The sequence below is a fragment of the Colossoma macropomum genome, unplaced genomic scaffold (genome assembly GCF_904425465.1).
Source record: "Colossoma macropomum unplaced genomic scaffold, Colossoma_macropomum, whole genome shotgun sequence".
Classification (NCBI taxonomy): Eukaryota; Metazoa; Chordata; class Actinopteri; order Characiformes; family Serrasalmidae; genus Colossoma; species Colossoma macropomum.
The window spans coordinates 30151301-30222944 of NW_023494784.1; the positions used below are offsets into that span (position 1 = coordinate 30151301).

General features: G+C 37.7%; 4 protein-coding genes and 1 pseudogene across 7 annotated transcripts; 3 read left to right on the forward strand and 2 right to left on the reverse strand.

Annotated features, from left to right (window-relative positions):
- Window positions 1-11967: 11967 nt before the first annotated feature.
- insig2 (insulin induced gene 2) lies at window positions 11968-17636 on the reverse strand. The gene is made up of 6 exons (XM_036568012.1): window positions 17505-17636; window positions 16253-16579; window positions 15493-15617; window positions 14877-15043; window positions 14141-14240; window positions 11968-13959 (listed from the first exon to the last, which is right to left on the reverse strand). Exons 2-6 carry the CDS (start codon window positions 16497-16499, stop codon window positions 13918-13920), a joined length of 681 nt encoding a protein of 226 aa, XP_036423905.1. The 5' UTR covers window positions 16500-16579; window positions 17505-17636; the 3' UTR covers window positions 11968-13917.
- A 3964-nt stretch (window positions 17637-21600) lies between these two features.
- ccdc93 (coiled-coil domain containing 93) lies at window positions 21601-34479 on the forward strand. Of its 2 annotated transcripts, XM_036568024.1 has the most exons (24): window positions 21601-21702; window positions 22277-22390; window positions 22505-22599; window positions 22682-22793; window positions 24130-24228; window positions 24404-24460; window positions 25955-26055; window positions 26452-26481; window positions 26820-26856; window positions 27038-27136; window positions 29332-29382; window positions 29594-29680; window positions 29881-29994; window positions 30809-30871; window positions 31104-31177; window positions 31348-31429; window positions 31628-31702; window positions 32122-32193; window positions 32272-32380; window positions 32522-32604; window positions 32814-32851; window positions 33194-33278; window positions 33381-33494; window positions 33988-34479. In XM_036568024.1, the coding sequence occupies exons 1-24, from the start codon at window positions 21619-21621 to the stop codon at window positions 34042-34044; spliced, it is 1932 nt and encodes a 643-aa protein (XP_036423917.1). In that variant the 5' UTR covers window positions 21601-21618; the 3' UTR covers window positions 34045-34479. The 2 variants fall into 2 exon arrangements, with proteins under 2 accessions (XP_036423917.1, XP_036423927.1); XM_036568034.1 differs by lacking the exon at window positions 26452-26481.
- Window positions 34480-35384: 905 nt separating this feature from the next.
- ddx18 (DEAD (Asp-Glu-Ala-Asp) box polypeptide 18) lies at window positions 35385-41517 on the reverse strand. 2 transcript variants are annotated; one of them, XM_036568054.1, is made up of 14 exons: window positions 41361-41517; window positions 40256-40432; window positions 39912-40088; window positions 39627-39762; window positions 39402-39502; window positions 38895-39094; window positions 38215-38329; window positions 37978-38117; window positions 37723-37884; window positions 37434-37586; window positions 37186-37299; window positions 36983-37039; window positions 36669-36846; window positions 35385-35850 (listed from the first exon to the last, which is right to left on the reverse strand). In XM_036568054.1, exons 1-14 carry the CDS (start codon window positions 41464-41466, stop codon window positions 35705-35707), a joined length of 1962 nt encoding a protein of 653 aa, XP_036423947.1. In that variant the 5' UTR covers window positions 41467-41517; the 3' UTR covers window positions 35385-35704. The 2 variants fall into 2 exon arrangements, with proteins under 2 accessions (XP_036423947.1, XP_036423937.1); XM_036568044.1 differs by having other exon boundaries at window positions 40256-40450.
- A 3804-nt stretch (window positions 41518-45321) lies between these two features.
- On the forward strand, window positions 45322-58493 carry LOC118806597 (up-regulator of cell proliferation-like). 2 transcript variants are annotated; one of them, XM_036568066.1, is made up of 5 exons: window positions 45322-45627; window positions 47049-47179; window positions 50049-50120; window positions 52743-52793; window positions 52996-58493. In XM_036568066.1, the coding sequence occupies exons 3-5, from the start codon at window positions 50093-50095 to the stop codon at window positions 57642-57644; spliced, it is 4728 nt and encodes a 1575-aa protein (XP_036423959.1). In that variant the 5' UTR covers window positions 45322-45627; window positions 47049-47179; window positions 50049-50092; the 3' UTR covers window positions 57645-58493. The 2 variants fall into 2 exon arrangements, with proteins under 2 accessions (XP_036423959.1, XP_036423968.1); XM_036568075.1 differs by having other exon boundaries at window positions 47057-47179.
- Window positions 58494-62983: 4490 nt separating this feature from the next.
- On the forward strand, window positions 62984-66256 carry LOC118810648 (annotated as a pseudogene).
- The last annotated feature ends 5388 nt before the right edge of the window (window positions 66257-71644 follow it).

Here is a 71644-nt window from a genome sequence, read left to right on the forward strand (position 1 = left end):
GTTCTGCTTTCTCTGAGTATGTGTGGTTGGTGAGGTCTGGTGTGGCCTGGCTGACCCTAACCTTTGACCCTGGACAGGTGGGTTAGCACCGTTTAAAACCAGTTATTTGACCCCACTTACACCAAGGTCACACTTTTTGAACCCTATGCCCTCAGGCACCTGCACTGCAGCAGTGGACTCTCTCCTGTCCAGCAGAACCAATCATCCACCAGCTGAACACAAGCAGACAGTGCCATCCCAGAGTAATCAGCACACACACACACAGAGTATCACGCATGCAAGCAGAAGAGAGTGACTCCAAGCAGCTTTTTCATGTTGCCATTATGGCTGTGTTCACATTACAGGCTGGATTGCCACAACTCAGATTTTTTCAGAGGTGTGTGAACACAAAAAACACTTTCATGAAAAATCCTGGATTGGATACACTTGTAACCAGAAACGTATCCAGACACCCCTTCTAATTACTGAATTCAGCTACTTTTGGGACATTCAAGGTACAACAGTGGTTTTAAGGCCCAATTGTGTACTTTGAATACGTTTTTCCAGGTGAATAGTGTATATTTCTACATTTTCATAACCTAATGTTTTAAAACAGAACAACAAAATAAAAAGCCTGGAGACGAGTCGGGGTGTGTGGAGTCAATACAACTTGAGAACAATACAACAAAGAAAATATAATTTCAATGGATTATGGTACAATTATGTACCCTTAATAAAGGTACTGAGATGTACCCTTGAGGGTACCACCCCAGTGACAGGAGGGGTACTGCCCTATTGACAGTTTACTACCTTTAATTTTGAGAGTGTAGAGGTCATTACTGCAGCAAAGTGGGGACAAACTCTTTTATTATCCTTGATTTCAGAAGAAACGTTGGATGAACAGATGTCTACAAACATTTGGTCAAATAGAGCATGTATATTTAATATGTGTCCATGTGGTTATAATGAGAATGGTCACTATCATCATCATCCAGTGTCTTACTGAAAAACAATTTGTTCTTTTAACTTAAAAATATAAGTAATCAAGCTGCCTTGAAGTTTTGCATCCATTGAATTTCTAATTAACAGAACATGAATTGATGTGTTACATTCTAACAGCTCATTATTGGGTGTTCAATAAAATAAAAAAAAAAGCAGTAAGGTTACTTACTTAAGTATAAACATCAAATTACTCTCTTAACAGTGCTGTTGCATCTCAGGAGCATCAATCTCGATGACATAGTGTTCATGGGGGTCTTTTCAGGGCAGAGGTGTACACACTGACAAATGTGTCACTTTCGTGAATGTGAACAGTCAAAGCAGAAAGATCAGATCTGAGCAAAAATCATATGTCTTGTGTGTGTATTTAGCCTTCGACTCCTTGTTTTTCTGCTAAAGGAGACTTTTTGTGTTTTCCTGCCCAGTAATAGCACATGGTGCAGCTGAGATTCAACTAGGGCTCATACCTTTACACTGCAATTCCATGCTTGTACCGGATGTACACGTAACAACTGCTTATAGCCGTTTTCAGAAATCTAATCCAAGGAAGGAACTCATGTAACTACAAATAACACAGTGCACATACATACATGTAATACTGTCTTACACACTCAGCACATATCAGTACACGTAGACATATAAACACACAAAACAACACGCTAATGATACCTCTCCACAGGATCCAGTACACCTGCAGCTCCTCCCCCCATCCGGTCTGAACAGAGAGAAGATAGAGAGCATGTGACGGGCCTGCAGTGTTTGAGTGACAGAAGCCAAGCAGCCAGTGAAACTATGCTTTAAACTGCCTGAAATCACTCTCTCACTCCATCCTGCTCCCTCCCACTGAGCAAGATTAATGACGAGCCCTGCGATTCCGGCACTGCTGGAGCTGTTCCAACCAGGGCTTGCGGCAGGATGGAGTGTCTTTCTGAGTGGCTGTTTGCATGTGCGTGTGGTGGGTGAAGTGGGTGAAGAGGAGCCAGCGGCACAGGCCGAGCCCTGCGGCGGACATAGACAGAGTGACTAAGTGGAATTCAGCATGGAGATGCTGAGTCATAAAAAACACGCAAAGCCGCAGGTAAATTCAGGTGAGTGTTGAAGGGGACACATCACAACATGCTGGGTCAGTCATGTGGAAAGCGAACGTTCTACAAATGGGACACAGCTAGAGATTCAGAGAGGCCAAACACAGAGCCAGAGCAATAACACATAAAATACATTTAAAAGATATGTGTTTAATTGCCAAGTATAATGTGCACAGCTGGGGGAACTACCTGCTAAGGGCCTTTAGGTGGAGGGGGGGCCTCAGGAGGGCTGGACTACAAGGCTTGTTTTGGTGTACAATTTTATATTTCTAAGCAATTCATGTCATAAAAAAAAATGGCAAACAAAAGATATACTGTACAAAAACATCTTGACACACATAATAATAAGTGAATTCAGGTACTTTAAGCTACACTCATTGTAACACAGGTGCTCAATCACATATACACAGCTTGTATAATCTCCATAGAAAAGTGCAGCAGAATAGGACACTTAAAAAGCTCCCCAGCATCGGTCTGAGGATAAGTGGAACTGTGTTCTCTGGGATGATGGAGCACAACTAAATACCTTTGGGTTGAGTTGGAGTGGCATTTGTCATCCAGGACCTCACAAATGCTTTTGTGGCTGAATGCCATCAGATTCTCACAGCAATGTTCCAACATCTAGTGAAAAACCTTCACAGAAGTGTAGAGACTGTTACTGCAACAAAGGAGGACAAAATCTTTATTCGCATCCTTTACTTTTGGACATAAAGTGAAAGTTCATTTTTTCTTGAACAGTTTCATAGATTTTTCATGCATAGTTGATGTTATTGTTTTGAATATTTTCAAGAGATGAGAGATGAGGCCTACAGAGACAGCATTGGACCAGGGCCCAGAAATGAGCGGAACGTTCTTGCTCAGCCATGTCGTATTCATCTCATCAGTGTAGTGGCTGTAATACAGTAAAACTAAAACACAAATGAGATCAACACATGAGATGGCTCTTCTTAGTGGTGGTCGAACTGGATGAAGACATAAAAACAAATCCAAAAGCGAACACCAAAGATGCCGGAAAACAAGAACTTTTTGACCGTTTACCAATTTCACTTTTAATAGGTGTGATTCTGCTCCTAGAAATGGGGATTCACTAGTGAGTAATTTAACTGTTTAGGCTTCAGAAAGGGATTTGACTAGTATGTCATTTTAACTGATTATGTGTGCTGCAAAAAGGAAGTGTTATAAGTATAACTTGTACTGAAGAAATACATTTGACACTGTTTTGAAGAAATCTTACTCTGAGCTTCTTTATGATTTCTGAATTCAGATTCTTTATATTTTAAAGTTCTTTTTAATTTTTTAAAGGTTTGTCTTTACTAGATTATTCACTAACCATGAAGTTCAGCAGACTGAACTGAGATGTCTTTGAAACTGAACATTGTATGCAAATTTAAAATAAAACTTTTAAAAGCGTCAAACTGGCTCTGAATCGCAGTGGAAGTGTAATTGATTTCTGTAGCACATACACATTGCAAGTGACCCTCCCATGAGACTGCCCTGAATTACTACTGCTACACACACACACACACACACACACACGCACACACACACACATACATACACACACACGCACACACGCACATACACACACGCACATACACACACACATCAGGGTTCAGGGTTCTGTTACTGTTGTTGCTCCCTTTATTTCCTTCATTTCTGCCAGTTTTACTGAAGATGTCCTTGATGTCACTGTTTTCTCTGCTCACCACTGTAACAGAAAGTCACCATTGATGTCATACATGTCCATAAAGCAAACAAAACATACTTTCACTCTGAGTCGGTTTGACCAAAACCAGTTTATTTAAGTTTATTTAGTTTTTGCTAACTCAAGCTGTAGGACAAGAGCACTCACACTTGATTTAATTTACTGATGATTTTTTTATTTGAGACTTCCCTCTTTATTTTATTCTTTTGAGGTTGAAAACCAAAAGTGGGCAGTAAGTGTGTGTGTGTGTGTGTGTGTGTGTGTGTGTGTGTGTGTGTGTGTGTGTGTGTGTGGTGAGAAGCCTACCTGAAAGTCTGTCTCTGGAGAGATGTGACCTTTTTGTATACAGCTGCAAAAGCAGACAATGACCTCAACACAGGAACACTTCAGCACACTCTCTCACACACTGTATATGATTTATTCTCTCTCTCTCTCTTTCTCTCTCTCTTTCTCTCTCTCTCTCTCTCTGTCTCTCTCTCTCTCTCTCATGTCTCATGGGAGCAGTACTGCAGTGGTGGTACACTGTTTTTCACAGTTGTAAATTGCATTCTCACTGGCTCTTTAGTAAATCAGAAACAGAGCTTAGCACTGACCCGGGGTCGAATGTGTGTAAAAGCACAGAAATACGGCAACCAGAGGTAAACAGCAAACACGGAAAGAATAGTTTCAAGCAACCACAACTAGGTTTGTGCTCTCAAAATATGAATAAAATTTTACTTTTTTCATCTTTGTGCAGTGAAGCAAGAGAGCAGACAGAGAGCAAGAGAGAGGGAGAAAGAGATTTTTTAGGGAAAGTGACAGTAGGTGCATCTGCGTGTGTGTAATATGTTGTAAAGCAGCGCCATCTGCTGGTAGTGTTGCGCCGCCGCCTGTGAACTCCATTGCGCTGTTAAAACGTGCATTAAATAATCTGTAGGATAGTCCAGTCCTGTAGTCCTGTGCAGGACTGCAGCTATAACTAACCTAGTTATTATCCTAATTCCGACTAATAGTTAGTTAAGTGTGCCTTTGTGGATTCGTTCCTGATATAGCCGGAGATGCAGCATGTTGGTATTAAAGATTAATGGAATTTTCAAATCAATCCACTAAGAATGCAGAGCTAACTGCTCTTACACTTCAGTGGGAAAACTTGACGCACATTCGGTAGGAATGATAATGCTTTTACATTAAGAATGCCATATCTTTCTACTGTCAAATAGTAGCAGTGCACTGTTAGATATAAAAGTTTTGTGCAGGTACATTTTTGTTCATGAAGGTACAAACACTGTAAATGCACCCTCAAAGGTACAACAGTGGTTTTAAGGTCCAATTGCATACCTTAAATAAGTTTTTCCAGGTGTAAAGTACATATTATGTGTATTTTTACTTTTCATAACCTAATGTTTTAAAACAGAGCAATAAAATAAAAGGCCTAGAGACAACATGGGGTGTGTGGAGTCAATACAACTTACAAAATATAATTTCAATGGATTATGGTACAGTTATGTTCCCTGACTAAAGGTACTGAGATGTATCCTTGAGATTACCACCCCAGTGACAGGAGGGGTATTGTCCCAGTGAATGTTTCGTACCAGTTTACCAGAGTGCCAGAGAGTGGTAGTAATAGTAGTAGTAGTGGTTTGTGGTTACATTGCTATTAATCCTTGACTAAGGTGTGCTTAAACAAGCGCACGTGTTATGTAGTTAAAATTTATACTTGAAAAAAGTTGTGGAACACTGCTTTCCCTGCATTACTGCACTGACCACCTTTAGAGAAAACCACCTGGCTAGTGGCCCCCAAGTAATCTGAGTTTGAGACCCCTGCCATAAAGTGTGGAATAAAGAAAGGTTGAGTAATGTAACAGATGGCAACCGTCGCCCTTTTGTCTAGGTTTATTTACCAAAGATTAAAAATGAGAAGACTTGTCTTTTGTTTTTTTTGTTTCCCTCAGCAATTTGTAGAAAAAAATAAAACAAAAAAATAGACTCAAATGTCATTTTCATTTAAATCTAGTGTAACTAACCAGATTTAGTGTGTCCTTAACAGAAAACAAACACATTTTATTATAACATGCTGTGTTAAGAATACAAGAGCAGAAATAACATCCCTGTTTTGGTTTTGCATTCTAATGGGAATTAGCTTAATAGAATTAGCTTGATAGCTTCAAATAGAGACAACTAGTTTCCTTTAGAATACCTTTACTAGGAAACCATCAAATGCATTTAGAATCGTCCACTGGTCACCTGTTAAACCATTAGGATTCTTTACATTGAGATATCAACCCATTAAGAAAGACCAAAACACATTACAAAAGCATTAGAAATGAACAGAAAAAACTTAATGGTTTCTATAGATTTTTTCTGGAGGGATAGCCTAATATTCTTAACCTGAAACCAGATTTAATTGACTACCACCAGCTTGGTTGAGGGTTTGTAGGTTGCCAGGTGTGATACTCTGTGGATAATGAGCCCTTCTCTCTGTCACTGCTGCAAATCCACATAACCTCCACAACACTTTCACAACAGCTCCTCATCTCCTCCATTCAGCCCATCACTGTAAACACACTCACACAACGTCACTCCTGTTTCCGCTCTGCTGCTCTCTCTTTTTGTTTCTCTCTCTCTTTCTGCCTCTCTCTGTTCACAACGGACGCCAAAGTAGAAGAACAAAGCAATTTTACTGTAGGAATAACGGATCAGCTTCAGTACCCTTTCTGCCGTTAAATAAACTGCTGTTGTTTTATGGGTAAGTAACCCCTGCAAACCTAGAGGCCTCAGCTGGCTGCTTGTCTGTATTGGTCAGTGTTTGATTCATGAGAGAATTTATCTGAATCTGCATATTTTTTAGTCTCTAATAGAAAAGCTATGCAAAATACACTTTAAAAAATAATGGTGCCAAATAGAACTAAAAAGGTTCTTTGTAACAATTCCATAAAAGAACCACTTTTGCTTCTCTAAAGAACCTTTCAGTTGATTGTTTAAAGAATTTGAATTTTAAAAAACCTTCACATAAATCATGTAAATGTACTATATATTTCATTTCCCTAGAAGTGCACTTAGGAGATACTAAAACCCATTTTCTGTTTTCAGATTCTTGATTTTTTGTCTCATTTATATTCTCCAGTCTACAGGAAATAAAGACAAACATTGTATCTAAATATTAGTAGCTAGTAAAATAAGCAATAACAGAAAATGCTCACAGAAAGACCCCCTTTCCCTGAATAAAAAGTCAAAACGATGAAACTGTTGATAGAACTTTGATGGATGGAAAGACTCCTTTTAATGAGAAGGGGACTTTTCATGAGTTAGGGGGAAAATAGAACTGTGCAGGGCCTATTTTCCCCCTAACTCATGAAAAGTCCCCTTCTGTTAATTTGTAGTAGTGTCAGTAGTTGTAGTACTGAGCCATGTCACCATACTGTTAAAACTGATTAAAAAATCTAGTTAGAAGAATTCCATCAACTCTAAATAGAACAATTCCCTTTACTAAAGAACCCTGAAGATCTTTTTTTAAGAATGTAGGGATACTGAGCTTTGGAGATCATGTTTCTATCGTCATTTTAAGCTTGCTGGATGTTATTCAGTGATAACTGCTTCTCACTGTCTGAGTGTTTTTTTCTTTTCTTCAGTGTAACAGGAATGTTTCTCTTAGCTGTAGCTTAATTATTTCTAGTCGGTGGTGTGATCTGTTGTGTCTCGGGTATCTGGTCCATCTACCAGCAGCATGTCAGCAACATTCCACTGACACGTACCACTGTCAGGTGTTAGGTGTATTTTAAACCTCATGTCTTTGTGCACAGCAGCATGTCGGTGAATGTTTCACTGGAGAACATTGCTGTTTGTTGTAATGTTTGGGATGGATCTGTGCACTCGCTATCTGATTTTTCTCCTTGGAAAAGCAACATCCTGCTACATCTCCTCAACGTTCAGATGAAAATGGGCCCTGTCCATGTCCAAATCTTCTGATTACACACATCACTGGGTTATTTACAAATATGCAGTATGGTATTAACTCAACTGCATCATTTACTCAAAATGCTACAAGCAGCACATGAGTACACATTCTAAAACAAATATCATGACTGACAGATGTAGGTATAGTGTAGTGGGTAACACCCATCCCTGCACACTGGGGATCTGTGGTTCAATCCCCTGCCTGAGCAAGCACCCTACACTACACCAATAAGAGTCCAATCAGTGCTATGATCATATGTTTCTCTCAATAAGAGTGTCTGCCAAATGCCATAAATGCAAATGTCAGAGACCACCAGTCAAGCCCTCATATCAATAGACCTCCACTGATGAGCAAATTAAATAACAACTGAAACAGTAGGTGATCAGGGCCACTGTGTTCTATTTCTATGTTCAGTTCAAGATCTCTCAACCATACGGCTGTTTGATTTCAGCAGCAGCTCAGCCAGATCCTCCTAAAGCCTGGCAGCTCTCCACAGACGCCACACTGATTCCTACTGAGCTGACCATCATTCATATATACTGTTTATAGAGCCACAATTCACTTTGTCACTGTATCTTGGGATACACAGAAGACAATGGTAAAGAGGATTGTATTACACACGCAAATGTATACACATAGAATCCTGCTTGGTCTCACCTGTAAAGAGCAAAAGTCAAAGCCCACTTAAAACCAGAGTGAAACTTTTTTATGATTTAAATTTTAGTTTAACCAAAGCAAAGTCTAATCTTCTTCCCAGACATACATGCAACATAGTATACTAACAAATATGATGTATATAAAAGGTCTGCACACCCTTATTGAAATGGCAGGGCAATATAGCTCATATTGGACAATTTTCTTTAACGAGACCTTGTAAATAAGTATTTGGAAAAAACTACAACACTACAATACCCTGGTTGCGTAAAAGGACACAGTCCAACAACAACTACTTTATTAAAGCACCTTTTATGTTTATTATATCAGTACGTCTTGGAAAAATAAGTCTTTAGAAACCTTTTACATCTAGACAATTTTACTCAATTCTTCCTCAGAAAAAAAGCTCCTTCAAATTGCCAGGTGATCTATGCACAGACCTTTTTAGGCCATTTACTGGTTTTGGACTCAGGTCTGGGCTTTAACTGGACCATTCCACAGTGCACATATTCCTTTTTTGAAGCCAAGTAGGCTTTGATGTGGGGTTTATTTCATTACCATGTCGAAAGAAGAAATGACAAAAGGCCAACAGGTTTTATACCAAGATATCTCGGTATTTAGAGCTAGTCATTATACAGTCTTGACAAGAGTCCTCGTCCAAACAAAAAAAAATGGCCCAAATTCATAATGCATCCACCACCATGCTTCACAATAGGTTTGGTGTCTTTTAGTTGCTGAGCTATGTTGTTGTTTTGCCAAACATCAGCCCAAATTGAATTGAAAAAGAATTTAAAAAGACCAAAATGTGAACCTTTGTCTCATCTACTGGAAGCTGCTTTAATGTTGCTGTAGGTCTCTTGGTAGCCTCCATTGCAAGGTTTTTCCCTGTCCTGTCATCAGCTCCTGACCCATACAACAGCTCTGCCACATGTTCTCTACCTATAACTGACAGTTTTCACAATGCTCTGTCGTACATTGAATGCATTTAAAATTATTTTAAATCCTTCTCCTGATCTATATTATAAACGTTTAGTCAACTTCTTATGGACCATGGCTAGCCCAGAAGGATGAAAAATAAAAAACCCTACAGGAAAAGCTGCACTTTATTTTTGGAGTTAATCAACATTAGTTCATTTGATGTATGCTATTTTCCTTTGAACATGACTCATATATGAATATAATTAGTTAACTATGAACACAGCTAAAGCCTCATTATAAAATATGTACATTTATGCAACCAGGATATTAAGTTTTCTATTTTTTCTTATTAATTATTTATTTGTTTATGCAATGTCCAATTAAATATGGAAAAATGATTTACGTTCTCTGCTCTGATTGGCTGCCCTGTATTGTACCTTGTAGAAAACCAGCCCAGGCTGCAACACTCCTTATCACATCAATGTTAATGGATGGGGTTAAACTGCTATATGTTGAATAGGCTAAAGAGGTTTGCTCACAATTCAATGTTTTGAACAGATCGTTTTTGTATCAAATTAAATAACTCAATCACGTCCTGTGGGGCTGGGCTCCTTTAGAAGGAGCATCAATTTGACACTGCATATGATGTTGTATCACCTGGGTTTGTGGTCAGTTGTGGTGTAAGGTAATATTCATAGACATAAGCATGGAAATTTGAGTAAATACTGATACATTCTCAAAATAATTTACATATGAAAATGAAACCCAAAGAGGCTGAGTAAGCTTTTGAACCTGAATCTAGTATATACTGTCTTCCTCTTCATAAATGTCCCCCTGGTCTCTAAAACAGGGAATTTTGCCCACTGCAGAAATTTGTTCTTGAGGACCGTGAACCAAAGAAGCATTGCATGTCACTGATGTATCACCCACAATTACATACACAGATGTTTAATGCAACATTGGAGGGTATTACCTACAGCATCATGGTCACAGTGATCTCACAGAAGGAAAACTGATTCGATACAGGCTTGAAGACCATATGCTTTTAACCTTTAAACACAAACAGCTGACACTGTGTATGGTGTTCATGTGTGAGCATTGTGACTTTGCATTAAATAACTTTCTCGTTTTGCGTCAAAATACAAAGAGAGACCCGGAGTAACTGATAACGTTAAACTTCAATATTAAGTAGGAAAAAGTTAAGTTTCTATCCGACATAAATAACAAAAGATACAATTAACAACAGATGTCATTTATTTCTCAGTTCATTGCAGTGCTAAATTGCAGGTGTCAGTTGTCTTTGTATTTGCCTCGTCTATTCCTTCTTAGTCTCTTCAGACTTAAGTCTGATCAGGTGATTATCATCTATGTGCTTGCAAATACTAGTTTATCATCAAAGGGCTCATTGTTTTTGTGATACCAAAAAAGCAAGGAATTTGCATGTATACACGTATTCAGCATACTGACATTCACATGAAATAAGGAGTGTTTCAGCCCTAACTACCTTTTGAATGAGGCCTTATAAGGGCAGCCAATCAGAACAAAGATCATTTACGTATACCAGTCTTAAAGGGCCCATCTCATGAAAATATATTTTTCATGAAAAACATAGCATTCACTCCCCAGACTATATAGGCCAGCGAATTCTTGAATTTACTGTTTTCGTGATGTCATGAAAACTGACACACTTACATAGATTCGTCTGTTCAGCTGTTTAGCCCCAACAACTCACACTGAAGTTAAAAAGAGCGTTTCAGCCTTGATTGTTTTTTGAATGAGGCCCAGTGTTGGATAGCTGATCAAAAAAGAGGTTATTTAAGCATACCAGTCTTTAATGCACAGTACACAAAATATCATTGTATGGGATAAAGAGATTTTGGAAAGATTGGTAAGAATGAAATATTATCATAAGTGGACCTCAGGGGAAAAAATAAAATGCATGAAAAATGTAAGATGTGGGCCTGTTCAATTCTAAAAGATAAAAAGATCTTGGAAAATTGCTGTTAAAATCATTTATGACTAATTTAGGCATAAAAACCCACACAAATGTTACATAACACTATATAATTACTACAGACAAACCTAAAAACTCTTGATCAGGGCCCACACTTATCAAGCTTCTCAGAGTGAGAACACTCATCTAAGGTCAGGTCTCGTCAGTATATGTACGTCTGTTTAGTGTTATGTAAAAGGCATGAACAGATCCCAGATCGGCATTCTTACTCTGAGAAGCTTGATAAATTATAGACCCTGATCTCTTGCACTATCTAGACAAGAGCTTTCTCACTGTGTGCAGATTATAGCAGAACACAAGCATGTGTACGAGTATGTCAGCGGTATAAATTGTCATGAATAACTCTGTGGTAACTCAGTGCCCTGCATTTGTTCCAATGCTATGTAACTATGCAGGACCACACACAGACAGACAGTTAAATGAATTACCCACACAAGCTCAGGAAAAAAAATCAAACTTTTTTTTTCTTTTTTAAATTAAGCCTTTACCAGGAGCTCCTGCTGAGGTCATTAGTCATAATCAAACTACTCATATTAGACACAGAAAAACAAACTGCCACAGAAAGGAGAAATAAAAAAAACATGTTTAACAGTTGTAAGAGAGAAACTACCATAAATTAACTCCCCCTTCTTTACTCTTTACATGTTTAGTGGTTAAAGATCACAAATGGCAAATGCAGTCCAAAAAAATCTTTTTATTTAATAACAGAGCTGGTAATTTTTCCAGTCAAATGTTGAAATGCAGACAAGAATCAATAAAAAACCCTGCAACTCCAGGTTTCACTTTTTTTAAACCATAACCTGAAGCTATACAACTCTTTATGCTGCATGTTTTATAGAACATTGGTCCAGTTTTCCACGTACAGACTGCTGCACTTAACAGCCACCATTAACAAAGTAATTTAGTCCAAGACTGTAGTTGATCAGTGACTGAACCAATTCTAATGTCCACTGGTAACTATGTCAAAAATGGGATGAAAAAGAAAAGTACAGAGGTTTTCAATACAGCAACTCCATCTTTATAGCAGGCATTTATTGTAAAATCATTTTTCTTAAATCTGTAATGGTATCATAACATACTGTTTTTTTTTTTTTTTCATAGCATAACACTTGCAAAATAAAGTCTCCCCTCATTAGGTAATCCACTCTTTTTTTCCTTTTTTTTCCCCCTTGGTGAAATTAAAAAGAAGCAAGATCATACAACAAACAATATCCCTTCCTTTTCATAATTGCAAACCAGAGCACCCTCAAATAAATAACCTCTGAACACTGACTTCATCAGTTTCAGGGTTAGTAAGGAGCATAAATGTGTTTCAGTACCACATGCTCTGATGGGTCCCTTTAAAAGCACTGAATTAGTCAAACATCTTTCATAAAGATACCTGTAATCTTAAGGCTGTGGCAAATGTCAGTGGAATTAAATTTAAGCAAAATCAGTGTTCATTTTTCTTCGCTCACCAGCGCTATCATACCATTGTATAAGGTACAGTACTGTGCAAAGTCAGAGACCTCTCTTGATTTATGTAATTTCCTGTCAAAACAGCCATTAAGTACACATTTTTCAGGAATATTTCTGAGAGATTAAATATGAGATAAGCCATTTGCATAAGAAAGTCAAAAGGGGAAAGGGGAAAGTCAAAGGAAAATAAATTAAAAATATAAATATTTAGGTGTTAAGTCCTTGTTCTCTGCTTTTATCCCTTCTTAAATGTACATATTTGCATTTAAAGGTCTCTGACTTTTGCACAGTATTGTATGATGGTATGTGGGGAAACAGAACTGGTCGTATGGTTCCTAACGGAGCTATGAGGAAAAGCTGGTTCAGGGGCAATAGTGTTTTATAGGTTAATACACACCTGGTTTAACACTGACTGTGCTCTTGCATTTTCACACACACAGGATCCTGTCATGTCGCATGTTTTAGTGAGTGTGAAATATCTGCGGGTCAATTATTCAGAAACATACTGAACATGTAAACATTGTTAATTGTACTGTAAATGTACGTTTCGCTTGCAGAACACAGAAATAAATTCCTGGAATGGACATCCCTGGGACTAAAGCTCTAAATGTTTACCTCTTCCTTATATACACCTTAATGTATATGTCCACTCTAGGGTTTCTATTTCTATTTAGTTTTCACTCTGTAATCTTAACTGCGCATGTTCTGCCTGTAGCTCATGTTCACACTCTGGTCAACAGCACCTTCAAAGAGAATGACCACAGCGGCAAATAAGAGTAGGGATATAAACCACAAGGACGTGAAGTGTGAATATTCCTGTAAGTACAGCTGGATCAGTCTGAGTCAGTTTGGCACATCACAGCCCAGAGTTTCAACGGTGCTGCTGTGGACAGTTTAATGCCGTTTCACACACTCTAAAAGGCTGAAGCCAGAGGGCAGAAAGGTTTTAGTTGTGTTGAGCTTCAGCTTTCTTCAGTTCTGAAGAGGGTGGGTGCAAATGTACTGGCAGCCAATGAGTAAGCACCAATCCCCATGCTGCCCCACCTTAAAATCACAGACAACATCTCCTCCTCTATCTTCTGTAAGAGTGCACATGCTTAAATCATTCTACCACTGAAAAAGTTTGTGCAAGTTTCCTCATTTTTGCACCCTGTTCCTGGTCGTGAAGCTCTTAGTCCTGATGAGTCTTTTCTTGAACAACTTTACACTCATACTAAACAAAACACAAAAACACAGAGTCAGTGTTATACTGTGTATAATTTTATGCAAAGAAACTTAATTTGTTAAAACAACATCAGACGAAGACTGCTGCTATTCTTGACTTTATTGAGCACAGGTGTACAGGGTGTGAGCTTGCATGTACTGCACATCTGCACATCTGTGTGTGAACTTACAAGAGCAAGCTGTCGTCCTATATTGCCCATGGTTATCACACCGGCAAAGAAAATGCAGGGCAGCCAAGAGCGGATGTACAGGAAGTCAGGAGAGGTATACCTGTGAATACACACACACACACACACACACACACACACACACCAAAATATATTTAAAATGTTGAGTGGGGAAGATGTATATGTCATCTACTCGCATTGCTCTGACGGCTCTCCTGCTGCCCCAGGCCCAACCAAAACTATTGAAGCTTTTCTAATTTTGTTAACAATCGTTGTTAAGAAGGTTTATTAAACCTTTGCTTGTTGTTTTGTCGCAGAATCCTACTACAAGCGATTAACATGCATTTACCAGAACACAACAGCTGTTTATTAAAAATTTTGCTGATGATAGTGAAATCATATCAGTAACAACACATAACACAAAGTTTTTAAAAATATTTAAGACAGGTTTTTACATTTCACAGATATTTCTAATAACTAACATTTGATGCTATGTTAATTGTACTCTAGAAGAGCAGAATGTGATTCTTGACTACTGGGTAATGGTAGTTTAGGTAAAAATAAATAATTTTAAAATGAGAAAACTGTAAGTATCTACATTGGCAAATGTACATCCACCCACAATTTCCACATCAGAGCATCCATAAAAAGCCATATTACAGACATGAAACTCTCCTTAAAGTGAAAAGAGAGAAACAGATCAAGAAAGACAGCGATAAATACAGAGAGGTACACTCACTGAAACACTCCGTTGTAGACCAGTAGTTGTGTAGCAAGGGTTGCGAGCAGCGCAATAGCAACTCCTAGGCCAAAGCCACTGCGAGACCGATCGAATGTCCACCACAACCCCACTGACAATGCGGCCAGGGTCAGAGAAAGCTGCACGTTATTCGCAAAGTCTACCTTCTGATAGCCAGGTTAAAGAAAATACACTGCACACAGCCAGGTTCCATAAGCAATTAATAATGGTGAATGGCACTCTGTACGAAACTCTATGTAGTTTCTGTGAGCATTTCTGACTGTATGACTGTATTTCAATCACCAAAAACACCCAAGATGCACAAACACGTGCACACACACACACCTCATCCTGTCCTTTAGCAATGATTTATGTACAGGCAACGCTGTAAAAGTTTCCCTTAACAAATGAAGAGAGAAATACTGCCATTTCATTTTCCTTTCATGTATTTACATATTGCAGTACAGTGAGGGGTCTTTCTGTATGCCCATTCTAGTGAGCAGGAGGAATACACACACATTCAAACATTTTTCTGGTGGTCTTGGTGTTGTGTTTATGTATATTTGAAGAAAGAGCAGTATGTAGGTGCTGCTCTCATGTGGTGAGAAAAGGATACAGCACTGGCATGGTTGATGCCAACAAATACAGCCACACAGCGCATCACACTGGACCACTCGCGCTTTAACTTATGGGGCTCCCCCAGACGCCTGTCTATACATGGATACAGAAGCCCTATCAGAGCTAGGGAGACGAGGAAAGAGAGGAATAAAAGTTTTCAAACTCACAAAACACACAAAAGACAAAAAATTACTATGTAATACATTACACTTACATTATGATTTCACTGAGATAATAATGTGATTAACTGACAGTGATTGCTAAATAACGTCCACTGTCAAAGGGATTTATTCAGTATGAACTTCCATAAAATTAAAGACTGAAGGCTAGAGGTGAATAACATGGTACAAACAGAACACCAAAATACTTGAAGCTCCACCAGTAGTTTGCATATTAAAAAAAACTTCTATCAAAAGTACAATGATTTTTATTGAATGTTTCTCATACTGTGCTGCACTAAAATCAATTAAAAAGGACTAATTGTGCTCTTTTTGTAATGAAACATGCAGCTGGTCATTGTTCTTTAAACACTGATGATATCCATGACATCCTCAAGACTTTATCTGCCTCAGTTTAAACTGATGAGTATGCACTCAGTTCATATCACGTTTGCTGACATGTGAACATATGGCTGCGAATCCTAATGACTGTGTCTGGTTGAAATATGGGGAGTGGTGAGCATGAGAACATGCTACAGATAATGTAAATGACAACAAAAACTACCCTCTTTAAGTTGTGTATATGTGAGTGAGTGTTACCTGATGCTGTTCCACAGCAGGGCGGGACCCACCATGCTGAAGAGAAGATGCTACTGATGACGTCAGGAGGGAAGAGGGTGACGTTACGCTGCACCTGCAGCAGGTTTAGTACCAATGCTAGAAACACACCCACACCAAACAGCATGGCACCGCGGATCAGCAGGTTAGTTGTGCGGTTCGTTATCACACTAATGTAGGGGCCCCGTTGGGCCGTCCCATTACTACTCAATCTGGCAGCCTCCGCCATAGCTGCTGTGACGGAGCAAAATCCACAGAATCTACAACTACTCACTCTTATCGCCACTGTCAGCTGAGCTCACACCACACCTGCAAAACAGATACAAACGTCAGTAGGCTCAAGAGATATAATCATAGTAAAATACAGAAAAAGATAGCAAACAGAAATAGAAACGAAAACAGCACTGGGCTTGCTGTTATTTGTTGTCTGGTATGTTTGTTTGAACAAGAAACAAACACAATTCAGTGATCATGAAACAAACAGTATATTACAAAAACTTTCAATTCTGAATTCTGTGTGTAAACTACTACAAAAAAAAGTTCAAGCTGGCTCCATCAGCTGATTAATAAGAATTACTGTATGAGGATCTATAACAAAAGCCAGTCTCTACTCTCTGTCACGCCTCCATGCAACAACAGAGGATACTTATTAAAATCATCGCACTTGCAGCTGTGAGAGCGAAAGTGACCGAAAGTAACAGGACGTTGGCGATTAGTTAACTGTTTGAATCTTCTAATCGCGTTCTAATCTAATGTATAGACATCATACACCATTGAAAACAAGGCACGTGAAGGTTAGATTCATTCTGCTAACTTAAAGCTACCGTTAGCATAAAACATTTGGGGCAAGCACCCAGCTGTGCGCCTGGCTAATCAGCCGACTCGTAATTTCGCTAGGCCACATCATCAACAAGCAGAGGCCCATCAGAGATCTAGCTAACTATATTAGCCATAGGTTCTCTAGCCATACGCTTCAGATTAAGATGAAGTTAGCGTTGCATGTTATTATACTCTATTATCTATCTATTATACTCTACTAGGTTTAAACTGAACATCAACCGTAGCTAACGTTAGCTCTAATTCAGGTTACTGGTTGGCTGGCTCACAAACTAACCCAGCTCGCTAAAACAGCGCAACCAGTTCATTTTACCTGTCTAGCATACATTACCAAAGCTACTATTCAAACCGACGCTACGTCGTTCTCGTCAAATAAAGGGAAATTCAAATCACCCACCATTTTGAGTTTGTTTTTATCTTAACTGAAGATAAATATGTAGTCATCAACACTACAATATCCGCTAAGCTAACCTGCTAACGTCAGCTTTATTTACACTCTCACACCAGAACGAAGGCTGCGCTTCCACAGACGTTGCCGCACTGCGATTGGCTGAAATCGTCAGCCAATGAGATTACAGGTCTGTGACGTAATTATTTCCCTTTCTAAAAAAAATATATATAAAAATGTAAATAAATAAATAAAATAATAATAAAATAAAATAGAACTTTGAAATATGAACCTTCAACATCTGGTGATTGTCTCATTAATTCATTTCGTTCATGCTCAGCGCGAGTTGTATCAGTTATTTTACACAGTTGGAAGATTGGTATTATAATAAGTGTGTCAAAGTACATTTCTTTTTTATTTTTATTTCAATTTATAATCTTTAAATTAATATCTTTCAAGAGATTACAAGAAACTCACAATTGGAGAATACATACCGTACATCATACATACAAAAAAATAAAGTTAAGATGTCAGAAGGCATAGTTTACCAACAACAATATTCAGTATGTTGTAAATTTTAGTAGATGTGCTGTTTAAAGCCCTAATATGTCTACAGACGTGTAAAGGAACTCTATATCACAGCAGTCTGAAATTAGGTTTAGACTTCAGAGCTCTGGCTTTATTAATCAAAATACATTTAAACACACTTGTTTATATTCATGTTTTGTTTGGGGTCCTGTAGACCACCATCTTTAAGAGATCAAAGAACATACTTGATGATGTGTTGTCAGCTTGACACTTTTCCTCAAAAGTGACTGCAAATAAACATGAATTTGACTTGTAACATAAAGACCATGAAATTGCCTAATTTGGTTTAGCGATGATCTTCAACCATTCTCACCTTTCTCATTAGACAAAAAGAAAAAAAAAACAAAAATTAAGAAACAAAATAGATTAATTCTGAAATTATGGCTATTTCAACACATATACTTTTGGTGTATCTGGGACGCCAAACAATGAGAAAGAAAAAGCTTTTCTAGAAAAACAATCAGAATAAAATGTCACATTTATTCATGTTTTAATAATACAGACATATCAAAATCAAATTACATGGTTTGTTGATTTAAAGTGAAAATAAATAAACACATCCTATACGTAGAATACATTTCTGCATATTACATACAATTACTGTTTGTTTGTTGAATTTAACAAATTAGGTAAATAAATAAATAAATAAAAATGTGGCCTGTGCAAAGTTATGACATATTTTATACTTTGTTTTATTTCTTCCAGTATGTTAAACTCAGCAAACAAATATAAATTATATACTGAGATTTGTAGAAAATGCCATATTGAAGTTTGTTCCCTGTAGCGGATGTCTACAGTTATTTTCTCTCAGAAAATCAACAAAACATGTAATTTGAACCTTTCTAGCTTCTGTGTAGTCAATCATTAATAAGAATAATGTTAAACCAAAAACACAAATAGTGGACTAGAGAATACCAAAAGCTCTATTCAGGTGTCCTGCTTTGATACACAAAATATGCTGTGATTTTTGATCCAACAAATTTTGTTTCTGATCCAGTCAGGTTCACCTTTTTCTTGGACAGGATAGGTCTTTGACTTTAGACTGCATTTAATCTGTGCACAACAACCCCCACCAACCAAGATGAGCAAGACGCTCTGACAGTATGAGTTGAAACAATTTATCAGGACTTAAAAGACTCCATGTAGCTGGGAAACTAACTTTTTGCCCTTTATTCTCATAGGTCAGTATTTTATAATCTTGCTTCTGGGAACCCACAGTACTGCACTGTTCCCTGCTTCAACACTCCTGATCAAACTCATCTGATTATAAAGCCCTTGTTTAGCTGGATCAGGTGTGTCAGGGCAGAGAACAGTGGGTCCCTCGTAGCAGGATTAAGAAACACTTCCAGATTGTTTCACAACACAATAGTATAAACAACAACCTATGTCCTGTATAGCAGTCAATGTGTAGATCTGTATTTTCTCATTGGGTTCAGCACAAAACACAGCGCAGCGATTTTTTGTGTGATTCTATGAAAGGGATCTTATCTTTGATGCTGAACAAGTAAAAAAAAAATTGTTGCAATTAAATACGTAGGATAGGAATTACTTTTCCTCCAGCCTTCTCCCTCTGCTTCTCACACACACAGTCACAGACAGCCCTGAGACAGAATAAATGCTCTTTGGCCCTGTCCCAAATGATGCCTTAAGCCCTGTCCTCCTTCAAGACTGCATACTGGTGATGTTATCAACATGTGGACAAAGAGAGCAAGTGACTTTGAAGGCTCTAGTGTTCTGTTTAAAAGTATGTGTTTGGTGCTGACTTGTGCGATATGCAAGCTCTGCATGCAAAAATTATGTTCCCTCTCCTACTCTTTTTGTCAAAGGAGTTCATTTGCTTAACTGCAGTGGCACAAATCAGATTACAAGCATAATGCAGCTCAGTGACAAGGTAAATTAATAAAGAGAGGCATTTATCTCACATCTAAATATCTTCTTCTCCAATATGTTGATCAGACAGCTGTAAACAAACCTCTTCACTCTGATTGGTCCTCTCTTATGTCTCAAAGCATTTCAGGTAGAGACCACTGCTGAGTCCACTTCATACACATGGTGCACTCGTGAGCACCACTTTGAATGCCAAAATGAGAAATGGGACTTCCTACAGCCTTGCAGACATGTGCAAACGAGGACTGCAGGATCACAAGTGTGCCAGTTGTGGCTTAAATGACAGATCATATGGAGTTACAGAGCTATGCAGTTGTGTGTCATTATGTAGTGGACAACGTGCCCTAAGAAGGCACTCCAAGTCTAAACCATTTTTCTCTAAGGGAAAAATGAATGGTGGTTTTACTTCTATTGCACCCTGTGGTGAACAAAAAGGTTCCAGTGCTGACATGTTTTGTTCCTGTGTGCATATTTACAAAGAACATCTCTGGGTCCCCAGAATTACAAGGTCATGAGGCACAAACTAATGCTAGGTAAATTTTATCATACACACTTTCTGTAGTTCTAAGGCCTCTTTCTGTTATGCTTCTAAACTGTGGGACTCAGTTCCACCTTTTATTAGACAGTCCAGCTCAGTGCACACTTTTAAGGAACATCTGAGCTTTAATTATAATTCTACCTCTCTTTTGGTATTTATTTTTTCAATATGTTCTGTCTGCCTTACATGATTTTAACTGAATACTCATAATTTCTTCTATTACTGTTAAGCTTTAATACCTGTCTGTAAACAACTATGAGCTGCCACCAGTATAAAAACTGCTCTATAAATAAAGATTATTATTATTAAACAAGTATAACATGTTTTTAGTCATGTATTTGTATCCTCAAAGTCATCTGTGATTTTTTATGAGATTCATGAGATTCACCCTGAAGACCATAATAGTTACTTTATGTAATCCAAAATGTGTATAAATCAAAGAATGCAGTCCTACATGACTTAATCTCCCTCTTATTGACAGATTTTTGAAGCATGTAAAGAAATCTCACAATGAAATCTAGCCAGGCTGAAGTACATTCTCCACAAGGAAACAACTAAGCCCACCAGAGTAAACAATGAGAGAAGTCAATGTCCCATCATATTAATTCAAAACTGTTGATTTTCTGGAAAGTTTTATGCACAGATTCATCAAAAACATACTATATATGTTATTTAAACAAAATATAATTTATCATGCTGATATTTGCTGTTTGTGGTCAAAAATAATCTACCATGTTTCACAAAGTATGTTTAAAAATGCATATTTTTAAGTATTTGTGTTGGCATGGGATAAAAAACGAAATGCATTAGGTTGCGTCCCTCTAACGCATATGTGATATAATATTTTATTTTGTTCAGTGTTGAGAAGGCGACCGTATTTGTCTCTATAAAACTGAATACTTATTTACAGATTGCAGTGGTCACCAACCCTAGTCAACCCTAGTCTTCTTTCCTGCTGAGTTCAGTTCTAGCCTTAGTTCCACGAAAGCCCTTATTAATTTTAGGCTGTCTTTGCAGCGCCCTCTAGCGCCTGACCAGCCCCATAGAAATTCTCCGGTAATACCGAACACACACGTGATTGGCGTTTGTCATGTGACACACGTACCCAACATGGCGGCTGTCTCTGTTTTTCAGAGAGTGAGAACAGGGTCTAAAATTGGTGCTCAGTACGATCAGGAGGGGAACATCATTCAGGTATGAGTGGTTTATAGTGTGTTTGAAACAGCAGAGCTAAAATGTCAGTGTGTGTGGCTCTCACTCTCATATCAGTGCTAATGATGTAGCGCTAACGTTAGCATAACTGCACAGATTATAAAGAGCACACACTTCATCTGTAAACCTCTCTCTCTGATTGGTTTGGTAACTTCAGCCACATTTTTAAATTTATGTTATATCATAAACTTTGAGTTCATTTTTTGGAATTAAATTTATCCATGACTACCAACATCTAGGTTTCCAAACTGATGGAGCTACAACACTTTTCTCACCGTTTCTTTCTCTGAAACATTAGATATTTGTTGACTGGTCAGCATCTGATTCATGTTTAAAACCTGCTGTCTGGTTCTGTATTTAAAGTATCTAGGAAACTATCTAGGTGGCAATTACATATGTTTTTTTTTCCATTCATAGCACATATTGCCAGATTTGAAGATCAAATTACACAGATCTTGTTCAGGAGTGCCTATAGTGTGACATCTGGCCTCTCAACAACACCAACAGATGTAGTCACAGGTAAAGTCAAAGTCAACACTGTGTTGTTATGCTACAGGTTGAGACGCGTGAAGATGAGGAACAGAGCATCAAGCTGGCTGAAATCTTGGAGCTGTTACTCGCGGCTGGTTATTTTAGAGCACGCATCAAGGGACTCTCACCATTTGATAAGGTTCTGTCAGACCAGAAAACTGACTTGAGATCACCCCACTACAAACATACCATCAGGAATATTCACTTAGCCTTCTGAGACATTTCTACCTGCTTCTTTTTGATCCTATAATAGGTGGTTGGAGGGATGACATGGTGTATCACAACGTGCAACTTTGACATAGATGTTGATCTGCTTTTTCAAGAAAATTCCACCATCGGTCAAAAGATGTAAGTTGGATACTACTACTACAAAGGTTTTGTATCGTTTTTGAAGAATGTCATTAGATGACTGATGCATATTCTGTTTCAGAGCTTTGACGGAGAAGATTGTTTCTGTGCTGCCCAGAATGAAGTGCCCTCACAGACTAGAGCCCCATCAGATCCAGGGGCTTGACTTCATCCACATCTTCCCTGTCATACAGGTGAGTGTGCCTACAACCTCAAGTACACACACACCTGTCCATTGTGTACAACCGTAATCACTGTGTGCTTGGAGTGTTTTTGCTGGACTCAGGCTGTTATATATTGGCTAAAACCTCAGCAATTCATTTGGAGAGTCTGGTATTTTAAAGCAGTGATGCACTCAAGGCTGTGCGATACAGTGATTTTACCATGATTAATGGGTATTTGGACCTTGAAAAGTGCTCTCTTAACCATGTGAAAATCACTGTAATTAAGCAATTCCAGGGGCTTATTGTATTCATAAAATGGCATCATGATAATAATACACCAATGTTCAGTAAATAATTTAGTCGTTATAGTATTTATAATCATTGCAATGAATGATGGTAATAATAATAATTATAGTTATAAAAATTTGAAGTAATAATAAATTTAAATAGCATGGTTTAACTAGAACAGCACAAAGAGCTTTATTAATATATAATATTTAATATACAAGCAACTGAAGCAAATACTGTGGGGAAAAAAAACAGAATTAAAATCAGGTAAATGTTGCTAAGAAAAATAAAACTGAAAAAAGAAATAAACGTTGAAAGAAGCTGACATAAAACAAATAAAAGCAATATAATATGCCAAGCAATATGGTTTAAGAGTGGGCTACAGTTGTCAAACCACATTATGGACAAAAATATTCCATGAACCGTACAATTTAAAAAAAAAAATTGACACATTAGTTCACATCTCAGTTCCTGTGTGCGGTTATATGTATTTATATAAAGCATGTGCCTCAGATAATCGGATTGTAGAACTGGAAATCAGTTACTAAATCAAATTTTTATTAAATGAATTTGTTCTGTTGATTCACTTAATGCGATGATGCATCAACTGTCTAATTCACAATTAGTGAATTAGAGATATTTGTCTATGTTTGTAAAATAAAATAATTTGGTCAGTAGCATTTGCTTAGTAATTTGGTAAAGCCTATTTACTTTGAACTACTGTGATATAAATATAGTGCATCTGTAAAATCATGTTGCGCTTGAAGTCAGGAAAATACTGTTTTGATCTTGCGTTTGTGCTAAGACTGAGTCTGGGGAGGTGGTAGCATAAGTGCAGCCTTGAACCCAAATGGGTTTGAAAATTCCGCTGTGCAGTGGATTTTGAATGATACACGCTCCTGACTCCACCCACATCCACCCAGTATAATTTTTAGGCCACCAAAACTGAACCCAAGCAGGAAAAAATGCACTTACATCCATCCACATTAGCAAAGCCCTAGGGTTAAGCCACTAAACTGTGCTTGCACCAGCATGAAAATGTATGCTGAATGTTTCTGTTTCTGTTTGTGTGCTGCAGTGGCTGGTGAAGAGAGCGATAGAGACTCGGGAGGAAATGGGAGATTATGTGCGCTCATACTCCATCTCTCAGTTCCAGAAAACACACAACTTTCCTGAGGTGAGAGCACATTAAAATCATGTACTCACTAAAGTCAGACAGCACAGGATTATAAGCACAGTGTAATAAACAAGGCTTAACATTTAGCAGCCTTCTCTGTAATATTATAACTGTAACATTTCTGATCTGATCTGATCAAATGTGTATGTTTCTGTGTTCTTGCTGTGTGTTTTAGGATGAGGAGTTTGAGCAGAGGAAACAAAAAGCAGTGAGGACAGTAGAGGAGGTGTCTGTGAGTATCGCATTTGTTTTACACACTGTGTGTGAGATGTTTGTAATGTATGTAGAAGCTTTATACTTCTCAGGGAATATTAAAGTCTTTGTGTGTTATGCATTCTAATTGGGGCTGTGATTTGGCTTCAAGTCTCGGAAACCGTATAATCATTTGTTAATGGTGTTTATGGCTGCTGAAGAGCTCAAATTTTTGCATTTGTCTGCGAGATTGTCCAGGCACAGCAGATCTTAATCATCCAGTACAGGATTTAATAATGTTTTGTCACAGTAGTAAAGAATGTCCTTGTGTGTGGAGAACACCATTAGCACTGCATTGGTACAACAGGATTTTCTATGAATCCTGAGAGTCATTTGAGAGTCTGCCAAAATATTGGAAAGACTTTCAGTTTTGAAACTTCAAAATGCTCAAATAGCGTGTACCTCCATATATTTACAGTAAGGCAAAACAGACACGTTTAGTGTCACTGTTAATATTAACAAACCCGTTGGTCCAAGTTGGCTTTTAAATTCCATTTTTAAACTGATCTTTCCAGGTTGATAACTTCACCATTAACTGGACTGTGTGTGGTTAATGTTTTTGTCATATAATCACAAACATGCAGCAGCCACACATTTCATTACAGTCTTTAATTAAGAAACTTTCACTGTATAAGTTGACCTAATTTGCTGTGATAATGCTAATTTTCACTAGTATAGCTATGAGAAAGGCTGTGCTATGTTAACACCAACCTAAAGGTGCATTCACTTTCTCACACTGAGTTTAAAGCAACATTTTGCAATGTTCATGCTATTTAGGGCAACTCTATTGAAAGCTGGAAAATGAAAAAAAGAACCCTAATTCCTTATGTACTTGGGTGCATTTGACATTACAGCTTCAAACATAACAAGATATCACTATTATTGCCAATGTTTCAGTTCACTATGTCTAGTTTGTAATTACTGCTTCTTAAAATGAGCTACTTACACCTGGAACCAAACTTTGATTAAGAACTTATATCATGAAAATACTCATTTTCTTTGCTTCTTATAAATAAGAGTCAGAAATAGTATGAAAGTGTACCATTCAGTCTCCAGTCTATATATGAAACCTAAGCTGCAAGAACAGCCCATTTTAAAACCATTGTTTTTGTTGTGTCATGAAAACCAACTCATTTACATATCCACCTATTCAGCCTACAGCAGTTTAGCCCCTCCCAGTCATGATAGTGTTATAAGGAGTGTTTCACCCTGAACTGCTTTTTAGGTGAACTGCTATACAGGACAGCCTATCAGAACAGAGCTCATTTACATATATTAGTCTTAAATGCACAGGAACAAAACCAGCTTGTCATGTTAAAATGATAATTTTATTTATTAATTTATTTATTTTGATAAGTTAACCTACATTTATCAGTCATAGGTGCACCTTAGGGGATACATTAAATACAAAAAAGTACGATATAAGGGCTTTAAAAGAGTTTATGCTGACGTGTATGTGTGTTTGTGTGTTTAGGAAGTGTATGCTCCTCAGAGGCGATATAAACGGCAGGCTGATGCAGGAGAGCTGCTGGATGAGGAGTCCAGAGTTCATTCCACCCTGCTGGAGTATGGCAGGTACATACATGCACAAACACACTGCAAAGTTTAGCAGATACAGGTACACTCACAAACATACAGGTCCTGCTGGAGAACAACAGGTAACACACAAATAACCTTTTCTAATTCCAGTTACTCTGTGGCTCATCCTTATCACCTTTCTGTATTTCAGCCTGTCACTCATCCCTTGCATCTCTTGCCAACTTTTTAACTCAGTATTTAACAATCCTAATTAAAAATATTGAGAGGGTTTGTTCAGTATACTTCTTATGTAATAAATCTGTTTATTCTAGTGCACACGTGGCCATACAGTCCTTTCGCAAATCTAAGTGTGACAAGTTGTCTGACCAATACCTCTCTCACCTTCTGTTCTCACGTTCACCTCTCCTTTCCATCTCCTTTCCTCTCCATCAGTCCATGCCTAACCATTTCCTTCTACCTGCAGTAAGTATGTGTGTGTGCTTTAGTCAGAAGATGTTGGTCACCCAAGAACACAGTGCTTTATGATACTTATGATACAAAAACATTAAGTACCTAAATACCAGTTAGTGAGGCTTCCTTGAGACTGAGATGTGTTGATTACAGAGGCTGTATCAAATGTTTGGTGATTTAAATGACATGCCCTTTTTTCTTGACTTGAATGCAGAGAAGCATGAGTGTACAGTGAAAAGCATGAAGGCTTAATGTGTGTGTGCTTTTTTTTTCTTTTTTTTTGAGATGTGTGTGACTAGAAATGATTCACTTGATCAAGAACTGTCTTAACATTAAGTCCTCTTTTTCAGGCGTTATGGATTTAGCAAGCACTCAAAACAAGACAAAGTGAGTAATATATCTCACCACATTTTGGCTGGTCCTGATTATTGTGTCTAATAAAACATGATCTTTGTAGGAAAAAATAACTAAAATGGCTTTGCTGTAAAAAGAAAATATATATATAATATATATGTAATACTATATAATATTTAAAATTATATAATGACATGTTTGCCATGTTTTGCAGGCAGAAGAGAAGAAGCTGCTAATGGCTCATGGTACACAAAGTGTCCCCCCTGGCATGGCTGAAGTGTCGGAAGAGGAGGACCTTCAAGCAGCTGAGGAGGTCAGTCACATAAAGGGGCTGATCATGTGTTCATATTTCAGTGTGGTTATATATGTTTTTGTATTGCATTGACCATTTATAATCTTCATTTTTTTCTGCATCATTTGAGTACTTGTTGATGAATGGACCAATAGAAAAGGACCCAAAGTAGATGGGACACTGTCTTAAAATGTAAAACTAAAAAGTGTTGTCGCCTTCTCTTGTAGAGTTACCATTTTGGAGATACTTGTTTTCTTTCTTTCTTATATAGCATAAGCTATTTTATTCAGCTGGAGGCGTATGGATACGCTTATGAGCATGTATGTTTAAAAGTGTAGATGAGAGTAAGAAACAAAAACTTGATGTATCAAACTAAATGTCAGGCTGTAAAAAAAAATCTTCACCAACCAGATGGTGTTCTAGAAAAGGAAAAATGAAAAGTAAATTAGCACCCTGAAACGCTGGAGAAACCATAAAACATGAAAACTCGGGCATGAAATTACTAAAATACATGTTATGAAGTCATGAAGATATAAATATTTTGTAGACTGCATGCAGCAGCCTGTACACACCCACAAAGATAGGGCCTAATCTTCTTATTCCAGTAAATCACAAGAGAGGACATGTGACCTGAGCAGATAATGTAGATAGTGCCAGAGAATTTGGAGTGAGCAAACGTGCTCAGGAGTGTTCAGATGCTAGAGGGTGCTTCTGAGAAAGTCTAAAATGAATGGGTTCCACTGCAGCTTTTATGCAAAATTGATAAGTGTCAATGACAGAGGTTGGAACAAGTCACTATGTTGCAAGTAACAAGTAAGTCTCAAATCTTGACACTGAAGTCCCGAGTCAAATCCCAAGTCCTTACAGGCAAGTCTCAATTCCTAAGTCCTAATCTTCGAGTCCTAATTAAGTAGGTGAACTAAAAACTGAATTTAGACGATGACAGAAACCATAACAACTAAAAAAACTGAACAAGGTTTACAGAAGTTGCTTTCTTCGAATTTTCTGTTCCACCTTAAATGGTGCAGCAGTCTGGCGCCGGAATATAAATGCTATCTATTTAAGGTGGAATGGCAAATTCCAATATGAAGCTGGTGAATAACAAGTCAACTTCTGCTGCGCTTATTTTACCTGCAGAAGATGTTCAAATCGGTCAGATAGAGAGAGCTGTGCTTCTTTTGTTTTGCTCCTGTGAGGAAAATGGTCTGTTGCCTGGTAAGCTTCTGCAGTAAGACTGGAGTTTAAGTGCTGAGTGTGGGATTATTGAAGCTGTTGATGCTTTGCTTGTTTCAAGCTTATGGAGGCGAATTCTAACGCTTAACTTGTAACCCAAAATAAAATAAGCCAAGCATAAGCACAGTAACAGACATTTGACTGCTTTGCTGTACGTCAAATTTATGACAGGAAACGAATCCATTCACTTGAAAAGTAAGCGACTGTGTAGAGTCCCATCTGCAGTCAGACGCCTCCCCACGTTTCTCGAGTCTTTCTGAATCATGAGGCTCAAGTCCGAGTCAAAGTTGAGTTGCAAGTCTTTCTCGATTTTGTTGAGTAGTGTCTCAAGTCATCAATTTTGAGACACGAACACCTCTGGTAAATGGTACATCCATTTTATAATGTATTTATGTATAATGTACTTATATTCTCAACACTGCTGAATTTTTTTTATGTTTGGCTTCAAGTAAAGGTAGAGATGACATCACTTTTTCATTTCAGATACCAACAATCCACACCAGCCAATACCGACACTGAAATATTTAATTAGCATTAGCTGTATTCACCCCCATTCATTGAGGATTTGCTCTCAGGCACCCTCTAGTGTCTTCTATGCATGATTTTGAAATAATGGAAGGAATAGGACCTGGCCAAGCTACCCTTAAACTGGCTGTTCTGTTTCTCGTATGATGCTGAGCTGAATGAAATCGTGCTCTAATATTTTGGAAACTGAAGCATGTTTGCTTCTGTCACTTAATTATAAATGCAATTAAAAATGATAAAAGTCAGTGTTTATAAACACAATGTCTAACATATTTTTGAGGATTCAAGCTTAAATATCATTATTTGTGGCCAATACCCAGCAATTGCATTGAATCTCTATCCAGTTTATCATTGAGCTCAGTACGTCATGAGGTTTGGATTAATATAGACAATAGCAAACCTGGTATTTCTTTATGGAGCATCTGTGTTAACTCTGGCCTTACCATTTCTCCCTACAGCTCAGAATCAAAGCCCTGATGACTGGCATGGCTGCCATGGCAACTGAGGAGGTACAGTAAACTTCATAGCTCTTCTGACTTGCTGTCTTAGTGCTGTAGGAACACTCAAAAAAAGACAAAGTTATCTATCAAGGTCCTGAAATGGCTCTTATTTACAGAGTTGAGGTGCAGATTATGAAGATACTTTAGAAGTGTTTGGTTGGGTTTCAAGTGCATATTCCCACATGTTTGCTTTAATTATCTATGGCTGTGTTTATTGAAGGGAAGGTTGACCGCTAGCACAGTGGGGCAGATTGTGGGCCTGCAGTCTGAAGAAATAAAGCAGATTGCTTTTGAGTACGCTGAGAAGGTGAGTCGCCTCATCGTTATCCTCACTTGTGCTAACATACAGACTCAGTCATTGGACTAAAATATTCTCAGCTCTGTTTGGAGGCTAACTAGAACTCTGAAATCTAGGAGATCTAAATCAGTAGTGTAATATATATAAGAAAAAAAAAAATCTGTCCATATACAGTACGCATATGTGTCTTGTGTTTTGTGTGCCTACAGGCAGAGCGCTCTGCAGAGGATCGTCCGGAGCGTTATGGCCCTGTGCAGCAGCATCGTCGCATGGTTGCATCACTCAACAAACAGATCCAACAGAGGACCAAAGAGCTGGAGGAGGTGAGACTTACTCACTGACCACTTTATTAGAAACATCAACTGTGATGGTCAACTTTGCTGGATTACAGTTACCTACAGTAGCCTAGCTATTGCTGTGTACAGTTTTATTTTAGTCATCCTCTAGTACTCCAGCAGTTTCTGACCACAGAACTGCTCTTGCTGGATAGTTTTTGGTGGTGGACCACTCTCAGCTTAATGACTCTGATGTGTGTAAGAAATCTCAGACTGACACACTCATTTGAGTGGTCCACCACCAAAATAATTAGTAGTCTGTCATGAATGGAGTAGAGGGAGGCTGTCAAATTTTGCATAACGACAGATGGGCTCCAGTCTATAACTGTATACCTGTAAAGCAGATCTATAAGGTAGGCAGACCTAGGGCTGTGCAATATGGCAAAAAAATGTAATATCATGATATTTACACAATACTTATCTCAATATTGAATTTTTCCAAGTTTTGATAAATTGGAACAGATTTTTGTTTCAAATACTACTCAGCTACAGTAAATCCAGTTAATAAGGACTTATTATGCTCTCAGAAACATGCAGCTGATCAGTGTTCATGTACTGATAATATCCATGATATGTTCAGAAATGTTTGTTGTGCCATAATTGGTAACAATAAATATTGTCATACTACCCATTCGTATGTGGACCTCATTATGAAGTGACCAGTGAGTTTCTGGCTAGGAGTTTCTAATAAAGTCTCTATAAAGATTTATCTGATGCTGAAGATCACTGGTAAAAGTGGGTATTTCTGGCTGTTGTATTGTTTGATAGACTTCATACAAAGGTGTGATATGTTGTGTTTTAGATGGAGGCCAGGCAGCAGGAAGTGAGAGCTGCCTGTGAGGAGGCCAAGAGCAAACTAACTGAGGTAAAGCATTCAATACACTTAAAACACGTGCTAACATAGCCACTGCTCTAACACACATACATAGATCAATGTGACTGTATTTAGGAGAGAATTAGGAGCTGATGATTTTGTTGATATGATGCAAATTATTTTTGCTGAGAGGTTAAACAGAGAGAGAGGATGCTGCTGCTGCTTATGGTAATGAGTGTGAAGATTTAAAAAGTGTATGTGTGGGTGTATCTGTTCTGTCTAGGCCACAGATCTGGGTGAGAATTTGGAGAGAGAGCTAAGTGCTCTTGCAGATGTGGAGGCTCAGGCTGACTCTGGGTAAGTATTGAATATCTTTCTTTCAGCTTCTAATGTGTACTGTGGATTCTTGTGCTCTAGAGAAGATGCATATTGCTTGTCTGATATGCAGTGGTTATATTTTACATATCCAGAGTAGTATGTTCGCTGCATGTATGTAGTGAACTGATGCTGTTTGTTTTTCCCTGCAGTCTGCTTGAGAAGTTGCGTGCTCTGGTGGCCATGAATGAGAATCTGAAACAACAGGAGCAGGAGTTCCGCACACACTGCCGCGTACATTACATCAATTATTTCATTTATTTACAGTTCTAGTTGCTACATTTAGCTGTTTCTGGAAGGTTCTGTTCAACCTTCCCCTCTGTTTACTGTTTCACTGTTGGAGCAGCTGTACTTTGTATGTGTGTATGTGTGACCCTATGGAGCAGCAATTGAGAGGAATAAATATCCTTTTTTTTTTTTCTCAATGACTAGGAGGAGATGACGCGGCTGCAACACAGTATTGAAGACCTGAAGATGGAGTTTGGCGATGAGGCTGATGATCAGAAGGTTCTAAAATCACTCAAACTTACAAATGTGTTGGAGTGTACACAAAGCAAATTATGAGGCGTAAATTTGATTTTGATTCATTAGGAAACAATTCAAGTTAGATTTTACTGTTTTTGTGTGTATATGTTTATATATTACTGTGTAAATGTTTTAGCCACCTTATTTGCTCTAGAAACCCCTGATGTTGGTATAAATACAAATAATATTAATAGAATAAGTAGTGCTTTCATGTATGTTTTTTGTATTTGTGTCTACATCTATTCTAATGATGTGGTGATTTTACAAGCAAAAATGCACTTATTGGCAAGTTTATTTATTTATTTATGCATTCATTCAGTTATGTATTTCTTTATTAGCCTTATATAGCTATTAAACCAAATTTCTCACCCTTTACCCCTTCTGTCTCTACTGGGTTTTAGGAGAGGAGTCGGCTGATAGATCAGCAGTACAATACAGACCGGGAGAAGCTACAGAAGATCCGTCTGCTGATGGTAAATTTGAAAAAACAGAATTTGCTCTGTAGACTGAGTGAGAGCCCTTTGACTCAGTGTCTCTGTCGTTCTTTTTAGGCTCGGAGGAACAGAGAGATTGCCATCCTGCAGAGGAAGATCGATGAGGTTCCCAGCAGAGCTGAGCTCACACAGTACCAGAAACGCTTCATTGAACTGTACAGCCAAGGTGTGTGTGTCTGTCTATTTATTATTCATACATGAGTGAGGTTTAATATTTTCTGGTCATAGTAGCTCAACACTTACTTGGTGTCATTGAACCATTTTGGCAAACCTTAGTCAGACATGTTGGACATTTTTTTCCATTCAGTCTCCGCAACACACAAAGAGACCAAACAGTTCTTCACTCTCTACAATACTCTGGATGACAAGAAGGTGTATCTGGAGAAGGAGGTATCAGTATCTGATATTTTATGGAATATTGATATTGACACTCAAATATTTACATTGTCAGAAATCAGATATTCAATTTGTGCTCTGACTGTTCTGATATATACCAACGATTTCAGTTGATGAATTGCATTTAGGCAATCACATTTTAAGCAAGTCAGGAAGTCTGTTCAAGTGTACTGGGCCTAACTGTTTTGGATTTCTGTCCTCAGGTGAATTTGCTAAACTCCATCCATGATAACTTCCAGCAGTGAGTATTACCAGAACCAAGGGCAGGCTACTAAACAGAGCAAATGTATGACTGGACACTGTTTTGGGTTGTGGAATGTAGCAGAGTTGCATTAGCCATGAACCTGGATCTAGGGTGTTGGAGTATATGTGTCATACTCATGTTTTTACTGACTACTAATACTGTCAGATGTTCCAATCTTGTTCATAGTTTGAAGCAAATTAGGCAGTCCATGCCACAGTGACATCAAATATGTTTTCTATCTGTACGTCAATGAAATACACCCATTAAATCTGAATTTATTAAAAAGTTTAATGCACACTGTAGAAGTGTGGGTAATGTGCTTTTTGTGTATGTATTCAGGGCCATGGCATCATCAGGAGCTAAAGAGCAGTTCCTCAGGCAGATGGAACAGATTGTGGAAGGAATCAAGCAGAATAGAATAAAGGTAAAACATAATTTAAACAAAGGTGGGAAAAAAATGTAATTAAACGTAGTGAACATTATCATTTCTCACTTACTGTTTTTTTTTAATCTGCCATGTGTCTAGATGGAGAAGAAAAAGCAGGAGAATAAGATGAGGCGAGACCAGTTGAATGATGATTATCTCGAACTGCTGGACAAACAGAGACTCTATTTCAAAACTGTTAAAGACTTTAAAGAGGTAAGACTATTTGGTGCAGACCTTCACTCTGCATCAGGTGCTATAATTTATAGCTCAACACATATATATCAAACTGAAGTGAAATTTTGAAAATCAAAATACAAAAAAGAACCTAATATATAGGGGTCCACGTTGATTATTGAAATCATGGCAGACATTTGCTTAAAAATTATCTAAAAAAATCAGACGGATGTTTAGATTTGACCAGAATTTTAAATTGACGTTTTTTCTTATTGTACTCTGGGTAGCTGTTGCTGGGCTACTGCAGTAAGACATCTGAATTGTATAAATTTCACTGTGTTTGTAATTCTTCACAAGTTATATTTCCCTGTAATGCTAATCCAGATGGTTCTAGTTTCAAAATTGTAGATTTATCAGCAGTGCCAGACACGTACATGAAAATACTGTATAATGCAGTTCATCCACAGGTTCCTTATTGCTGCATCCCTACCTGATTAAGTGCTTTTTTGTGATGTCCAATTCTGTCCCACAGGAGTGCCGCAAGAATGAGATGCTGCTGTCCAAGCTGAGGGCGAAGGGGGCATCCTAATGGTCTGTTTCAAACTCAGTAGCTTTTCCAGTGTAGAACCTGTGGGTCTTCAGGTTTGCTGCTTGTATTCCAGTGTCAGGTGAAGCCCTGTGCTTTTACAGGTGCTTGACCCTTCAAGCCAGCAGACAGTAACAGGATTCATCAAACTGATAGCATTTGTGCTCCATGTGCATACATATTGATATGTGGGCCATTTGTGAATGTCTGATATTAGTTATTAAAAACATTGTTTAATATAGCTTTCATTTGTATGGAACGAGATGGGACTTGAGGCATTATCTGATTTCCCTAGTAGACCTGTGCTTTCAGGACTCCTGTGTACTTAAACATGAACATTAACACAATCTGTGTTTGTGCGTTGCTTACTTAAATCAGCTACCCTATTTGACTCTTTGTATCTGATGTCAAGCGAATAAATGATTATTTGCATCTTCAGAAGTCTTGTAATACATCGCTAAATCCGAGTACACCATCTCTAGACAGCCACAAACTGGTTCCAAAACGATCCTTTAGAACCCAGGCCACTAGGCCAAGTCAGGTCCGTGACAGTCCTATTCGGCCTGCAAAATTATTTTAATTTTCTATTCCTAGTAGCCTGTTTTACCCTGAGATGCACTACAGTCCCCAGCATGCACTGCAACATAGAACAACAACAATCCATGGGCCAGCAGTTACACAAAAAGAAAAGCTGCCTGGTGTCTGAGCAAACAGGCAGTTTTTAAAACTGTTTATTTTTATTTAGAATTATTTTTGAATAAGTAGTCGGTGCCTATTTTGCTGTTGCAGTTTTGGCATATTTTGAATAAACAGTGCCCCGTTCGGGTCATGGCAAACTGTTAAGTAAAAATTAAACAAAACCAAAGCTGGCCCACAGATTTGCTGAGATTTAATATGGCCCCTTTAGCAGTTGAGTGACACCCCTGCTTTAGAATAAATGGCTTAAAGCAACACTAGGATTTGGAGACCTCTGGTGGAAATATGTAATTGCATGCAACGTGCAGAACATCATTTGTGCAGAGAAAGTGTTTAAAGAGACCCCAGTCAAAACCTGGTGAAGGATGTCTTCTAAGGATGAGAATTATCAGGTTGTGTCATCATATCTTCATCAATATAATGCTGAATTTGCATTTGAGACCTAAATATCAAGCCAGAGCTTCTTTTTGAGCCTGTGTAAAGGCATATGACAGTTTGTGTGTTTTTTCCCCCCATAGTAATGCTATCTCTACAAGTTTTAACAAAAATATTACATAGTGCCACTTTAAGCGTTCAGATAGCGGAAGATGCCATCTTCTATTACATGTTTAAACAATAAAAAGTAGCCTGCACATTTTTAAATCAGGTAAGGGTTCTTGATTATTTCTTTAATATATCAATAGTTCAGCAATATAAAGAGGACAGGACAAACAATGTACAATTCAAATGGATTCCGTATGAACAAGCAGATTAGAGATTTCCCCAACATAGAGATAGGGAATGAAAACAGCCCAAAGTTCAGTCTTCTGCTGATGAGCTTCTCTGAATACTTATTCTAAGTAACAACCTGATGTTTCACAAACCAGCCACATTATGGAAAAAATGACTCTTTCCATCCATCCATGGTGAAGTAATAAGGACAGAAAAAAAAGCTTAAGTAGAAAAATTATACGAAAAAATTGCAGGCTCAGCGTGAGAACTGTCTGTGGTCCCCTTTTCCTTTGTTGACATGCTTGAAGATCTTGGCCTTGTGCACATTTTTGGATTTCTGGTAGCCAAAGCCTCCGCCGCCTCCTCTCTTCTGCAGCTTTGCACCTTTACTGCTATGCACATCTGGGAGGATGCCAGTTAAGGAACACCACAGGTAAGTCACTTGAAAAAAATCTAGTTTTAAATGGATTATTAGTTAACCTGGAAGAAAATTTCACAATAATTTATACAAAATTTCCCCCTGAACACTGAGCAATTTCATATTATTGGAATGGTTCACTGAAAAATCTAATTTACACAATTTTCATCCTACCCCAAGTTTTGCAGTAGAGCTACAAGGCTGATATAATAAGTCCATGTCACCTAAAAGATTCTAGGTGACAGAAGTCTATTACCTCATTTGCCTCTTGGTTCCACTGCAAAACTAAAGAACCAGATTTCAGACACCAAACCAGTCTTGGCCAATCAACTATGGTTGAGGTAAGAGGTAAAACTGTATAAATGACATTTCTGGTGAAACATTCTTTTAACATATCACATTTTATACTGCTACAAACAGTTGTCCTAAGGACATTCAGAGAAATACTGGGTTATGACAGTCACAAATGTGCAGAATAGCATAGCCCCAACTTTTTTTTTCTTTTTGGGTCTAAAATAAAATGCTAGCGGTCCAAAGTGAGGTAGCAAATGGAAAGCAGCAAAGTGCTGAATCAGCATAAAAAATGAAATCAACCACAGAAAATCTCTGACTCAATATAAATAAAGTGGAACTTAAACAGACTCCTTCCCTCAGAAATATGCTTTAGTATCATCATTTAAAAATTCTTAAGTACGTGTAAGCTTGCAAGCATAACTCAAGTATGTGTAAGGGACTAAAAGAGAGTGAGGATGTGCTGGAGTATGGAATCACATGTCCAAACAGAACAATTCTGAAAGGATACTGAGGTCAACATAGGGTGGTACTTTGAAGCCAAATGACAGCGCCACCTGGGGAAGATTCAGCGTCTGTACGTTGTAGATCTGTTTGAGGGAGTGAGAGTCGTACGCCCTCACGTATGACTTGTATGCTTCCTGAGCTGATTTATGCAGGTAGTAATTCTTCTCAATCAGCTTCTCCAGCTAAGAGACAAAACAGGAGAGAATAACAACAGTATGGTTATCCACCTTCAGTTACTCCAAGTGATGCACAGGGACTGCATTTCAGTGGTAGATGCTTTTTGATCTTTTTGGAAAGCATGTGTCTGCTGAGTCTCACCTGTGACTGAATATCTGAGATCTTGCTCCAGGAGAATTCAAACTCACTCAATGGTACCTTAAATGAAAAAAGCAGAACAGAACAGTATGTAAGGAATCTATGCATACACTATCTCTCCAAGAGACAATGAAAGTTTTGTTTCAATATTTTTAACGTAAGTTAACAGCAGAACAGTACAGTAGCTCTAAAGGTTTCTGTGGTACCTTGGCCTGTTTGAGATAACGCAGGAAGCCAAGCTCTTCAGGCCTGAGGATGAGAAGTGCATGTCCTCTGCCATCAATACCTCGAGCAGTTCTGCCCACACGGTGGATATATTCCTGAAACAAGACAAAACACAGAACATTAACTTAGATGACTTGGAGTTGTTCTTACAAACAACCTATAGGTCATAACCTAGAGATCCTATAACAGGTTAGCAAAAGCCTAAACTAAAAGTCCATTACTGCATTACCTTTGGGTCATCGGGTGGGTCATACTGGACGATCCAGTCCACCTCAGGAATGTCGAGCCCTCTGGCAGCGACATCAGTGCAGAGCAGGATGCCCGAGTCTGCATTACAGAACTGGAAAAATGTGGTGGTTCTCTTTGTCTGCTTCTGCTTGCCCTATAAAACCAAAAGAAGACAGTTGTTTACACACTACAATTCCCATCATACACCCAAAGTGATGTGATGTACAATTAGAGTTGTTGTGCCCAGCCTCTGAGGTTGGTGTGTGCACAAACTCTGCAGGGTGACTCACATGGATGGCCATGACGGGTAAGTCGATGTAGTTAAGCAGCTCATAGTGAAACTTCACTGACATGCAGGAGGAGAAAAACACCATCAACTTCTTCTTGCGGTTCTTCTTTAGAAACGTGAAGAGCAGCAGGAAGCGCTTCTCAGATGGGCACACTACATAACCCTAAGTCAAAATACACACAGGTCATCACAAACACAGGCTGAAGACACAATGTACATCCTGAATTGCCCTCCTTCTGAAATTTTTGTAGTTTACCTGTTCCAGTCCATCCACAGTGGCCGTTTCTTTGTTGTCATCCACTCCCACATATAGCGGTTCTTTTTTCAGGGAGATCCGTGCCAAATCCTCCACCTTCCTGGTCTGTGTAGCTGAGAACAACATGGTCTGCCTCTTCTCTGAAATGACAAAAGTTCACAGTAAGCCTTCAAACCTTCAGTACTGAGTGACAATGTTCTCACAGTCAGAGTCAATTATCAAATGTAGCAAACTTACTTGGCAGCAGTTTTATGATCTGTTTCAGTTCTTCTTCAAAGCCAACCTCCAGAATCCTGTCTGCTTCATCAATAATCAAACACTGCAGGTTCTTATACATAAAACCAGGTGTGTTCTGCCCAGAGAGAGAAAAAGAAACACACAAGCAGAGTTAAAATGTTATCATGAATGCCAGGTGAATCAGACTCCAGACCTGGAGGGTCTTTAGAGTGTCTGCGTATTTAGAACAACTAATCAGCTAGTTAGAAAATTTCAGCTGCGCTCAGCGAAACATTCCATTGAGAGTTCAACATGGATGCCAAACATCTCCCTGTCGAAGTTTGCGTGCACCCAGCATTATGCAACTAAAGATTAAAGAGTACAGAGGACCCTCCTGTCTTTTTTCCACCTTAAAATAAAGAATAACAACTGCTAAAGCTCTCCTCTGATAATCATCCGTTTTAGCCAATGACGTAACCATTCAAAAGCCGCATGCTACCGTTGGTCACATCCCACTATGAGGCACAGAACAACATTTTCTTTCAACGCCAGCAGCTAAACGCAGAATGATAGTGACAATTTTGAGCATCAACGCTAAAACACACATGGGATCATGCTATGCATACTTTGACTCTCTTTCAGATTTACAATAGAAAAGTTTTGTGTTATGTGACATGCATACTATGCATGTGTGCTCTAACCTGCAAATGGTCAAGCAGCCTTCCAGGTGTGGCCACCAAGATGTTGACTCCATTACCAAGTTTCTGTGCTTCGGCAGAGCGGTTGCTGCCACCCATAATAAGGCCATATGTGTGCACGTGATGGGTCATGAGCTCCTTCAGTACTCCATAAGTTTGCATGGCTAGCTCACGCGTTGGGGACAAAATGAGCACTCCAGCACCTGCCAGAGGAAGAAATGTTAGAAAAGACAGATAAACTTCTACACTATTTAAACCCATTAACTGACCTCATCCTCAGATTCATTGAGTTTCATTGAGGACTGGTGTCACAGACATTAGAAAAATGCTGAAACACATACTAACTGAGGCTCTTACTTCACCACCTTACAATAATAATAATAGTAATAAAAACAACAACAACAACAACAAACAAAAAGAGCTATACTTCATGAATACTTGTATATTTCAGAAGCATTCCTAAGAGTACTTGAGCTGACCCTAGTCCTAAATCACTGTGCGTGGACTCACCATTTCTTGGCATGAACTTGAGTTTGTAAATGAGCTCTATGGCAGGAATGAGGAAAGCTAAAGTTTTCCCACTGCCTGTTTTAGCAGCTGCCAGCACATCTCTGTAGAGAGAGAAATAGCATATCTTTAAGGGATAAAGCCAATTTTTTAACCAAATTCCTTCTCATTAGACCCACAGACAGATGAAGGGATTCTTTATATACCATAATTCAGGTGCTGTCTTACCTCCCTTCCAGTAGGGGGCGAATGCTTTTGTGCTGGATCTCAGTCATGAACTCAAAGCCCATCTCCTTAACACCCTTCAATGTATTCTCACTCACAAGCTCCGCCAGCGACGCAAATGACTGGTCCTCGAATGCTCCTGAGAGAAACCAGAGAGACATTAGGAAAAGGCGATAACATCAGACCATGTATGCCAAATAGACAGAGGCACATAAAATACTGATCACAAAGCCCACCACTACACACTGGCTTAAACCAAGAATCATCAGCATTCACTTTTCAGCTCACCTGTCAGTCCTGATGGAAGTGCTGGCCCCTCATCTTCCTCATCACCCTCCTCTTCATCCACTCCATCCTCACATTCCTCTTCTCTCACCTCAATCGAATGCTTGTCTTCTGCCTCTGAGGGCTCAATCGTCTCATCTCCATCACCTTCACAATTCCCCTGTTTGGATTTTTTCACATCTAGAAAAGAAAGTGTCCATTTCAAGCACCAATAACAAGACCTAAAGATCTCAGATTGCCCTACTACTTCAAGGAGCAATTCTTATAATATTCAAAGAATAATAAGTTCCTAGCACTTCAGCTATGTAACTGAACGCTATATTAAGACACACTATTTAAAAACTCACCTGTGTTGGTGGCATCATCAGCTTCATCCAGTTTTCTTTTCTTCTTTTTCTTCTTCTTCTTGCTGCTGTTCTCTGTGACACTGTCCTCTTCATTGGACAGACCCTTCTGATCTATCTGAGGCTCGTCCTGATGTGTGTCTGGAACTGCGGCCTCTTCACCCGCCTTGGCACTGCATTCTTCAAAGATTTTAGACTCTATCAGACATAATGTAAAACTGGATTACACAAAGTTGACAGTGTTAATCAGTGACTTACAATCACCCATAAATACTGACCCCTCCACCTGCATGATGTCACACCAGTCACTTCTCTTTTCCTTCCAAGTGCCAGGTCCAACTTACATAAACACCAAAGGAAATTCATTCTAAACATTTTACTGAGCTACACTATGTGACCAAAGCACCTAATCATTCAACGTTTCTTCTGAAATCAAGAGTATTAACTGTAGAGTTTACTGCAATAACAGACTCTACTCTCCTTACACTCGAACATCTAGCTTTCATTTATCTTGCTGTGAGGATCTGACAGCATTCAGACACAAGAGCATTAACTAGTAAGGTCAAGCATGGATGTTGGATGTTTAGTTCTGAATCACAAACGCCACTTAAATCCATCCCAAAGGTCCTGGATGATGCTCCACGCCAGAGAACACGGTTCCACTGCTCCACAGCCCCACGCTGAGGAGCTTTAAAACCTCTGTCTGGCACTTTGCACTGAGCATGGTAACTTCAGGCTCAGTTGCGGCTGCTCCAAAAAGTTCTGCTGGCACTTCTTTTCTATGATTATACAAGAACCGTGTGGGCAATTTAATGCCTGCGTTAGCAATGAGAGCACCGTGAAGTAGCGGAGTTCACTCATATCACAGAACGTCTCAATAACCGATCAGGCAGCACAGCATGCAGCTACTACAGTGCTGGTTAGCCAGCTTATATCACTAACACTAGCAGTGTCACCGGAGCAGAGCCAAAGTTAATGAACTCGAAACGACACAGCGAAGTGTGAGCTGCGCTCTGTTTAACACGCTGCCTAACTCAGTCTCCCAAACATGTGGTGTGAGGCTCGGAGTGAGTTAACTAACTCTCTAAAACCATAAGATAAACTTTACCATTATCTTCTTCTTCTCGCTGCTTCTGCCGTAGTTTGCGTTCTTTATTCTTTTCATTTCTTTTCTGAATTTTCTTCCGAAGAAGCTTCATCTGAAGGTCTGCCATCGCTGCTGGGAGAGAGGAACACACGTGGGCCTGGGGTCCTTCGGTAGGCGTTCTTACTCGGTGCCTGACTAAAACTCTGTAAGCCCCTGTAGCGCCACAAGCGGAGATCAAAACATGCAGCCAGTGTACGTGAGTGAAGACTGGAAACAGGGCAAAACTTTGCATACTAGTCTTGACTTTTAATTTACAACGACGAAGTACACAGACCATGTACTTGAGTTAAAGTAGAGATACCCAAGGTAAAATATTACTCCAGTAAAAGCAGAAGTTCCTCCCGTTAGACCTCCACTTGAGTAAAAGTACAAAAGTATTTGCCTTCAAATGTACTTAAGTATGAAAAGTGAAAGTACTAAATTATTAATTATGGCTCTAATGTCCTATTATTATTTTTGTAACAAGGCTCTTACTTCATTAACTCATTTTAGGTGAAAATACTCCAGTGTCACTCTTGTAACACCAATATTTTAACAGAATGTCATTAATTAGTCTGACACTGATGTCTATTAAAATTATCATAAGCACAAAACACTGAGGGCAAACAATTTCCATTAGGTAGAACCAACTGGCTATGAAATAACTTTCTGTGAACAAGCAAAGTTTCAGTTTAAGGTTTATTTGCAACTTAGTTACAAGTTTAAGTTTAATAAAAACTTGCTTTAAACTCAGGTTCACAAATGAGTTTTCGTTTGCTATATTGCATCTGTAGGTCTCTGTACATAAACTAGCCAAAACGAATTTACTATAAAATGAAATAGTTGTTTTGCCTCGTCGCAACGTTTTTTGCATGTGTTGCAGGCATCAAATTAATTTAATTTGTGTATTTTTACAAAATACAATCAAGCTGGTCAGCCAAAATATTTAAAGTAATTTCTTTGTGCTTTTGTCAGTTACATAAAGGTTCGAGATAATTAACAAATCAGAGTCTTGTTTTTATTGCATTTTACAAAAAATCCTAACTTTTCCAGAACATGTTCGCTGTCTACTGTGCTTATCCCATGACAAAATGATTTTGAAAATGGATTCTTCTGAGTCAATTGCATTTTAAACTTCACAGATGTAGACCTGTCAGTAAGCCAATCAGAGAATAATTAGCAAATACAAACAGCAGTACAGCAGAGATGGTAGACAGAAACCTGAAATGAGCTTGAATGGTCTTTGCATCATACACTATATGTCCAAAAGTGTCCAGACACCTAATTTGAGAATTCAGTTACTTTAAGGTACATCCATTACATAACAGGAGTTCAACAGCGCACACACAGCTTGTATAATCTCCATAGAAAAGCACTGCCAATAGAATGGGACACTCTGGAGCAGCTGCATATAAGTCTAATGTCACCATGTCCGATGCCAAGCATCGACTAGATGGGTACAGACCCCCCAGCATTGGGCTGAGGAGTAGTGGATCTGCATTCCCTGTAGTGATAGAGTTCCAGCCAATACCTTTGTGATGAGTGGGATCAGCGTTTGTGATCCAGAACTAATCATCCAACAACAGTACCTGACCTCACTAATGCTCTTGTGGCCAAACGCAATCAAATCCTCACAATAATGTTCCAACATCTAGTGTAAAGCCTTCTCAGAAGATGTTGTTACTGTAACAACATGGGAACAAACTCTATATTAGTATCATTGATTTCAGAAGAAATGCTGCATGAGTAGGTGTCTGCAAACTTCTGGACATATAGTGTAACTGGATTTAACTCTTTCCAATCAGAATGACTTGCGCCTCTGCTGCTTCTAGATATGATAATAAAAATATAACAGTACTGATTACAAATTTCCAACATTGTGTATAACAGACAAAGCTCTGAAGTTAACACCCAGAAAACCTGTTAAAGCTTTTCTTAGGTCTGTGACATAAATAAATAAGCTAAGCTTAGTAAAAATGATTATTTATAATGAATGAAGGGTTCAATTAAGAGGATTTAATGTCCAGGGCTTAAATGCATTTTGCTTTCATTCTACCTGTCAGGTCACACTGATTATATAAACGTTCCTGATACCATTAGCTGCAGCATCATGTCAGGTGCAAAACCTGGGTTTCAAAACTTTGAATCAGTGCAGTACAGTACTGCTGGCAAAGCAGTCTCCAATTTCTATAAATCAGATAATCTACAAATAGACCCCTGAAGTCATGCTTTATTCTGTAGACAGTGTCATGCCCCTATTAGGAACTCCAGGTCTAAGCTTTTCCTCTAGAAATAATGAATGGTGTTTTAGAAAATCTCTGCCTGTGGTAAACTAAAATGTTCCAAATCTGATACATTTTGTCTTGTGTATATTTTTCCCTCAAATGTCACTGAATCCTCTGAATTATTAGATCATTTAGCAGTCGAAAAACAAATAATGCTAAATACATGCTACAAGCAGCCTAACTCTTTGCCTTGAATTGACATCACATAGAAATAACACTATTATATACCAACACCAGCTGCTCAAAGTGTAGGCTACTAACTTAACCATCACATTTAACAAAGCTTGCTATTTTGTGTGGGGTATTATGATAAGCTTTCCAGTCTTATGATGTCATGTTACATTAGACTACAGAATATCTGCAATAAGAACTGAATCCCCAAATAAAGTGATAGTTAAGGAAACCACAATGTTTTAATAATTCTAGGTTTGACAAATCATTCTGGGCTGGTACTGAAACATTTAGGGTTTAAGCACAAAAGGCCCACCCCTTCAATGGCCATGACTTTAAAAGAGAATTACATAGATTTTTTAAAAATGTCTGCATAATTCAGTCACTGAAATGTGGACTGATGTGAGATGGTTCATTGTACAAAAAAATCTTATCAATTCAGATTTCTTTACAGTGGTGGTGATAGGAATTAGGAATTGCCATTTCTACAATACAAAATAATTTATTTACTATTCAAAACCACCAGTGGACCTGCATGTGTCTTCTGGGTTTTTATATGTAATGTTGATTTTGCAAAATAATGGTAATTCTTTGGGGACTATTTTGCCCTGAAACATTCTGTATATATCTCTCCACCATGAATGGATTTTTACAAATAGGTTTTAGTCCAAACCTTCAGGAGCATTTATAGACACTTGACAACTAATTTCTATCACCACCACTGTAAAGAAAGTATCTTTCAAAAGGAGCTTTTCACACTTTAATCCACTCTGAATGCCTTTGTTTATGACTTTGTTTAGAGCATGACCCCTGAACTATGCAGAAATTTATAAAAAAATAAATCAGTGGAATTCCTATTTAAGCAGTAAGAAGAAGTGAGAGAGGAACTGAAATGGGCAGAAGGAGTGAGATCAGCAAAATAGGAATGAGGAAGACACTGAAAAGGGAGAGGACGTGATGCAGAACATTGTGCAAGAGTGTTTCTAGAGGTCACTGCATGAAACAAATATTTTACCTAATAAAAAGAAGGGAGCAAAACACATATGAGCCCTTCTACTATTCAGGAGACTATAGGCACAGGCCAGCTTTGCTTGAAGGGGCACAACTATGCATGCTAAACAACCTTTTTAACACTAAATGGATTTAGGTTAAAATATATATTTTTAATGTATATTTGACGTCTAGAAGCACTCCAGCTGCGACGAAGCAGACTCAGAAACTTGAGAAGGATCCATGTGCAGATTTATTGACAAAAAGGGCAGTCCTAAACTCGAGGTCAAAAGGCAAAGCAAAAAAAGTCGTAACAGAGAAATCAGTCCAAAAAGCCAGGCAGACAGAGCAAAAGGGCAAAAACAAAAGCAGATTCCAAGAGGTCAGGCAGAGGTTCAAAACACCTGAAAGACAAACAAAATAAAACACACAGTATTCAGACACGAAAGAACTGGCAATAAATCGCGCTGAATGGGAGGAGTATTTAAGGTGTGACTGATTAAGGAGATAAGGTACAGGTGGCTTGATTTTGGAAACAGGGCTAGTACGCGGGAGAGTGAGACCTCTGGTGGCCAGATAGTGAATTGTTGACACTAGTACAGTGGTCTGCTCTCACCACTGCTTTCATGACTTTCACGAGTTCATCTTTCTTTCCAGTTTTGCCGATCTCACTTCTTTTCCCAGCTCCAGTTCCTCTAACACTTGTTTATCACTGCTTCTCCTTGACTCCTGGCTGTTTCTCCTCACACTCTTACCCCATGCTCAGGCTCTGGTTGCTCTTTCCCTGCTGCCATGACAAAAAGGTAATTTCTTTTTTTATTTACATAATTTAATTATAAAATAATTAATGAGACAAAAAACTACATGGCATTTGTGGGCGATTTTGTTTCTCCATCGGAAACAAAAACACTAGTTAGATAATTAGGCTTGAAAAATTTAATATAAAAGTAACTGTATAATATTTTGGTGTTAAAAATTCAGTTACATTACATAATGACACTAACATAACTAAAGTCTATAGTGCAACAATTTTTTTTGTGCTATGCATTATTAGTGACAAGCCAGCAAGACTAATGTCAGCTTCTACATTTTCTTGTCTGATTTTTAATGTACCTCCTGTTAAATGTTTTTGTATGTTCATGTATGTAAACAAAAAACTGTCCTTTCTACACAATAATTTTTTATATCAGTTCTGTTAGATGTCTCTCCACTACAGCTTCACTTTCTGATAGTATTGTGGATCAAGACAGAACAAACGCTGTTAAATGCAGAGCAGCAGTTAAGCAGTAAAAAACACGTGGTCACAAAATTTGTGTAGTATATTTTAGCCCAACAATCAAAGAAAGATTTAATGGAAAAATTGTCTAACTTGTTTTTTATTTGTTAATTTTTGTAATGAGCAACATTACACTGGGGCTTAAGCCCCGAACGTTACCAGTGTCTAATGATTTGTCCGGTCCAGATTTCTTAAAACAGTGTGCTTTACTTAACCACTGCTCTGACTGTAAAAAAAATAAAAAATACATTGCAGCAACCCAAATATCCATCAGGCCCCTCCACTGAGATCCCTTCTCACACTATAACTCTACATGAACGGCCAGTCCCGAAGTCCACACTTCCCGTTTGTTGTTTTGTTTAATTGTACACTAAAATGACATAGGCCTATTTCCAAATGTTTCCAAGTGCAAGGACTCATTAAGACCATGGGTTTGTTGATATGTGTTGTATCTTTGTGGAACAGGCAGCTCCCAGCATTCTTACGATGTCAGCATTCTTACTTAATGTTGTAATTCAGTGGATTCAGTGACACTCAGGGGAAAATCTATGTAGGACAAAATGTGACAACTTTGGAACTTTTTAGTGATTTTCAAAAAACACTTCATTTTCCATGTTTCAGAAGTCTATATCTGAAGCAGCATTTTAGAACCTCACCAAAGCATTGGACTGTGGAATATATCGTTTTTTGGAACTGCCCAGGAGCTCAGCAGAGCTGGGGATTCAGTTCTTATTAGCAGTGATTAAATGTGATAGCCAGTAAATAAAGTGCAGAGCACAGTGAGGTACTGTTAAGTATAGTGAGCTGATTTTCCTCTCATAACAGATAATGTGAAAGCAGTTTTAGTTGGCTATTGAAATGTTGGTTACTCATTGGTCATTGCTTATTTTCTGACAGTTATTCACTGTGGTTTTTTTTTTACTTCCCTCTACATACACATGCTACAAGGACATTAGGTGAAACAATTATGTTGTCTCCCAAAATGGCTAACTAGCCATGCTGGACCACTCAACAGTAATAGAGAAGAGGACGGACAACAGGAGAGTGGATCAGAGAGTGAGAGAGAGGAAGATTAAGAGGTACGGATAGATCCTAATTGGCAAATGTCAACCACCCACAATATTATTAATGATTTGTAAATAAATAAGAAATGATCTGGGTTGTTCAAGGAAAATAGAGTTTGTAAACACTAAAATGTAACCCCCCCCCCAAAAACAAGCCCCACGTTTTGACCGTGTCTCAGTCGTAGTCTCTGCTCAAACCTGTGCTCAGACATTTACTTATTCAAACATTTCTCTATTAGACACAAAATCACTCTTAAATAAGCTGAGAAAATGAGCTATTTGTAGAATGTACAATTAATTTATTTGATTCAAGCTGATTGAACTTTATTTGTTAAAGTTTATATACAAAATATTGGAGTAGAAAATTAAATCAATTTAATTAGACTTTACACTAAATTAATGACTGTAGTGCATTATGCATTATTAATCACAAATCCATATTTCACTGTCTACTTAGTAATTTACCTCCTAATAAACATTCAGTATGTTCATGTCTATGAATAGAAAACTGTCCTTTCTACACAACCAGTCAGTTCTGTTGGATGTAGTTAGGATGAGTTAAATACAATAACTGTGTGGTAGTGAAAGTGCATAGTTTGTTAAACCAACAAGATTAAAAATGAAAAATGTCTACATCAGTTTTTTTTTTTTAAACTATGTCAAAGTCCTTATAGAACTGGATGGCCAGTCTAGCTACATCAGTAGTCAGTGAGAAGAAGTGATAGAGGAACTGGAATTGGCAGATGTAAGATCAGTAAAACAGGGATGACAGAGAAATTGCAAAAGGGAGAAGAGGTGATAAAGCACAACATTGTGTGGCAGTGCTTCTAGAGGTTAAGTATGCATGTCAAATATATTTAACCTAAATCCACTTAGTGTTATGCACATTGTTCAGCATGCTTATGATTATGATCAAAGTGTGAACACAAGTTTAGCTTTGAGCAGAGAGGTACTTACAGACTTTCATTCAAAATTTTAGATAAACAGAGGGGTGATTATACTCAAAGTCACCTAGTCCCTTCCATGGATTTACATGATTTTGTTTCAATTATGAATTTTTCAATTTGCCCCAACAGATTCTAAGTCAATATAGAAGTACATAAGAAGCAAATATAAAATAAAATGTAATATGTATTGGGCTTAAAATAAAAATTCGAATTCAATAGTCATTTTAATGTACATTTAATTTACATAGAGATTTTGAATGCTTTATACATAGCTTTATTGAAATAAACATGTATTTCCAGACCTGTTTGGTTATGCTTTATGTGATTATGCTACAGTATTGTCAAAATAAAGCTTGTCCTGCTTGCGGCTTTACCAGCAAGCCAATTGGCTTTCTTTTGTATAAGAGTGGGACTTTTTCCTTAAACAGACACTATGTTAGGCATTATGAGCTTTCCCATTCATTTACCAACAAGGGACCTGTCTCCTCCATTATAATGTCTCTGGCTGAAGTTAGTATGTCAAAATGTCAAAAAAAGGTATTGAGCATTGAGCAAAGGTATTGAGCACTCACTATTGCTATGGGGAAAATGCCACCATTCATAGTTTTTCTCCCTTATGTATGATTTGTTTAATACACACTTTTATTAACAACAAAAGGGGAAAGAAGATGATGAAGTAAGAGAAATATATTCATTAAGAAGTAATATTTATCCACTGAGCATTATAATAGAGCAAACAAACCATGAGCAACCTTGAGCTCTTGAAAGGAGGCTTTGGGCTGCATTCACAAGAACATTTTGATATCAGTCAATAAAACACATCAGTGGGCATTGATTTTAACAAGACAGTGCTTGAAAAATGTGAATTATGTCCTGTTGTCCTGAAAAAGTTTTTATTTTTTATTTTAGTTTTTATTATTATTCACTTTATTTTATGAAAAAGAACAGCAACTGCCTGTAGTTTTTAAGGTTTGAAGGAGTTTCTCATTCACATTGATCTCAGCCCACAAACACACCCACAGCAATCCAGCAACATGTGCCAATGTAATTTTTTTACAAATATCAAAAATGTTTTGTGAATGTTTTGTGGCCTTATTGTTCATGTCCTCTTGCAAACTTGCTGCATCCTATTCTTTTCAAAGGAGAGCTTGCAGGATCCCTGCAGTGCAATGAGACGTGCTTTGCCATTCTGTATAAAAGTTCAGCAGAATTTTGCACTGCATTTAGCCAGTCAGGCAACATTTGTGAGCTAAGTATTTCCTTATATAGCAATGTCTCATGAATACATCTTCATTTTATAAGTAGCTTGAGTGCCACTGATAGATAATGCCTATTTCCAACAAGTTTTTATGTCATGTTACAAAGGCAACCCATCGCTGGGTTTAATAGTACTTATAGCTAAAAATGAAAAGTAATATATACTGAACTTTTCAGCTAATTATTTCAGCTAGATATTTGAGTTAAATATTTAATTTTATTGGAGTTTTGAGATATGTGTGCATATGTGTATCTTGGCCACTGTAAAAAATAAATAAATAATATATATATATATATATATATATATATATATATATATATATATATATATATATTGGGAAAGGAACAGAAATAGGTGGGTAACGTACCAGAGGTGTAAAATAACGAAAATATCAATATTTATAGATCATTTTGTCTCAATTTTTTATCTTAGCTCTACTATTAGGACATTTGAAGTTGCATTATCTTGTATTTTGTATATATCAAATTAGTGTTCTGTTCCAGAATAGTTAAGAATGATTACATTGTCAGATTTATTGTTCATTTCTGTTGTTTGCTTATGCTCTCTGTACATGTTTGTAGCTCTGATTTGATCTCGGCAGTCAATGAAAGTTAATTAAATACTTAAAAATCAGTTAAAATAGATTAATTCTTAATTATGTTATACTTTCTTTTTACAGATATATGTGAAGTGCTATAACATTAACAGGACCTGATAAGAGACATGGCCTCCTTGACAGAAGATGATGAAAGTATGAACTGTACTCTGCCTTTTGCAGTATCAATATTTGATCAATATTCTAAAAATCACTAACACCTAAATAGTTTTAATTACTAGAAAAGGGCTTATTTTCTCAAAGTATCTTAAAACAGCATTCAGATTTTTTTAATGTCCTTAGATTATGAATTTTACTTGTTAATAAATGACTAATTCTAGCAAGCAAATAGATGGTTTCAGGCATACTGACATGATATGATGATATGATATGACATTTCCATCAACTCAATCAACATTCTTTTGAATTCTGTGGAAACCATAGCAGTTAGCTACATGTATGCATTGGCAAAGTAGTAGCATTATGCCCCATAAGGGCTTTGTGCCTCAATGAGGTTTTGCTTTAATCTCAATTATTAGCACTTTTCATAGCCTAAACTTTTTTTGATAACATAGTTTTAAAAAATATTGTCACCCCCATTATTAATATTCAGTGCAGCCTCCCCTGCTGAGAATAACAGAACTGAGTTGCTTTCTATAATGCAATTTACTTGATATTCTTGGGTCTTGAGTCAAAGGTTTTTCAACTGAGTTAAAATCTAGAGACTGAGAGGGCCATTGCAAAAGTTTGATTCTGATTTTCCTCCAACCATTTCTGTGTGGATTTGATGTTTGTTTTGGGTCATTATCTTGCTGAAAGGTCTACCTACAGCCAGGTTTCAGCTTTTTGGCAGAGGCAGACAGATTTTGGGCTAAAATCTCCTGCTATTTAGAGGAATTAATTATGGCACTGATTTTCACAACAGCTTCTGAACCACTAGCAGTAAAACAGCCCACAACCATCAGTGACCCACCACCATATTTGACAGTGAGTGTCAGGTGCTATTCACTGTATGCAGTCATTTTTATCACCAACCATGATCATGGTGTGCATAACCAGAAAGTCTCATCTGACTTCATCACACAATTCCATTTATACTAATTTTGCAAAGTTCAGGTGCTGCATTTCTGTCTTGCCCTTAGGAAAGCCTTATTTTGTGGAACTTCCAAACAGCTTCTGGTCATAGATGGCCAGTGCATTTTAAAATTTGAAACCCCAAGATTCAACTAAGTGGTGCAGTTCTGAAACTGTGATCTTTGGGTTCCTCTTTGCAGTTCTTACCATCCTCCTCACTATATGTGGAGGCAGTATGCTCATGTATCCTATTCCTGGCAAATTTTCAACTGTTCTATGCTTTTCAGCATCCTGACTGTGTTCATCAGTAATTTCAAAAGACAACTAATCTTTTATAACCATTTCCTAATCAAAATTCCTTTGGTTTTATTTAAAATATTCTTTAGAGGTACATATAATGTTGCCCCACATGTTATTTGAAACAATACACTATTCTTAAAATAAAATAGCACTCTGGTAGGAATGATTTACATTAGATAAATGGAAATCATTAGATAAATGTTAAATTATTATTTGTTTATTTTATATGAATATACAATGATGTGCAAATCATTTAAACCCTATATTTAATTGGAAATAATACAACAAAAACATATCAAATGTTAAAACTAAAGAAATGTATTATTTTCTTTGTTAAATATATGCCTGCTTCAAATTTGATGTCAACAACACATTGAAAAAGACTGGTAATGCTAAAAAAGCACCTGGTGGAACATCTCACAACTATTTAGGTTCATTGGCAACAGGTCAGCAACATTCAAAGATTCAGAGAATCCCGAGAAATCTCTGTATGCAAGGGACAAGGCTGACAACCAATATTGACTGGCCATAATCTTCTGGCTCTCATGAAGCACTGCATGGAAAACAGACACTATTTTGTAGTGGAAGTCACTGCATGGGCTCAGAAACACTTCAGAAAACCATTGCCTGTAACACAGTTCGTTGCTGCATCCACAAATACAAGTTAAAATGCTACCGTGCAAAAAAGAAACAGGATCCAGAAACGCTTCCACCTTCTCTGGGCTCGAGCTCATTTAAGATGGATCAAGGCAAAGTGGAAAAGTGTCCCGTAGCCTGACAAATATATTACAACATGCAACACAGCGCACTGTTAGAAATACAGGTACTGTGCAGGTACATTTTTTTTCAAGGTACACGAACAATGTAAATGTACCCTGAAAGGCACAACAGTGGTTTTAATGTCCAATTGTGTAAGCTTTTCCCAGGTGAAAAATAAATATTTGTACCTTTTCATAACTTAATGTTTTAAAACAACAATAAAATTAAAAGCCTAGAGACAAGATGGGGTTTGTGGGGTTAACACAACTTAGAAAATATAATTTCAATGGATTATGGTACAATTATGTTCCCTGACTAAAGGTACTGAGATGTACCCTTGAGGATACCACCCCAGTGACAAGAATGACAGCTTCGTACCTTTATTTATGACAGTGTGATAAACATGCTCCTGTCTCAACTTTTTTGAAATAGTTGCTGGCATCAAATTCAAATATATTTAAAAAAACCCCAAAAAAAACAGTAAAATGTCTCACTTTCAACATGTTGTCTTTGTTATTTTCTCAGTTAAATATAAAGTTTATTGATTTGCACATCATTGCAATCTGTTTTTATTTACATTTTGCACAGCATCCCAACTTTTTGGAAACAGGGTTGTAATTAAATGCTTTTTTGTATTGTTTCTAGTACAAGACCAAGGGTCAAAGTCTCCACAGCACCATGAAGAGCAGAACCAAGGTGAGTTCATAGTAATACACTACATGGCCAAAAGTATGTGAATACTCTTTATAATTAGTAGGCTAAAACAGAGCAATGAGTTATTTCAGCCACATTCATTGCTATTTTTTCATGACATTTCAAACAATGGCAATTGCAAGCTGTCATTTTCAGAACCTCAGCCAGCTGCTTAGAGAAGCCCTTGGTTGTTTTTTCTTTTCAGACTCCCTTCATGCATTTTTGCACACACTGGGACTTGAAGAATATTTCCCAAATAAACTTTCGCTCAGATCCTTGCAAGAGATCAACAAGGATAGCCTGTCTGATAAAGAGGTTGACTCACTGCAAACAATACCATGGGCTTTTCTGAGGAAACTACTGATGGCTAACAGCAAATCAAGGACTTCAGTCTGTGCAAGTGAAAATGATGAAACAAATGACTTGTTTTCTGAGAGCGATACAGACGTCAGCCCTAATACCCTAGATCTTATTGTTGCCATCTATGCCTGTGCAGACAGTTTCCTCCTGCAAGAAATGACCCTTAAGATGTCCATGTGTCAATTTGCAGTGCCCTTTCTGTTACCCTGTGGTAGACAGAATCAGTGCACTCTTATGTTATGGGCTCTAAGAGGTATCCTGAAAGAGTGGCGTCCCCATTCAATGTCTGAAAGTAAAGGGTTTGTTGAAGAGAGTGCAGTTTGTGCGAAAATACCTCTGGTGTCGTTTGTCAGGCTAAGAAACTGTAGCTTGTCAAAGTCCCAAGTTATGAACTGCTTACTCAGTGAATCGCAGCAGCACCATGATTTCTTTTGTCACCGAGACATGAAAGGAGGATGTCGCCCCAGGAAGATTGCCAATGGTATGGTTGAAATGTGCTGGTATCTGCCAGGTGGGAACACGACCATTGACATCTTCCCTGAGCCAGTGGCCATTGCTAATTTAAAAGGGGATGTTGGTGCTTTTGAAACACAGTTTGCTTTCCTTACTCAAGTGTCAAATGCAATTTTTGTGTTCCTGGACAAGTTTGAAGAAAGAGAGCAACAGATGTTTGTCTCTTCACAACAAATGAATTCAAAATTATTCTTTGTTGTGAATTATCAGAGAGACACAAATCCAGATGTGAAGTCATCAATTCAAACAGTGATGGATGCCCTCAAGTTGACCAAAGAGGACATCATTGTGAAAAGTCAGAATGTCAATATGGCAAAGCTTGCAGACATGATCTGTTCTACCATTAAGAAATCCCTCAGTGAGAACTCTCCATCCTTAGATATTGAGTCCATGTCAAAGACGGCTCAGGAATTTCAAATATCTGTGGATGAACTTAACAGCGAAGCCTCCAGCTCAGCAGAGCAAGCAGCACAGAATATTATGAAAGGCATTGGAGTTCGTGAAATTGTTGTCTATAAGAAGAACCAGCTGCCATTGCAAGGTGAAAACTGGAAAAAACTGTCTCAGATAGAAAAAGAGGAATGCAGGTTACAAACTGCAGGAGATACAAAGCTGGAGGAATACAAAGCCCAACTTCAGGAGGAAATAAAATTTATTCAGAAGACACAAAGTAAGTACAAGATCACATCAGGAATGTCAGAGTTTATAAATGCAGTGACAACTAATGACTCCATTGAGAGGGCTTTCTTTCTCAAATGGATGGGGTACAAGCTGGACATGCGTTCACGTAAGTACCTGTCATCCCTTCGATATGATTTTAAAGAACACTGTCAACAAAAAGACAAAGACTCCTTGGCCAAAATAGACCAGCAACTTCTGGACAGCTCTCTTGGCTTAGAACATTACATGAGAGAGATGGGACATATTTATGAGGCTTCACTTGGTTCAAGCCAAAGATTGGATAAACTCCCCACAGTGGCTGCTGAGCTCCTGCAGGAAGGGTTTCCTCTTGAACTGCTGGATGGAGATGCATCCAGTATTCCAGAAAAATGGATAAATGATGTTCTAATGGAGCTTCACAGGATGGTTGGGCAGAGGAGTCGTCTGTTGGTCCTGACAGTGTTAGGGGTTCAAAGCACAGGCAAATCAACACTGCTCAACACCATGTTTGGAGTCCAGTTTGCAGTTAGCAGTGGTCGGTGCACTCGTGGAGCTTACATGCTCTTACTGCCATTGGGAGAGGATCTCAGGACAGAGCTGTCATGTGACTATATCCTCTTAATTGATACAGAGGGTTTGAAATCAGCAGATCTCGCCCAACTTGATAACAGTTATGAGCATGACAATCAACTAGCCACATTCGTGATTGGCCTTAGTGATGTAACCATCATCAATATTGCAATGGAGAATTTCACAGAGATGAAAGATATTTTGCAGATAGCAGTGCATGCTTTTTTACGAATGAGGGAACTTGGTAAAAAACCAATTTGTCACTTTGTTCACCAGAATGTTGCTGGTGTATCAGCACATAACAAGTTAAGGACAGAGAGACAGCATCTCCTGGAACACCTGAATGAAATGACACAGATTGCAGCCACAATGGAGAAGAAAACAGGTATCAACAAATTCACTGATGTTTTGGATTATGACATGGAGTTGAATAACTGGTATATACCAGGTTTATGGAATGGCACTCCTCCAATGGCACCTGTTAATACAGGCTACAGCGTTGCTGTTTTTGATTTCAAGAAAAACATGTTAAAAACCCAGAAAGAAAGAAACGGTGAACCGTTCTTCAATATCCCACAATTCCTGGAATGGATGAGAAGCATGTGGAGGGCAGTGAAGTTTGAGAACTTCATTTTCAGCTTTCAAAACACCTTGGTTGCCCATGCATATGAGAATCTTTGCAAAGAATTTTCAGAATGGGAGTGGTCTTTCAAAAGGCACATCTACTCCTGGCTTGAGAGTGCAACAATACAAATATCAAATGCAGAAGGCAGTGTGCAAACAGTCAAAGGGATTGTTGAAGCACTTAATACAGATGCAAAAAAACAGATTGCCACCCAGGAGAAGGAAATGAAAGACAAATTGAAAAAATACTACAAAAGAAAAGATCAGCATGTAGGTTTGGTGGAGAGGTACAAACATGATTTCATTAAAAACATCAACAGCCTTCAGACAGAAATGCAAAACACAGTGAAAAACAAATTAGATGTTGGCCTTCAGTTAAAAATCGACATGACAAAAGTAAAGGACCTTCGCAGGAAACAGGCTGCTATGATAGAGGACCAAGTGCTGCAGCTTCTGAAAAACTGCAAAGGTAGAAAAGATGAGTTGTCTGATGAGGATTTGAAGACTGACTTCGAGAGCATGTGGAAAACAACCATAGTCAACATTTCAGGCTTGGAAGAAAGGGATATTCCTTCTGAAATAATGAAGGAACTGCATTCAAGTTTGTACCACAGAAAGCTCACTGAACACATGGAGAATGTTAAAGATTTAACAGAGTATGGGCTTGACAAATTCAAGGTCAAAGCAAAAAAACACTTCTCATCACCAGAAAAGAATGTTTTCTCCAGGAGAAATCTAAAGCAAAATATTCAGAACATTGCAGATACTGCCATTCAGAACTGCAGCAGAATGATTGAAGAATCTGCAAAGTCCAAAAGTGATTACCAGAATTTTCTCATTAAAGATCTTATTGGGAAAATTGATGAATACATCAAAAGTGTAAATTCCAAAACAAACATCACATTTGAGGTTGACCTGAAGCTTTACATTTGTGGCATTGCATCTCGGAAATTCCTCGGAATGCACAGGAGATTCCTTGCTGAAAAAGATCCACTGAAACATTTAGAGGCAAGTAAGGGTCAATATCTGTCTGATTTCATTGATTTATACAGACGTAAAGATCAGTGTCAGAGGAAAGCTCAAGACTTCATCCAGCTGTGTCTCAAACCAGCGGTGACAGAGCACATCAACCAGTCCATCGGAACTGATATAGTTGATGAAATTTTGAATAGCAAATACTCAACTGAATATGGCTCACGTTCATACTTTCAGTATAACATCTTAAATGAGCTTCTGGAAAAAGAAGAATTCAAAGAATTTGTCAGATATATTCGGAATTATGAGATTTATGTCAAAGACTGGATACATGAGCATAACGTTCAGTGCTTCTCAAAGGACTTATCTCTGCGCAAATTAAAAACAAAGAAGCTGGACTTAATAGTTGAAAAGATTGATGAAGCAGTGAAAGCTTCTCAGTTTGGAGATGATGGTTGTCCTTTGCCCAATGATACTGAAAGCACTGCAGTACTGATTCAGAATCTTTGCAAAGCTCTCAGCAAAGTCATCTCCATCCCCATGGACACAGTGGATAGAGTCCTCTTTCAAAACACAAGTCTGTGTACTCCATTCACCAAAAATCTCCTAGAGTGTTTGAATGATTTAAAGAGGCAACTAGAAGAGGAGATAGCAAATTCATCTGATATCACTGAAACGCTGAACAGTGTGTCTGTCAAACCACAAAATGAGCTCTTCGAGAGAGTGTTTGGTTGTGGGAAGCAATGTCCCTTCTGCAAAGCACCATGTGAAGCAGGAGGAAAAGACCATCGCCAGCACCATGCAGCTGTGCATCGGCCACAGGGACTGGGTGGCTATAGATCTGTGACAACTAATATCCTATGTGAGGAGGTTTGTACATCTAGTGTACATGGCAAAGGGACTTTTAAAAATCATGAAACAAATTTTCAGCGTCATCCTTATAAAGACTACCACACCTACTACCCAGACTGGCTCATTCCACCAGACAGAACTATAGAGGCCTCAGACTACTGGAAGTATGTGCTTGTGAAATACAATGACAAGTTTGCTGAAGAGTACAAAGCAAAGCCTGCTGTGTTTCCCAGTGCATGGAACAAAATTGATAAAGTCCAGGCTCTTGAGGGTCTGAAATCAGCATTCAGCATTAAATGATATAAAGCTACTACCAGAATGATTTATTTTATCAGAAAAAGGAAAAAATGTTTGGATTCGGGTGAGTTGTCACAATTAATTTCAAAGCACAACAGTTATAGCTCAGTTCAATAAAATCAGTTAAAGATCAGCATCAGAGGAAAGCTCAAAATTTCGTCTCAGACCAACAATGACTAGGTATATCTGTCCTTTAAAACTGATATATTAGACACAATTTAGAGTAGCAAATACATTAGAATATGGCTGGAGAATTATTGATTGAATGAGAAAAAAACAGATTTGAGCCAACAGTGTGATTCTTGTGGCTGTTCTTAAAAAACGTTAGATATATTGTAGATTTTTTGTTATGAAAGACTTATTTTTAAATAGCTGGATAAGCATTTTGATAATTTATATTTCCTGTATTTGCAGTGCTCAGAATCTGAATCAGAATCTTTTTTTTACAAAGCTGTACAAGAAATGTTGATTTTTTTTTACTATTATTATGATTAATGTATTACAATATATTGTATGATGCTATCTGTGTATTAATCACATTATAATTTAAAATGTGTCATCTTTGTAAGGATTCTCTTATTATAATCAAAACTGGCATAAAACAGTTGACATTAAATGTGTTTTATGTGATATGCTAAATAAGCCATATATAATTTACGTGTACTATTCTGTACTGAACGTTTGTGCACTGCAGTTCAAATCATATTCACATGTGGCATCAATGTCTAACAAAACAGCGGGGATACTTACAGTGCCCTTCATGAATATCGGCACCCCTGGAAACATGCACAAAATGGCTGTAAAAACATTCTTCATTGCAAAAATCTAACAATTACTGAAAGGAAAAAAAAACAAATATTATTGTGAAATAATATTTTTCTCAAATCCATGTGTGCCACAGTTGTTGACACACCTTCATTTAATACTTTTAGTAAAGATAACAGCTCTCAGTCTTCTCTTATAGTGCTTAATGAGACTGCAAAACACATGGCAATGGCTCTGAGACAGTTCCTCCATACAGACTCTCTGCAGATCTTTCAGATTCCGAGGTCAATGCTTGTGGAATGTCCTCTTCAGCTCATCCCACTGGTTTTCTGTGGGGTTTAAGTCAGGGTACTGGGGTGGCCATGGCAACATCTTGATTCTGTGGTCACTGAACCTTTTTATGTTGATTTTGATATGTGCTTTGGATCATTGTCTTGCTGGAAGTTCCAACTATGGCTCCAACCAAGCTTCCTAGCTGAGGCAGTTATGTTTTGATGTACTATGTTTTGATGCTTGAAGGGGTCCATGGTGAAAAAAATAGCTCCACTGATCACAGATCACAGAATTTGAGTGGAAATGAGAAAAAGTAAAGGACTAATTGGACGTTTGACGAATGCCTCGGTAACACTTTATAATAACGTTCATTTATGAAATATTTATAAGCTTTTAATTCATAATCAACTAATCATGAACTAATGATGTATTTAGAGTTATAAATCATTAATTATTATATTAACAACACTTTACGAGACACCTATAAGCTCTTACTTCATGATTAACAAATGATGAGTAGCTCGGGAATTCAGTAGTTATTATTCAGTTATGTACATACTACAATAAAAATTCATATGTTAGTAGCATATTTACAAACTTTAAAGTTTAGGAGTTCTTTAGCCAAAAAAACCTTTCAAAGTAAAACATCTATAAACTTCTACTTTATGATTTACTTATCATAAACTAATCAAGTATTTAAGAGTTGTTCTTCATTGTTTTATACATTAATGGCAGTGGTGCCATTTGAGCAATACAGTCTACAACGTGTCCTCTTTACAAGATATCAGGGTTTTATAATGGTCCATATATAATAATACATAGAACTGTCAGCACACCTCCCTGGAGAACTCCTTATTCTCTGTCTGCATATGTATGAAGACCTGGTGTCGTTGATGACTGTTTCCCATCACTGCAAACCTGTCATGCAGGTTTCTCCACTACAGCATCTGGACGATTTGATCCTTCCTCTCTAGGACGGTCACCTAAGTGCTTGTCCAGTGCCTTGTAATCTCAAGGCTTGATTACAGTCAGGCCCTTTCAAATGATCAAAAGGGTTACTTATATCACCCCACTGCTGCGTTCTTTTCTCTGGTGTCCAGTAACTGTTCACATCAGATTTAAACTCTGACACCCGCCTACAAAGCCAAAAAATGGACCAGCTCCTTCCTACCTGATGACCTAGAGCAGTTTAAGCTTCAAATACAGCCCAGCTTCACCCAGGACACATGAAAGACAAACATCAAGACTCTTCCATTGGATCCCATGTGCTGGAACAAACTTCCACTGAACAGCAGAATTCCTCACCATCTTCAAATGGCGACTGAAGATCCATCTTTAGACTCCAGCCTATTTACAGTAGTAGGGATATGTTTTCTGAGTGGACAAGAAAGCACTTTTCTCTCGATAAGTGCTTTTCCTTTATGCAATAAATGTAATTTAAATATATATGCTACTATTTCATAACTAATGATTGACAAATCAGGATGTTATTCACTTTTAGTGAATGTACTGCATATGCATTTAAAAAAAAAACATTAAATTAAAAAACACAATTTTCACAAATCAAAGCTGCTAATTCAACGTGCCTTTTGTGAACCACAGTAAGATTCATTACAAATTTTTGGGCCTACAAATGATTTGTTAAACATTAACAAACAGTAGTGACTTTCTTACTCATGTTTTATAAAGGACCTGTTCATTACATATAAATTATTTGCAATATTTTTGCAGCCCCTAATCTAAAGTGGGAACTATTCCATATATATGAATATCTAAAAATGCCTATAAGTCATTTACAAACTGAAGTCCTTTTGTTAAGTCATTTATACATTAATTTATACATTAATATAAAACATTTTGCAGCCCCTAATCTAAAGTGGAAACAAAAAATGTATAGACTTTTAATCAGGCTGTTTACTCAGTACTATTGCTAGTATTAAGCATGAGCTAGCACACAAATTCTTTATTTTATTCAACCATAAAATACAATTTATCAAAAGAGAACAAGTGAGTTGTTTGAATTTTTATTCCATATAATAGACACATTTGAGTTAATGTTTTCTAATAGCTATTTGCCAAACATTTAAAAGTAGCATTTACTTTTTTGGCAAACCTTCAACCTTAACTATATTGTAACTTGTCCTGCATGAACATTAGTACAAAAATGCATGTACAGTCTTTACAGGTTGCCTGCTAAATTAATAGGACTAAAGTCCGGTTGAGTTTAATGTGGCATCTCATTCATGGAGTTTTCCAAGATCATGAATTAGCTGTCCTAGAGGCCCAATATGATGCTTTTTTGCTAGCCATTCATACCATTCAATTACAGTCAAGTGATTCTTCAATAGCTCTTCTGTCCGGTTACCTCTAAGCCTCCAAACTGTTTCCTTGTATGTTCTCCAGGCCCTCTCTATATGCTGGGTGTGAGCCCCTGTCTGAGCATCCACATATGATACACTGTGATTGACTGTGTAATGCCTGTAGTCAAGCTGAGGTAGAGCCTGCCGGTAGGCACGCCACTCATCACTTAGGATAGTGGATCCCCTCCTGACATGTTGAGTGATGAGTGGCATGAGTTCCCCTCTGGACCTCCGCTCGACGAGGCGAAGAACTGGCTTTCTTTGATTTGTGTCCCCAACTTTCACACCAAGCATTCCGAACACCCACTTCCTCCTCCTCCATCCCCCAGCCATCCGTCCTCTTCCATACTAAGTTAGATTAAAAGGAAAGCAGTATCACATTAACTGCTTAAATGGCTATGTCCTGCCACCCAGTCTCATCTTGTGTTACAAAGTAATAAAAATTAAGAAATACTTATGGTTCTTATGGTTAATGAATAATAAGCCAGGATAGGGATTAACCTCTTAAACTGCAAAAGCTTATATATGACACATCAGTTCCTTACTCTCATAATTACATAATATATTAGCCTTTTAGGTAATGTTTTACCGATTGGCAGCCTTCATAAAGCTGCATGACAACCTCCATTAGTCTTTCATGACAACAAACATAAACCTACATAAACATTTACAAAGGCTCCAACAAGCATTAACTGTTATAAAGGCTGCTTTTGTCAACAATTCATTTGCTGTCTTCTGGAAGTACCTGGGTTGAAAAAATGTGCCAGGATCTGCTAACCCTAGAAAGTGATTCAACGGCCAACATTAAAATGTCCTATTAGTTCTATGATGTGTTTTAAGAATTGCATGCGAAATGGACACTATTAGGAATAGGAGAGCTGTGGAAAAGATATGACAACACTAAAACATCAGTTGTCATAACATGTTATTTCACACAGAAAGTGAAATGTCATTACCTGATAAATCTGTACATTGGCGTATTCATTACGTCAACTTTGAACTTGACAGAACCAGACTTTACGACAACCAACACTTGTTGTGATAAACCTTTATAAATGTAAGATAATGTCAGTCATAAGAGACTTGTGTAGGATGTCACCTAGCCTTAAACACTGCCTTTCAGTAAAGTGTTACCACCTGTTACATATAACCAAAAAAATCATCATTGTTACTTGGCAATAAGTCTTAAGATTAATAGCTAAATAAAAGGCCTACAAGGGTTAATTATTTCAATTTAATTATTACTACTAACAAAGGAAGGAAAGGAAGAAAACTATGAAGAAATTAAGAAATGTATGTCCATTCAACATCATCACGACTATACAAAACGCTATACTTATATTAAAATATACCTGCCTTTCTTTTATGCCTGAAGTGACTCTCGTCTATAACAATGAACTGCCTGCGTCCTCCAATATGCTGTCCTTTCCTTCTTCTGAGTTTTTCCATTGACATCACACAAGCCTCTCTCACCTTTATGGCCATTTTTGACAGAGTTGCTGAACTCCCTGCTATTTCATCAGCAATCATGTCGATTTGGCGTAAACGCAGACCTTGAGAAAACCTGTAGGCACATAAAGATTTCTTGCCCTCGATCAGTTTCCTCAATTTTTTCTCAAAATACAACATTTTGGCGCAATTATAACCAGACGCGCTGCAGTTAAATATGTTCCACTCGAGTGGATGAGATTCAACCTTATATCACTATTTATTATCTATATATTGTACATATTTATATTAATCATGCATAATGCATATTTATATACCTTTTTTTTTTACTTCACAAATTAACTTGATTTACGTTTAATGAATTATATGTATTTTGAAATACAAATAAACTATTAAAAGTGAAGGTGGAAGTTTGGTGGACGAGTTGAGTTTATTCAGGACGGCACCGGGGGGCGCAACAACACGCACGCTGCCGCATGGAGAAGTGTCACGGTAATGGAGTTAAACACAGCCACTTCAACTCGGTCCAGGCGAGCTCAGAAGGGAAATAAAGGCACAACGTCGTCGTCAACAAAGACAAACAAGCCAACGGAAGACAACAAGGATGGAGAGGATGGCGCAGGTAAGTGGCGTTAATGTAATGATACAGCCAGCTAGCGTTAGCTGTCTGCTAGCTTATAAACGAACGTTAGCAAATGTCGCTATTTAGCGTTAGCTCCTGTAGCTTCCTAGGGCACTTGGCTATCGTTAGCGAGTTAGTTCGCAGTTTTTTGTGTATATCGTATGTAAAGCTATGTTAGCCAACTAGTGAGCTAGTACGGGTTTGCTCTGTATATCGCTGGAGAAAAGTATAGCGAATGAAGACTGAACGGCTTGGCGGCTCATCGCTCGCACGATCGTTTTAGGAGCCTCTCAGTCAGTATGTCAGTCACTCAACTTTCTCTTGTGCAACTCCGTGGCTGTTGGGCTAGCATTAGCTAATATTCTGTTGATGCTATCTCGTTAGGACTTGTGAGAAATGTATAACGCACAGATATAGTTTATAATATTTATCCTTTCAGGTCTCAGTAGATAGAGAATCAACAAAAAAGTAGTTTGTTCTTGAGAAATGTTAACATCACATTACATTTTAAAACAGCTCACTGCATATGTAAGGACTGCATTGATACAATATCAAAACAATCTCAGCAACGAGATTGATTTCTTTAATTCTTTGAAAATATTGCAGGCCCCCTATAAGCCCCAACAGCGGCAATGTCCTTGAAAAAACAACAGATTCTGCTCGCTGAAGCAAAGAAGAATGAAGAGGCTATGTCAAAAACAATTGCTGACTTGAAAGAAGAAAGGACAGTCTTCTAAAACAATTAGCCAAATGTAAGTGTTTTTTTATTAATAGAGGTGCAATGTAGCTATGTAGTCTTATTAACCTTTTAGTGCTCCTGCAACAAAATAATTGTACAAAAAATGTGGTTAATTCCTACTATTTCACACAACAATGAATGTTTTTTTTATTGAAGTTTTGCTGCAGTTTGTGTCCATTTAAAGTAATGGCTGTTGACAGTAATGCATCAGTAGCACAGTTTTACATTTGCCACACAGATTGCAGAACAGCAGAGACAATTGCAAAATGACATACAATTTGAGTGTGTAGTTAATCATAATTCAGTGTATTTGGGCATTTATGGTTATGACTCATTTACAGAACTGCTTATCCATTTACACTTATTTTATAGCAAGATGACTGATCTGATCACTACATTTGATCAAACATTTTTGGCTGATTGAGGAATACACAATGACCCCATTCACAACTGGGACCTCATTTGGTCTTAAAAAGGTCATATGTGAAATTTCACCTGAAAGTAGTGATGTATAAAGCAGAATTTCAACATTAAAGGTTATACGCATAGACACAGGTTTCCAACCAGACATATATATGGGTTTAATTCTGTAGCCTACTGTGACAGACTTTGGTTAAGGAAGTTGTCATAAATATAGCTCCAGTTTGGTTACTTTGCCCTGTCATTAGTCAATATCTCACTAGAGTGTATTGCAATTCTGTGCACATGATTTATGGCAGACATCACTAATACATGAGGCTAAGGAGGCTAATTACCCCCACACAGACACGCATTGCTTATGTTGTAAGAATACTTTGTGTTTGTCCAGGTTTTATATATATATATATATATATATATATATATATATATATATATATATATGTGTGTGTGTGTGTGTGTGTGTGTGTGTGTGTGTATATGTATAAATATATATATATATATATATATATATATATATATATATATATGGATATGTATGAATAAAAGTTTGGGCACCCCATATCAAAATTACTTTTTTTTTTATTTTGGAGATCAGTTTTATGTAGGTCTATTTTATTAGTACTGGAATAATTTGCAAAAGAAAGATCTGTTATTTCTCTTCATGTCTCATTGATGTTTGGTTTGTTTGATATTAGACCAGACGAAAGATCAGAAAGGTGACACAGCAGAGGAAGATTTGATTGATCTTTGTGGGGACCAAGACTCAGAGTGGTCTGACATCATCCTCTTCTACATCAACCTCAAGTTCCTCTGATGAGCGGAGAAAGAAAGGAAAGAAACACAAGTGCTGCCACAAGAAAAAGCTCAAGAGAAAGAAGAGCAGAAAAGAAAAAGAAGGAAAGATGCAACAATTCAGACAGAGAGGTAAATGAAACCACAACTAACCCATAGATATATTTAATGTTCTACTTGCTGTAAAACAGAGGTGTTTATAAATCTGAGTGGAGTCTTTGGGGTCTATGTCTATGAGTTGAGCCAAACCAGAAGTAAAAGCCTACTAAAAACCTGACTAAAATAATGGGCTTTCCATTATACAAATACATTACACGTTTAAAAAAGAAAGACAACACAACTTGAAACAGGTAGTTAGTCTGCAGTTTATGTAGTATGTAAGCTTGTAAACATCTCTGCTATATCAGTTTTTTTCTAACAAAAGGCTAATTTTTAAAGCTGTTTCAAACCAGACAATGCTGTGAGGTGCAGGAGAACAGCACTGAAGTAATGTCTGCCCAAGACTGTATCAGTTAGCAAAACTGAAAGGCAAAGACTAGATTAGATTTTAAATATTTTATTCATTTCCTCTATTAAGGTTAGCGGTTCAAATCAGTTTCAGTTCTCTGGCAGAAAACTCACAAGTCGTAAGTCTTAAGTTTTAAATCAGTTGGGAGTCGCTGACTAGAGTCCTGCTGTATAAAATGAAATAAGATTAAGGGGCCGATGGAAGGGAATATTTCAGTTAATTTGTTTGTAATGTTTTTAATTGTTTTTTTTTTTTTATCTTTGTGTTGTTTCTCTGTAGCAGGAAATCCTCAGCAGGCGGTAAGAAGATACAGAAAGATTTTGCAGCAGTACAGGAGGGGGAAAAATCTTCATGCTGCCTACTGTAGTGGCCAATGCTCCCATTGCAGAGCTTTCTATTGTGGCACCTCAAGAGTACAGTAAGCTGTTGGAGGGTTACTCGCGACAAGAGAAATTGCAGGTGGTTGCAAAGAAGTGCATGGATGTTTTAAACAATGATGGACAGTTGCTGACCACTGTGGAAATGTACAAAAAGAAAAACAAACTTTTATCTTTAATGAAAAGAAAATAAGAAGGTTGTTTGTTTTGTTTTTTTTATTTGCTACAACTGCCAACACTCTTGAATTAGGAATTAGAAGTTGTGCATAATAGAGTCAAATTAGCACTTTTTAGGGAACATTTGCTTTGGTAGGACGCTCTGTGTTTTGCTTTAAAATTGCAAAGAGAGTGTAAAAATGTTTGCTACTGTGTTTGTTACAGAGTAAAGAACTACAGTGTGATAATTCAGTTGCTTTTTTGGTTTATTCAATAAAGTTCTAATCACTCTGTTATCTCCTTTTGAGGTTTCTAAGTGATTTTAAGGTCCTAAAGTCAAAAGGCAGGTAAAAAAAAGGACTTCAGTTTGTAAATGACTTATAGGCATTTTTAGATATTCATAAGTATGGAATAGTTCCCACTATAGATTAGGGGCTGCAAAATGTTTTATAAATGTTGACCAATTAATATATAAATGACTTAACAAAACGACTTCAGTTTGTAAATGACTTATAGGCATTTTTAGATATTCATATATATGGAATAGTTCCCACTTTAGATTAGGGGCTGCAAAAATTTATATGTAATGAACAGGTCCTTTATAAAACATGAGTAAGAAAGTCACTACTGTTTGTTTAACAAATCACCTGTAGGCCCAAAAATTTGTAATGAATCTTACTGTGGTTCACAAAAGGCATGTTGAATTAGCAGCTTCGATTTGTGAAGGTTTTATTTTCTAATTTAATGTGTAAATGCATATGCAGTACATTCACTAAAAGTGAATAACATCCTGATTTGTCAATTATTAGTTATGAAATAGTAGCATATATATTTAAATTACATTTATTGCATAAAGGAAAAGCACTTATCGAGAGAAAAGTGCTTTCTTGTCCACTCAGAAAACATATCCCTACTACTGTAAATAGGCTGGAGTCTAAAGATGGATCTTCAGTCGCCATTTGAAGATGGTGAGGAATTCTGCTGTTCAGTGGAAGTTTGTTCCAGCACATGGGATCCAATGGAAGAGTCTTGATGTTTGTCTTTCATGTGTCCTGGGTGAAGCTGGGCTGTATTTGAAGCTTAAACTGCTCTAGGTCATCAGGTAGGAAGGAGCTGGTCCATGTTTTGGCTTTGTAGGCGGGTGTCAGAGTTTAAATCTGATGTGAACAGTTACTGGACACCAGTGAAAAGAACGCAGCAGTGGGGTGATATAAGTAACACTTTTGATCATTTGAAAGGGCCTGACTGATCAAATCGTCCAGATGCTGTAGTGGAGAAACCTGCATGACAGGTTTGCAGTGATGGGAAACAGTCATCAACGACACCAGGTCTTCATACATATGCAGACAGAGAATAAGGAGTTCTCCAGGGAGCTTATAAATGTTTTATAAATGAACGTTATTATAAAGTGTTACCAATGCCTCTTTTGACACACAAAACCTAGGTGACATCCCATGGGGAAGTTTGATTGAGCTATTTATACCAATATATAAAGTTTTGACCATAATAACAGAGATAGACCTACATTAAAAAAAGCATTTTTTTAGCAAAAGTATTAATAATAAATTTGTGGTTGAATGTGTCAAATGCCTTGTGAAAATCAAGAAAGGAGTTACCTTCTAAGATTTCATAATAATCGATGTGGTCCAATATCAAATGAACATTATTTGAAATAAGGCAACCTTTTATAAATCCACATTGATTTTTACTTATAATAGTGTCTAAACCCACTTTAAGACATTTACCCAAAACAGACGCAAAAATTTTGAGTAAATTGTTTTAAATTCTTCATGGGCAATAATTGGGTCCCTAAAGGAATTAAATAATTGTAAACTATCAGGGTGATTAACAGCTTTAGCATTAGAGCCTGTAGCTAGACTGCTACAAAAATAAACAACAAAACTGGATACTTTATTTTTATCAGCACAGTTTCCCCAGTCTTCAGTCTTCCTATCAAAATCTTTCTCACCTTTCTTTTCTCAAGGCCAAAAAATATGTATTATTCCTTTCTCCTTCCTCTATTCATCTCTGTCCAGAACCCTAAAAGCCCCTCTAGGTTTCTCCTTATAAATATTATCTTGCTCAGTTTGTAGACCTTTGAGTTTCTATCATCATCAGTCACAGTTTTTCCCTGATCTAGCTGAAATTCTCTGTATTATATTCTGTTTTCTTACTCCTTCACTTTACTTATTGCTAAACGTATTATGATATATTTTAACTTTAACCTAACTCCCAATTCTTGCCATATTCCTTAATATTTGAATGCTATCCTCCAGTATTTATCAATAAGTATATTTTTGATCCTAACAATAAAAACACTATTTAAAAGAAAGTTGAGTTCATAACAGAAAATGCCTAACCTTAGACCCCAGATGGTTAACAGCCATTCTGTTCAATGTCCAAACGACTTGCTCTCCTGTCCAACCCTGCTAAAAAAACAGACCTGCATAAATTCCATGCTGGTCTCAACTGGTCTAAGCTGGTTTATGCTGGTCTAGTGCTGGTCTCCCAGCATACCAGCACCCAAAACACAACATATGCTCGTTTTACTGGTGCCATGATCGTTTATGCTTTTTTCTAGTAGGGAAGACTCGCATACCCCCAGAAAAAGACTTTTGAGGGCTTGATCTTTGTGGGCTTGTTCAACTTGTGGCCAAAGAAGAGGACTCATCTGTTTCTCTGTCTTTGTGCGGTCCTCCCTAAAGTGTAATTTACGTTCCTTCAGGTAGACACTGTTTTTGGCCTTCATTCAGACCAGGTCTTTCATCCAGCCAAATGAAAAATTAATGATCACAGCTTGTGCTTGATTCCCTTTGTGTTGACCCAATCTGTGGGCTGATAGTCTTTTTTCAGCATATTTGAATTTTGTCAAAAGCAAAATTCAGAGAGGTTTTAATTTCTGCAATTTTGTTTGTGTTTTCTTTAATCATATGTTCAAGATTCTCTGAACCCGCGATGATTTTTGTTATTAGTGCAGTAAAGATATTACTTTGGAATTCACATAGTGATGGTTCACCTTCTACTGGTTCACCTCTCCGTGGGAGTATCTCCTGTTAAAATGTCCTTATTACAGTTATCTGCAGGGGAAACAACAAAGTATAGTTGAGATGAGAGAATAATTACGATGAGAGCATCAGACAGAACTTAAACTATGTCCTCACTGGTAGCCATCTTGTATGACCAAAAGTTGTAAAGTAACAAATTACATTTACTTACTGTACTTCAGTAATTTTTTCCCTGTAACGGTACTGTTTGGAGCAGAAATAAATCATAGTACTTTTATCTGAGTTAACTCTTAAAGAAATACTGTGATATCTGCCAAGGGCACGTCACGGCCGTGAAGAGCTTAAGGGGTGCAAAGAGGCTCTCAGAGTGTGCCATGCTCCTAGTTAAAAAGTTTAGTTGTTGTGAATGCTGTTATTGTTGTCGCTGGGTTCAAGTGGAGTCCAGCTGAAGCTCAGCAAAAGGAGATGATGACGCTGGTGTAGAAGAAGATACAGAAAACACTGTGCAAATGGAGGCAAATGCTCCTTTATTTTGAACAGGTACTTCAACCGGCAGCAAGAAATTCCCAGCTTAGGGCTACTGAGTGGCAGCGAGAACATTAGGGAAATTCACCAGTAGCCATACAACTTCACCTTATGGTAGACACTGACCCACAGCCCTACTCAATAAAACACAGTCAACACATAGACACATCTTAAGCTAACCAGCAACAACATTAACAACAACGACAAATGTCCTTTTAATGGAAGGCGGAGGTGCGTGTGTAACCCCTTTTAGCCCACTAATGAACTACAGCGGCAACACTGAAAACTAGATGCAAAAGCTGAAGTTACAAGGTTATGGACCAGTACAACCAGGTTCGTTGAGGAGGTGGAAGGTGTGTGACAGCATACACAGGAGACAGGAGTAGTGTTATAAATAAAAATAATCACTTTACTGAATGATAAAAATATATACAAAACACAAAGTAAAGAAAACATTCAATAACTGAACCACTTTTCCTTCTGTCCCTGAGTTCAAGTTGATCCTAAATTAAATTAAATTTGGTCCTATTTGTGTTCTAGTTTAAATGGTTTAAGGTTTAGTTATCTTTGATTTAGTTAAGGCTTAAGACTTTGGGTCTAGTGTTAAATTATCTCTTTAGTTTAGTTGGATTATTATTGTTTAGGATTTATTGTTGCTTTAGTATGAAGCTTAGCTAGAATAATTTCTCTAATTTTGTTCAATATAGTTTAGACAGATTTAAGCCCTTTGTTTCACCATAACTGAAATAACACTGTCAACAAAAAAACAAAACAAAAATACAAATAAATAAAACAATTAACTGAAATACTGGTGCTTGCTTACAAAAGGAAATGGAGAATAAAGAGTCGTTTAGTCTTGTGTTTTTGTTAGTTCACCAGTCCGTAGTGAAGACGGATGTCATAGAAAACTGTTCTATTCGTGGGTGGCTCGCCATCGACTTCTCGGAAGATCCAACCAGGCTCTGATTCCAAGGTTTTGATGATCCTCAAAAAAACCTGACCTGTTTAAACAAAACAGGTACTGTAACACTTTCTCTACGATTAGCCTAGGTGGCTATATTACTTCTCATTTCACTGTTATTCACAAGCACTTTCTTCACTTAACAAATCAATATACATAACTTTCACAGTAACATACTTTTTTTTTTCTTTTCAGGTTCAGAACATAAACAGGTAAGTTTAACAGGTTTATACACATTTTCATGTAATTAACTTACTGAACTTCTCTTCCTTTTACAGGTTGTAATTCTTACTGCATATATATGTATATGTAAACAACATATTCAAATAAAAAATAAACCTTTTTTCAGCAATATTCAGTAAGCATTGTCGCTTTTTCCAGTTCACAAACACATTCAATTGCACTTTTCACAAAAACAAAGGAAAATGTACCTCTGGAATGTTCTAGAATGTCTGCTGGATTGCCTCAACCAGCTCTAACCAGTAATGGCTATGATGCTGCAAAAAAACAAAAACAAAAAAAAACATTTCGCTCACAGCACCCCGTTTTGGTTTAAAACTCGATAAAAACTAACTTTTTCCAACTATAAACACATTAACGTTCATTTATCTAAGGCATTCACTGAGTTATCATCTCATTTTAAGTTATATAAATCCAGAAGTTTACATAAATCCGTGTTGAGCTAATTAGCTAGGATGCCTATGGAAACTGATGGGTTTACTCATCGTCTTGGTACAGCTAATACTGCTGGATTTCACACACATTACAGGGAGTTTAGGGTTTTAGGTCTCTTTTTTCGTTAGGACACCTAACTTTTATTGACTTTTATTGTCTCTTTTGAGCTACTTTTCCAGTGTTTTCTCACAGCGTTTGCCCTCTAAGCTCCAGCTGCGTCTCGTCTCTTCTCAGCACGAGAGAAGAAGAGAAAGGGAGAGGGAGGGGGGCTCAATTAGACGGCGCAGCGGCGGAGGCGGGACAACTGAATCCTCAACTACGATTTGCTACAGCTAGCAGAACAGCTGTTTGCTCCAATAAGAAAGCTGAGTTGTAC

Excerpts from the sequence above, each read along its gene's own strand:
- insig2 (XM_036568012.1), bottom strand. The coding sequence starts at position 16,499 with ATGGCGGAGGCTGCCAGATTGAGTAGTAATGGGACGGCCCAACGGGGC. Across the intron at positions 15,618-16,252 it reads CTGCTGTGGAACAGCATCAG|CTCTGATAGGGCTTCTGTAT; the intron begins GTAACACTCACT and ends TCGTCTCCCTAG. Across the intron at positions 14,241-14,876 it reads GTCTACAACGGAGTGTTTCA|GTATACCTCTCCTGACTTCC; the intron begins GTGAGTGTACCT and ends GTGTATTCACAG.
- ccdc93 (XM_036568024.1), top strand. The coding sequence starts at position 21,619 with ATGGCGGCTGTCTCTGTTTTTCAGAGAGTGAGAACAGGGTCTAAAATT. Across the intron at positions 31,430-31,627 it reads AGTTCCGCACACACTGCCGC|GAGGAGATGACGCGGCTGCA; the intron begins GTACATTACATC and ends CTCAATGACTAG. Across the intron at positions 32,852-33,193 it reads ATCCATGATAACTTCCAGCA|GGCCATGGCATCATCAGGAG; the intron begins GTGAGTATTACC and ends GTATGTATTCAG.
- ddx18 (XM_036568044.1), bottom strand. The coding sequence starts at position 41,466 with ATGGCAGACCTTCAGATGAAGCTTCTTCGGAAGAAAATTCAGAAAAGA. Across the intron at positions 37,300-37,433 it reads ACCCACCCGATGACCCAAAG|GAATATATCCACCGTGTGGG; the intron begins GTAATGCAGTAA and ends GTCTTGTTTCAG. Across the intron at positions 35,851-36,668 it reads ACCACCCTATGTTGACCTCA|ATGTGCATAGCAGTAAAGGT; the intron begins GTATCCTTTCAG and ends GCATCCTCCCAG.
- LOC118806597 (XM_036568066.1), top strand. The coding sequence starts at position 50,093 with ATGGCCTCCTTGACAGAAGATGATGAAA. Across the intron at positions 50,121-52,742 it reads CTTGACAGAAGATGATGAAA|TACAAGACCAAGGGTCAAAG; the intron begins GTATGAACTGTA and ends TATTGTTTCTAG. Across the intron at positions 52,794-52,995 it reads CCATGAAGAGCAGAACCAAG|ACTCCCTTCATGCATTTTTG; the intron begins GTGAGTTCATAG and ends TTTTCTTTTCAG.